This window comes from Coregonus lavaretus (genome assembly GCF_964263955.1).
Source record: "Coregonus lavaretus genome assembly, chromosome: 4".
Lineage (NCBI taxonomy): Eukaryota > Metazoa > Chordata > Actinopteri > Salmoniformes > Salmonidae > Coregonus > Coregonus lavaretus.
In genome coordinates this window covers 59133554-59205642 of record NC_139991.1, presented here as the reverse complement: position 1 = coordinate 59205642, position 72089 = coordinate 59133554, and the positions used below count along the sequence as shown (strand labels likewise).

The following is a 72089-nucleotide window of genomic DNA, read 5'->3' as shown; positions in this document are numbered from 1 at the left end:
TTTCCAACAGTCTTGAAGGAGTTCCCACAAATGCTGAGCACTTGTTGGCTGCTTTTCCTTCACTCTGCGGTCCAACTCATCCCGAACCATCTCAATTGGGTTCAGGTCGGGTGATTGTGGAGGCCAGGCCATCTGATGCAGCACTCCATCACTCTCCTTCTTGGTCAAATAGCCCTTACACAGCCTCGAGGTCCTGTTGAAAGATAAATGATAGTCCCACTAAGCACAAACCAGATGGGATGGCGTAGGTGCGTCCAAACTTTTGACTGGACTGTATGTCTGACATTATTTTATTATTTAATCAACACTGCAAGGAACTTGGGTTTATTTCAGGAGATTTTAACTGTACTTTAGGTAAGCTGGATAAATCATCAACTGCTCCAGTCTCAAATCATAGAGCCTCAAATACTCTTAGAAGCGTTTGTGATTAATCTGGTTTAGTACACGTACGGAGAGAGCTAAATCCTAATGTCAGAGACTATACTTTCTACTTTAGACCCCATAATTCTTGGGCTCCCGAGTGGTGCAGTGGTCTAAGGCACTGCATCTCAGTGCTTGAGGCGTCACTACAAACTCCCTGGTTCGATTCCAGGCTGTATCACAACCGGACGTGATTGGGAGTCCCATAGGGCAGTGCACAATTGGCCCAGGTTTGGCCGGTGTAGGCCGTCATTGTAAATAAGAATTTGTTCATAACTGACTTGCCTAGTTAAATATATATATTTTTTAAATTCATATTCTAGGTTGGACTATTTCTTTATGCCCTCTACTTAGTGCATCCAGAAAGTATTCAGACCCCTTGACTTTCTCCACATTTTGTTACGTTACAGCCTTATTCTAAAATGGATTAAATAAAAACATGTCCTCATCAATCTACACACAATACCCCATAATGACAAAGCGGAAACTGGTTTTTCAAAATTTTAGCAAATGTATTACAAATAAAAAACAGAAATACCTTATTGACATAAGTATTCAGACCCTTTGCTATAACACTCGAAATTGAGCTCCGGTGCATCCTGTTTCCATTGATCATCCTTGAGATGTTTCTACAACTTGATTGGAGTCCACTTGTTGTAAATTAAATTGATTTTACATTATTTGGAAAGGCACACACCTGTCTATATAAGGTCCCGCAGTTGACAGTGCATGTCAGAGCAAAAACCAAGCCATGAGGTCGAAGGAATTGTCTGTAGAGCTCTGAGACAGGATTGTGTCGAGGCACAGATCTGGGGAAGGGTACCAAAACATTTCTGCAGCATTGAAGGTCCCCAAGAACACAGTGGCCTCCATCATTCTTACATGGATGAAGTTTGGAACCACCAAGACTAGAGCTGGCCGCACGGCCAAACTGAGCAATTGGGGGAGAAGGGCCTTGGTCAGGGAGGTGACCAAGAACCCGATGGTCACTCTGATAGAGCTCCAGAGTTCCTCTGTGGAGATGGGAGAATCTTCCAGAAGGACAACCATCTCTGCAGCACTCCACCAATCAGGCCTTTACGGTAGTGGCTGTCTGAGACTAGTCAGGATCAAGGGAAAATTAACGGTGCAAAGTACAGAGAGATCCTTGATGAAAACAGCCAAGACAACGCAAGAGGGGCTTGGGGACAAGTCTCTGAATGTCCTTGAGTGGCCCAGCCAGAGCCCGGACTTGAACCCAATCGAACATCTCTGGAGACACCTGAAAACAGCTGTTCAGCGACGCTCCCCATCCATCCTGACAGAACTTGATAGGATATGCAGAAAAGAATGGGAGAAGCTCCCCAAATACAGGTGCCAAGCTTGTAGCGTCATACCCAAGATTACTTGAGGCTGTAATCGCTGCCAAAGGTGATTCAACAAAGTACTGAGTAAAGGGTCTGAATACTTATGTAAATGTGATATTTCAGCTTTTTGTTTTTTATAAATTTGCAAAAAACCATTTTTGCTTTGTCATTATGGGGTGTTGTGTGTGTGGGGGGAGGGGGGGGACGACAATTTAATCTGTTTTAGAATAAGGCTGTAACATAACAAAATTTGGAAAAAGTCAAGGGATCTGAATACTTTACGAATGTATTGTACATGCATGTTGTCCAGTCATGTGCTATCGGTTCTATAGTCATTTCTGACCATACCCCAGTGTATATAGATATTGACATTTGCAAAATAATCCCCAAAACGAGATATTGGAGACTTAATATGAAGGATTCTGCTCTGTGATAAAATATAAATTATCACATTACTGGCTTGACAATCAACTCTCTCCTGTCTCAGCTGCAACTATCTGGGATGCTGCTAAAGCAACCATAAGGGGTTATATCATTTCCCAAGCCTCTCTGATCAAGAAGGTTAGAATAGAAAATAGGGAAATATTGGAGGCTGAAGTAAAGCATTTAGAACTTTTTCATAAACAACAACCAACCCAGGCGAACTGGAATTCACTAGCTTGTGCTAAGGCCAAACTCAATTTAGAGCATGTAAAAAAAACTATTGTATTTTATCAAGCAAAAATATTATGAGTTCGGTAACCGTCCCAGTTGTCTACTTGCACACCAATTTAAAAAAGAACAGAATGAAAGATTGATTATGTAATGAATACTCGGACAGAGTGGTAAGATCCAATCGCAGAATAGCGATGCTTTATTAGAGTACAGACAAGGGAATAGCTTAATCGTGGTCGGGCGGCTGTGGTCAAAACCGGGCCAGGCAGAGGTACCAAGGGAGCGGGCGTAGTCGTAGTCGAGGGCACAGGCACAGGGTCAGAGTACGGTAATCACTGGGATAGACAAGCAGAGGATTAAGCAATTCGGGGAGTCAAACAACAAGGCACAGGTCGGATACACGGGTAATCAAAAACAACAAACTCTCACTCTCTCTCAGAACAAAACGCTTAGCAAGTCACAATGGAACAATACCTCGCACCGACTGAACTTCTGAGCACACCTTATATCCTCCACTAATTACTGACAGGTGTGCTCAGAACTCAGGTGAACCAGATCGAGTCTGATGACTCCCCCTCTCTGTAGATCGGGGAAGTGTCAGACTCTGTCTAGACCCAGCCAACCCCCGATCCCTTACAGTATCCCCCTCCCCAGGGCCGGCTCCTGACGGCCTTCTACCTCTACCAGGTGGTCTTCCTCTGGGTCGGGGTCCTGGATGATCTGGGTGTTCAGCGTGGAAAGTGGCCTTGAGAGCGGGATCCAGTATGTCCTTAGCAGGGACCCAGGACCGTTCCTCAGGTCCATATCCCTCCCAGTCCACGAGATATTCGATGCCCCCTCGTCTCCGTCTTGACTCCAGTATCTCGTGGACTGTATAGGTGGTGTCCTGTTCCTCCTCCAAAGGTGGTGTAGTAGGTTGTTGAGCGATTGGGGGGTACATCGGGCTATAGTGGACAGGTTTCAACAGGGAGACGTGGAACGTAGGGTTTATCCTGTAGTGTCGAGGGAGTAACAGACGGTAGGTGACAGGGTTAATACGTCTCTGTACCTTGAAAGGACCGATGTACCTGGGTTGGAGCTTCTTGCAGCTCCGTCGGAACCGCAGGTCTCGGGTAGACAGCCACACTCGTTGCCCGGGTTCATAAGTGGGAGTAGGTCTCCGGCGTCGGTCGGCGTAGGTCTTTTGCTGTTGTGAGGCTTGACTGAGATGTTGATGGGCCGTCTCCCAGACCTGCGCACTCCGACGGAACCACTCGTCCACAGCCGGTACCATCCCTGGTGCGGTATCCCACGGGAACAGGGGCGGTTGATACCCTAGAACACACTGGAAGGGCGTTAGACGTAGGGAGGTGTGAATGAGTGAGTTCTGAGCATACTCTACCCAAGGAAGGAATCGGCTCCACTCTTGCGGCTGCCGCGAACATTGTTGCCGTAGATATTTCCCAATTTCCTGGTTGAGCCGTTCTGTCTGCCCATTGGCCTGGGGATGATATCCGGAGGTGAGGCTCACCGAGATGCCCAAGCGTTCGCAGAAGGCCTTCCATACCCGGGATACAAACTGGGGTCCCCGGTCGGAAACAATATCCTCCGGAACACCAAACTGCCGGAACACCTGGTTAAACATCGTCTCAGCCATCTGAGTGGCGTTAGGTAAACGGGTCATGGGTACTAACCGGCACATCTTGGAGAATCGATCGATGACCACGAGAATTACAGTATGGCCCTCTGATTCTGGTAGATCGGTAACAAAGTCCATAGCAATGTGCGACCAGGGTCGTTGAGGAGTAGGCAATGGCATCAACTTACCCTCCGGTAGTGCACGAGGCGCCTTGGACTGAGCACATACGGGGCAGGATAATACATAGTCTCTGACGTCATCTGTGAGGGAATCCCACCAGTATTTTCGGCTGATGAGTCGTGTAGTTCGAGTGATTCCGGGATGACCAGATCCCAGCGACGTGTGGCACCATTCCATCAGTTGAGGTCGAAGCGGAGCTGGTACAAACACCTTAGACACCGGGGTTTCTGGAGGGGCTGGTTCCGCTTGTAGGCTCTCCTGAATAGTGTCATCGATAGCCCACCTCACAGGACCAGCACGGCAACTCAGGGGAAGAATAGGTTCCTTACCATTCTTGGACCCGGGGATATAAGAGACAGTGAATCGGAAACGGTTGAAGAATAAAGACCACCTTGCCTGTCGGGAGTTCAGTCGTTTGGCACTGTGAAGATACTCCAGGTTGCGGTGGTCCGTGAGCACTTGGAACGGATGCTCTGCTCCCTCCAACCAATGTCTCCACTCCTCCAGTGCTAACTTCACCGCCAGTAATTCCCGATTACCCACGTCATAGTTCTGCTCGGCTGAATTCAGTTTCTTTGAAAAGAAAGCACAGGGTCGTGATTTAGGTGGCTCACCTTGGCGTTGGGATAACACGGCTCCAACTCCAACCTCCGAGGCGTCCACTTCCACGATAAACGGCAAGGTAGGGTCCGGCTGACATAAAATAGGAGCGGTGGTAAAGCGTTGTTTCAACGTCTCAAACGCACGCACTGCCCCCTCCGTCCAGTTCAGACCGCGACCCTTGTAGCTGGTCATCGCCGACAGGGGCGCTGCGGTTGTGCTGAAATTACGCATGAACCGTCTATAGTAATTGGCAAACCCCAAGAATCTCTGGAGCTCTTTCACCGTCTGGGGTTGAGGCCAGTCTTGTACCGCTTGCACCTTGGATTCATCCAGTTTAACCCCGTCGGGAGTGAGTATGGCCCCAAGGAAGGAAATCGTAGTGACATGGAATTCACTCTTTTCTGCCTTCACGAACAGAGAATGTTGTAGGAGCCGATCCAGAACCTGTCGTACATGGGACACATGTTCACTCAGAGAGTTAGAATATATTAGGATGTCATCAATGTACACTATAACAAAACGATCAATCATGTCCCTGAAAATGTCATTCATGAACGCCTGGAATACTGAGGGCGCGTTGGTAAGTCCATAGGGCATGACACAATATTCGTAGTGTCCTCGATGTGTGATGAAGGCGGTCTTCCATTCATCCCCTTCTCTAATGCGCACCAGATTGTACGCACTCCTGAGGTCCAGTTTACTGTAGATTGAGGCCTGTCCCACCTGCTCGAGGGCTGCTGGAATCAAAGGGAGAGGGTAACGATTTTTGATGGTAATATCGTTCAAACCTCGATAGTCTATACAAGGACGCAGTCCGCCATCCTTTTTCTTCACGAAGAAAAAACTGGATGCGGCGGGAGACGTAGATGGGCGAATGGCCCCTTGCTGTAGCGCCTCATCAATATACTTGCTCATCGATTCTCGTTCCGGCTGTGACAACGGGTAGATTCTTCCACGAGGAGGTGTAGCCCCGGATAGCAGATCAATCGCGCAGTCCCAGGCCCGATGAGGTGGTAACACGGTAGCCCTCTCCTTGGAGAACACCTGCGCGTAATCCTGGTATTCTGTAGGAACAACAGGAGACACCGCACCCTGCGCATCCTCCACAGTAGACATTTTGCACGGTAAATTGAGGCACTCTGCCCTACATACCTCACTCCACGCCGTGATATCGCCAGATTTCCAGGAGATGACCGGCTCATGGGTGACGAGCCAGGGGTGACCGAGAACTAGCGGCTCCCGTGGAGTGGAAATGACGAAAAAAATGATGTTCTCATGGTGTATGGAGCCCACTTGTAACTTGATTACCTCTGTACGGTGCGTAATGAACCCAGTGCCCATGGGCTCACCGTCTAGCGCGTTGACTCGCAGGGGAGGTTGAATTGGGATAAGTTGAACTCCCAACTCCTCAGCGAGACCCATATCCAGAAAACTGGCAGCCGCTCCGGAATCAATAAGCCCTTCCAACCTGCGCACTTTCTCTCCGACAGATAAGGTAACTGGCACATACATTTGTTTAGATGTAATGTTCAAAACTTGAGTCTCACTCACGGGTTTGGCAGTTCCGAGGCGATATCCTGGGGTACGGTTTGGTCGTACCGGACATTGACGAACGAAATGACCCGACTGACCACAATACAGGCATAGTCCGTCTTGCCGACGTTGTTGTCTCACCGAACCTTGTAGGGGTGACCGTCCCAGTTGCATAGGTTCCTCCTCAGATTCGCTCCTCCGCTCTGTCGATTGCTTAGGACCAGTGATCGAGGGCTCCCGGGCTGTGGATACCTTGTGTTGCACTATCAGATTATCAATAGAGATGGCTATGTTGATAAACTCATGTAGCGCAGTGATATCTCCTCGACAAGCCAACTCAGTCTGTACGTCTTTGCGCAGCCCTCTTCGGAAAACGGTGAGCAAAGCAGTCTCGCTCCATCCGCTACCGGCTGCTATAGTACGGAACTCTAAAGCGTAATCGGCTACTGTGCGATGGCCCTGCTGAAGTTCGCATAGTTGGTCTCCCACACTACGCCCAGATACTGGGTGGTCGAACACCTCTTGGAACAGTCTTTTGAACTGAACTTCCGCATTCAACTCGGGGACCTCAGCTGCCCAAAGCGCAGTAGCCCAATCCAGTGCTCTTCCCGTTAGCAGAGAAATCATGAAATCCACCCTGCTACGGTCATCGGGAAACATAGTACGATTATACGACATATACAGGGACGTCTGGAGTAGAAACCCCTGACATTTGCCAGGTTCCCCGTCGTACCTTGTCGGTAGAGAAATCGGAGGTGCATGACGAGGCCTGACCGTGCTCGGGGTGGTGCCTTCAGCCGCACCAGTGTTGAGTAGTTGCAGGAGTTCATCCATCCGTTTCTCCTGTATCTCCCATCGCCTCTGTAATTCCGCTGGATCCATGGTAAAGGCGAGGTATTCTGTAATGAATACTCGGACAGAGTGGTAAGATCCAATCGCAGAATAGCGATGCTTTATTAGAGTACAGACAAGGGAATAGCTTAATCGTGGTCGGGCGGCTGTGGTCAAAACCGGGCCAGGCAGAGGTACCAAGGGAGCGGGCGTAGTCGTAGTCGAGGGCACAGGGTCAGAGTACGGTAATCACTGGGATAGACAAGCAGAGGATTAAGCAATTCGGGGAGTCAAACAACAAGGCAAAGGTCGGATACACGGGTAATCAAAAACAACAATCTCTCTCTCTCTCTCTCTCTCTCTCTCTCTCTCTCTCTCTCTCTCTCTCTCTCTCTCTCTCTCTCTCTCTCTCTCTCTCTCTCTCTCTCTCTCTCTCTCTCTCTCTCTCTCTCTCTCTCTCTCTCTCTCTCTCTCTCTCTCTCTCTCTCTCTCTCTCTCGGAACAAAACGCTTAGCAAGTCACAATGGAACAATACCTCGCACCGACTGAACTTCTGAGCACACCTTATATCCTCCACTAATTACTGACAGGTGTGCTCAGAACTCAGGTGAACCAGATCGAGTCTGATGACTCCCCCTCTCTGTAGATCGGGGAAGTGTCAGACTCTGTCTAGACCCAGCCAACCCCCGATCCCTTACAGATTAAGTCTATAAGGATTGCAGATGGCGCCACTTCTTATGATCCATTGCTTATCAATAATATTTTTATTTTTATTTTATTTCACCTTTATTTAACCAGGTAAGCCAGTTGAGAACAGGTTCTCATTTACAACTGCGACCTGGCCAAGATAAAGCAAAGTAGTGCAATAAAAACAACACAGAGTTACATATGGGGTAAAAAAAAAAACATAAAGTCAGAAATACAACAGAAAATATATATACAGTGTGTGCAAATGTAGCAAGTTATGGCGGTAAGGCAATAAATAGGCTATAGTGCAGAATAATTACAATAGTATTAACACTGGAATGCTAGATGTGCAAGAGATTATGTGCAAATAGAGATACTGGGGTGCAAAAGAGCAAAATAAATAACAATATAGGGATGAGGTAGTTGGGTGGGCTAATTTCAGATGGGCTGTGTACAGGTGCAGTGATCGGTAAGGTGCTCTGACAACTGATGCTTAAAGTTATTGAGGGAGATAAGAGTCTCCAGCTTCAGAGATTTTTGCAATTCATTCCAGTCATTGGCAGCAGAGAACTGGAAGGAATGGCGGCCAAAGGAGGTGTTGGCTTTGGGAATGACCAGAGAGATATACCTGCTGGAGCGCAGACTACGGGTGGGTGCTGCTATGGTGACCAATGAGCTAAGATAAGGCGGGGATTTGCCTAGCAGTGATTTATAGATGGCCTGGAGCCAGTGGGTTTGACGACGAACATGTAGTGAGGACCAGCCAACAAGAGCGTACAGGTCACAGTGGTGGGTAGTGTATGGGGCTTTGGAGACAAAACGGATGGCACTGTGATAGACTACATCCAATTTGCTGAGTAGAGTGTTGGAGGCTATTTTGTAAATGACATCGCCGAAGTCAAGGATCGGTAGGATAGTCAGTTTTACGAGGGCATGTTTGGCAGCATGAGTGAAGGAGGCTTTGTTGCGAAATAGGAAGCCGATTCTAGATTTAACTTTGGATTGGAGATTCTTTATGTGAGTCTGGAAGTTGAGTTTACAGTCTAACCAGACACCTAGATATTTGTAGTTGTCCACATACTCTAGGTCAGACCCGTCGAGAGTGGTGATTCTAGTCGGGTGGGCGGGTGCTAGCAGCGTTCGATTGAAAAGCATGCATTTAGTTTTACTAGTGTTTAAGAGCAGTTGAAGGCTACTGAAGGATTGTTGTATGGCATTGAAGCTCGTTTGGAGGTTTGTTAACACAGTGTCCAATGAAGGGCCAGATGTATACAAAATGGTGTCGTCTGCGTAGAGGTGGATCTGAGAGTCACCAGCAGCAAGAGCGACATCATTGATATACACGGAGAAAAGTGTCGGCCCAAGAATTGAACCCTGTGGCACCCCCATAGAGACTGCCATAGGTCCAGACAACAGGCCCTCCGATTTGACACACTGAACTCTATCTGAGAAGTAGTTGGTGAACCAGGCGAGGCAGTCATTTGAGAAACCAAGGCTATTTAGTCTGCCAATAAGAATGCGGTGGTTGACAGAGTCGAAAGCCTTGGCCAGGTCGATGAAGACGGCTGCACAGTACTGTCTATTATCAATCGCGGTTATAATATCGTTTAGGACCTTGAGCGTGGCTGAAGTGCACCCGTGACCAGCTCGGAAACCGGATTGCATAGCGGAGAAGGTACGGTGGTATTCGAAATGGTCGATGATCTGTTTGTTAACTTGGCTTTCGAATACTTTCGAAAGGCAGGGCAGGATGGATATAGGTCTGTAGCAGTTTGGATCTAGAGTGTCACCCCCTTTGAAGAGGGGGATGACCGCGGCAGCTTTCCAATCTCTGGGGATCTCAGACGTTATGAAAGAGAGGTTGAACAGACTAGTAATAGGGGTTGCGACAATTTCGGCGGCTAGTTTTAGAAAGAAAGGGTCCAGATTGTCTAGCCCAGCTGATTTGTAGGGGTCCAGATTTTGCAGCGCTTTCAAAACATCAGCTGTCTGAATTTGTGTGAAGGAGGAGCGGGGGGGGCATGGGCAAGTTGCAGCAGAGGGTGCAGAGTTGGTGGCCGGGTTAGTGGTAGCCAGATGGAAAGCATGGCCAGCTGTAGCAAAATGCTTGTTGAAATTCTCGATTATTGTAGATTTATCGGTGGTGATAGTGTTTCCTAGCCTCAGTGCAGTGGGCAGCTGGGAGGAAGTGCTCTTATTCTCCATGGACTTTACAGTGTCCCAAAACTTTTTGTAGTTAGTGCTACAGGATGCAAATTTCTGTTTGAAAAAGTTAGCCTTTGCTTTCCTGACTGCTTGTGTATATTGGTTCCTAACTTCCCTGAAAAGTTGCATATCGCGGGGGCTATTTGATGCTAATGCTGTACGCCACAGGATGTTTTTGTGCTGGTCAAGGGCAGTCAAGTCTGAGGAGAACCAGGGGCTATATCGGTTCTTAGTTCTGTATTTTTTGAATGGGGCATGTTTATTTAAGATTGAGAGGAAATTACTTTTAAGGAACAACCAGGCATCCTCTACTGACGGAATGAGATCTATATCCATCCAGGATACCTGGGCCAGGTCAATTAGGAAGGCCTCCTCGCTAAAGTGTTTTAGGGAGCGTTTGACAGTGATGAGGGGTGGTCGTTTGACCGCGGACCCGTTACGGACGCAGGCAATAAGGCAGTGATCGCTGAGATCCTGGTTGAAGACAGCTGAGGTGTATTTAGAGGGTATGTTAGTCAGGATGATATCTATGAGGGTACTCATGTTTACGGATTTAGGGTTGTACCTGGTAGGTTTGTTGATAATTTGCGTGAGGTTGAGGGCATCTAGCTTGGATTGTAGGATGGCTGGGGTATTAAGCATATCCCAATTTAGGTCACCAAGCAGTACAAACTCTGAGGATAAATGGGGGGCAATCAATTCACATATGGTGTCCAGGGCACAGCTGGGGGCTGAGGGGGGTCTGTAGCAAGCGGCAACAGTGAGAGACTTATTTCTGGAAAGGTGGATTTTTAGAAGTAGAAGCTCAAAATGTTTGGGCACAGACCTGGATAGTATGATGGAGCTCTGCAGGCTATCTCTACAGTAGATTGCAACTCCACCCCCTTTGGCAGTTCTATCTAGACGGAAAATGTTATAGTTGGGGATGGAAATTTCAGAATTTTTGGTGGCCTTCCTGAGCCAGGATTCAGACACTGCTAGAACATCAGGGTTGGCAGAGTGTGCTAACGCAGTGAATAACTCAAACTTAGGAAGTAGACTTCTGATATTTATGTGCAAGAAACCAAGACTTTTGCGATTACAGATGTCATCAAATGATAGCGCCTGGGGAGTAGGAGTGATACTGAGGGCTGCAGGGCCTGGGTTAGCCTCTACATCACCAGAGGAACAGAGGAGGACTAGAATAAGGATACGGCTAAAGGCTTTAAGAACTGGTCTTCTAGTGCGTTGGGTACATAGAATAAAGGGGGCAGATTTCCGGGTGTTATAGAAAAGATTCAGGGCATTATGTACAGACAAGGATATGGAAGGATATGAGTAAAGTGGAGGTAAACCTAAGCGTTGGGTAACAATGAAAGAGATAGTATCTCTAGAGGCATCAATTGAGTCGGTCTCTGAGTGTATGGGGGGAGGGACAAAGGAGCTATCTAAGGCAGGTTTAGCTAGGCTGGGGGGTCTACAGTGATATAGTACAATTAGAAATAACCGAAACAACAATAAACTAACCATGTTTGGGCTGAGGCTAAACATAAACAGGATGTAGTACCGTAAAAAGGAACAGTCCAGCAGATATCAGCTGTATAGCTGAGTTATCATAAGGTCCGGTGGTGAAGCACTTGTGAGTAAGAGGCCACGGATAGCGTGTGCTAGCGGGCCAGGGCTAGCAGATGGATGGAATCTTCGTGGTTAACGTCGTAACCACATCAGACGATTTCGTCGGCAGACCAGTCGTGTAGGATCGGCGGGGCTTCGTGTCAACACTAGGTGGTCCCGTCCGGTTGACAGAGAGGTAGATAGCCGGGAGATGGGCCTAGCTCAGGATGATTAGCCAGACCACAGCGTCCGTTTTGTTGTAGCCAGCTGGTAGCGATGAATCCGGAGTTAAAGGTCCAGTGATTCAGTGATTCCGGCGGAAAAACTGATATGATCTGGGTCGATAACGCGCTGTGCAGACTGGCCGAATATCCGGTGATCAATGTCCAATGATTAAAATTAATCCCGCGGAAAAAAATCCAATGTTTTGGGTGAAACACCGCTAGCTGTGGCTAATAGCAAGTAGCTAGTTAGCTGGCTAGCTAGTTTCAACTGGAGATTCTAGATTCTAGATAAAGGTAAGTCAAAAATAGAATCCGTTCCACATTGAGTGAGGCGGGTTGCAGGAAAGTATATTTTGTAGAGGATGAAAAGTCTGATAGGGAAATATGTACGAAAAATACAAAAAAAACAGGGTATTTACAGGCTATTTACAGACACACGACAGAAACAGGACTGCACTACTTCGCCATCTTGGAACATATGTTTTCCGACTTCTATAAATCTCTTTATACTTCACAATGTACAAGATCGAACAACGAAATTACAAAATATCTGAATAAGATCATCTTGCCCACTATATCAGATGGGCATAGAAATAGACTAAATGCTCCCTTTACTCCTGAAGAGGTTTGGGAAACTATTAAGGCCTTCTGGCAAGGCACCCGGCCTAGACGGCGTCTCGGCAGAGTTCTACAAGAAGTTCTGGCCTGAGATATGCCCAGATCTTCATGCCTGCTCTAAATGATATGTTTGAAAGAGACATCATACCAGAGTCCTGGAAAACTCCATCCATTAGCCTGATACTAAAAAAGGACAAAAACCCATTAAACTGCTCTTCCTTTAGACCAGCAGTCTTATGGCTTGGGGGTAGAAGCTGTTAAGGAGCCTTTTGGACTTAGACTTGACGCTACGGTGTTACAGGAGTGGGTCGCAGTTCCGGAGTCACCCACTAGGTGTCATCCTCTGACAACCATAGGCACCTCCTCACTCACAGTCGGGACTAATTATCTGCCTATTGGTGTCACCTGTGGCTATATGATTCACCTGTGTATTTATGCCCTCACTTCCCTGTGTTCCCTTGCTCAGTTTTCTCTGCTAGTTCCTTTATGTCAAGCAGTACGTATCAGTGTCGGATCACGTGACGGAGTTACAGGTACTCGAGAAGTGTTCTCCCTATGTCATTGTGTTTTCCAGTCAGAGTTAGTATTTCTATTGTTTGCTGTAAGCCTGTTTTTTGGAGACCTATGTGCTCCTCATTTGTTTTCGTGTATAGTCCGTTGTTTTGTATCCTGGCTATTGGACCACCAGTAAAGATCCTTGTTTCACCATCCTTGCCTACTGTCTATCCTGCACCGCACCTGGGTCACACTTCACACCAACCCTTACACTATGGTACCGCTTGCCGTGCGGTAGCAGAGAGAACAGTCTATGACTTGGGTGACTGGAGTCTTTGACAATTTTTTGGGCCTTCCTCTGACACCGCCTAGTATATAGGTCCTGGATGGCAGGAAGCTTGGCCCAAGTGATGTACTGGGCTGTACGCACTACCCTCTGTAGCGCCTTATGGTTAGAGGCCGAGCAGTTGCCATACCAGGTGGTGATACAACCGGTCAGGATGCTCTCGATGGTGCAGCTGTAGAACTTTTTGAGGATCTAGGGGACCCATGCCAAATCTTTTCAGTCTCCTGAGGGGGAAAGGTGTTGGAACTTGAAACTCTCGACCCGCTCCACTACAGCCCCGTCAATGTTTTTTTTTTTATATATTTTTTTTAGAGTGTAGATCAGCTTTAATATTGCAGATAGATTGTAACTTCCATCAATGTAATTGTCTGCATCACTTTCAATCCCCCATTTGTTGTTTTTTTCTCTCGCAAATATATATATATATATATATCATTTTTTAAAATATATTTCCCTTTATTACTTTCCAACCCCACCACCCCTTCCCTAATTGGAGTAAACTAGTGAACAACAATGCTTAGGCCTCTACTTCCAGCTTATACATACTATATACATTTTATGGACACAGTCAATTTTACAATAATTATATTTTATTTGTTTTTACTCCTGAACTTCCTCTACCCTCATCCTCTCTGATCATTTTCATGATGTCCATCCGGTTTGCTTCTATATGCCATATCTTTCTAACCAGCCCTGTCAATGTTAATGGGGGCCTGTTCGGCCCTCCTTTTCCTGTAGTCCACGATCAGCTCCTTTGTCTTGCTGACATTGAGGGAGAGGTTGTTGTCCTGGCACCACACTGCCAGGTCTCTGACCTCCTCCCTATAGGCTGTCTCATCGTTGTCGGTGATCAGGCCTACCACTGTTGTGTCGTCAGCAAACTTAATGATGGTGTTGGAGTCGTGCTTGGCCACGCAGTCGTGGGTGAACAGGGAGTACAGGAGGGGACTAAGCATGCACCCCTGAGGGGCCCCTGATGTGATTTTATACATGTCTAAACCTGAGACCTCTGTCACTGCAGTAATGGACATCATATATGAATATGGTAATGTGGATAAATTTATGGCTTTACCTTTGAATATATCCCCTCTACAATCAACTTAGAAATTATATCTCCATTCCAATTGACTGAAACAGGCTTAAAATACTTGGGCATATATGTTACTCCAAATCTTAAAGACCTGTTCACTTCAAATTATATGCCTTTGCTCACAAATATTAAACAGGACCTGGTTAACTGGTCTACCGTACCAAACTCTCTTTTTGGCAGGATTAATGTCGTCAGGATGAATATCCTTCCCCGGCTAAATGATCTATTCCAAAGTATCCCCTGCCATCTATCTCAGTCCTTTTTTCAGAAAATGAATGCCAATATCTCTAAATATATCTGGAACAATAAGAAACCTAGAACCACATTTACCAAACTAATTAAGCCTAAGGATTTAGGAGGGGTCTCTTTGCCAGCTCTGCAACTATATTACTGGTCTGCTCAGATCAAGCACATGATTAGTTGGTGCCTAGACAGACGCCACTCATTTTGGGTTGGGATAGATTCAATAGCATGTCATCCAAGAGCAATAGCTTCCTTACCATTTATTAATAGCTTTGAAAAGATTCAGGCCTTATCTGACAATTTTACAGTACATAATACACTCTTAGCTTGGAAAGATCCAAGGAAGTACTTGCAGATTCCAGACCATATATCACTCTGGTCACGGATTGCCCTTAATCCAGATTCCCCCCCTCCCCCCCAAATAAGGAGTATTGGACTTCTGGACTGGAAGACGAAGGGTATTGCTGACCTTACGCCTTTATTTACTCAGGACACTCTTAAATCGTTCCAACAGATAAAAACTGAGTTTGACTTACCCAACCAAGATTTTTTTAAGTACCTACAACTTAGACACTTCATAGAGGGTCAGAAGAAAGTGGATAAACTACGTTTTATAATTACTGAAGTTGAAAAACTATTTACGAATCCTACTGTTCAGAGAGGTTTATTCTCTGACTTATATTCTATTTTGTTGAACAGAAGTGCCTCATCCTATGACGCGTTGAGACATGTTTGGGAGAGAGACATTGGAGATGCATTCGGTGAGGAAGACTGGGCTTCTATCTGTGAAAGGGTTGTCGTGTATTAGGATTATGCCTTTGTTAAATGTTTTTATGATCTTAGTTCAAATGTAGCCGTTTGGAGGGTGACGCCCCAGGGGAGACTGGTGATTGGCCAGAAGAGGGAGCACCCATCTTTTTGCATTGTTTATAAGTAGGGGCTAGACCAAGAGAGGGCAGAACGGCCATTGCAATCTGGGACGCCGTTCTCCGGGTGTCATGACATCTGTCACTTATGCTGTAAACGTGTGATATTAATAAAAGCCTCTAATCACAGTGCAGCCTAAGCGGACTCCTTGTTGACAGCAATAGCCACCAACAACAGACACGACAGAATGGGGGTTCGTCCGGGATTTCTCATTGCATCGTTCTTGGTGCCCTTCCTGAGTCGCGAGTTGACTACTGCCCAAGCCGGCTTTAAAGGTGAGATTACTCACAACATTTGGGCATTAGTTATTCCGCTGATTCATGAGAGGGCATTGAAGGTGTACAGTTAAAAGTACTTGGGTCGTTGTTGATGTGGCGCGCTATTGTGGTCGATTAGGAGTCTGTAATAATATTCTAAAATGTAATTCCATTGGTAAACGGCAGATAATTGGAATTTTAGAGCATAAAACCGTAGGAATTAAGTATTGAAGGTGTACAATTAAGGCAGATATGCGCATACATTAGAGCACTGTACCGCTTAAGACCCCAGGGGGGCCATTTTAGAAATGGGCCGACAAATCCGCTTACACGATAGAATGTGCAAGTCGGTGTGTTTTTTTAAAGAAAAACTCGGGTTAATGAAATGTATCTGATTGTGATTATTGCTCGACTTTCGTCCGACGGGGGGTCTGCTTGGGTCTAATTTCTCGGTGAATTGTCGTTAAGTCCACGGTAGCACAAACGGTAGGGAAAATATGTCAAGAAGGAATAAGGGCAGTGCAGGATGCTTATTTGCGTGTGGTAGGCCACAGTTAGCTAAAGGCTAAGGCTAATGTTAATGCTAAATGCTGGAGTGTGGGTCATGCCACATTATACATAGCGGCTAATGCTAAATGCTAAGGCTAAATGCTAATTGTGTTGCGTGCTACATGCTAACGTGTCCTTAGAGGGCCATTGCGATGGATTAAAGCCTCTTAAACTTGTTTGTGTGTGGGTGGAATTCAGAGTTCTACGCAAATGTGAGCTCTGTTACGTGTAATTGTTCAATTATAAGGTATAGATAAGAGCGTCTGCTAAATGACTAAAATGTAAATGTAAATGTATAAAATAGTGAAGCTGTAGCGTAATGCTATCGTTCTATTGTCTGGGAATCGTATCATTGAATGCATTTGCGCATGCGTTTAATTTTGCGACACTACACTACAGAAAGGGGGAGTTTATGGCACGAGATTAGGACACGTTTTGTTTTACGGCACTAAACTACAACACGAGGGTATAGTAAAACTACAACACGGGATTGTGGGTAACGTGTCATATTTCTGTGGGGCTTGCGTGTCGCAGGGGGAGACAGAGAAACACAGACGAGGGAACAAAGAGGAAAGATTTGAAAATGAATTAAATCTTCTAGGTGTTACATCGGCGGATGGTTAAAGATGAAACTTGTTTTGTGACCTATTGAATTTATAAATTATGGAGAATAAGTACGAATTATAATAAATTAAATTAAATGACGATTAAAATAAATAAAAATTAAATAAAAATGTTATTGATCTATTTAGTCCTGAGTTGATTCTTAGAGCGAATGTGAACGAAGGAATGTTGAATATGGGTGAGATAACTCAGTGATTGCAGTAACTACTAAAATATTTTTCTGTGTCTCTGTTTTTGTCATATGAGAGGCGATAGGACGAGACGACAGGAGAGAGAGAGAGAAGGAGAGGGGGTGCTGACATAGCGTCACGTGACGCGGCAGAGGATCGAGTCAAGGGTTTGAGACTGGTCTGGTTACAAAATCTTCCCCTACAGGATATCTGATGCTATGACAATTTCACATAGGCTTGGCAAATACTATTTCATTAAAAATTGCATTTTGGAGGCTATGTGCATCACTGGGGTTTGATTGGAATTGTGTTGGGAATCAAGGACTGACATTATTCTGTAAATTTAAGATAATTAGGTGATTATAGAGCAAGGGGGTTTATGGGAAGTGTAGTAATGGTAGGGTTAGAAGGCTTTGTTTTTGGGATTGCTTTGAAGTTGACTAACTTACATTTACTTGCATTTGATGGGTTGTGGTAAGATAGCCACCACTAATTGATAAATTGGTGACATAGGATGTAGAAATAAAAAATTGGTTTTAATTATTCATAATTTTTAAATGATTTTTTAATTGATTTTTATTTTAATTAGAAATTGTTTTTGGATAAAAAAATTAATTGCATTTTTTCATATTCATATTTTGGTTGATTGTTTGGTTTATATTAATAATTAAAGGGGGGAAGCCATAGGCTATATATTCTAAAATAAAATAATTAACGATAAAGGAATATAAAAGGGTTGTTACAATGGGGAGAAAGGACAGCAAGGCTATAAAGTCATTACACCGATTGATATAGTACAAAATAGTAACCCTTTAACTAAAGTATTGCTAGGTTATCCGGCAAATGAAACAAAAGTTGCCCTTCATTCTCAAACAAAAACTGATAAAAGATTCCAGCGATAAGATAAACAACGGTATAGAGAAGGCGACAGAAAAACTAATGGCAGAAGGTAGTACACCTTTCTCACATACGGATTCAGCAAAAAGACACCCACCTTATGAGAAGGAAGTAGAGCTTAGGGATGTTTATCCTCAGCTTCCAGGGATCATCCAGGAGGGTGATTGTTGCATCAGAGATGAAGATGAATAATAGATAGAGGACAAGCAGAAACGACGATAAAGATGAATCCAAAACTCCAGAAGGAAGAAAATGAGATATCTGAAAGAGAAGAGTGAGGTTAAGGAAGATGGAACTTGAAGAAGATGATGAAGATGAAGATCAGAGTGATTGAGAAGAGATCATGGGTGGATATGACTCTGTGATCAGAAGGAAGTTGGCAAGAGAGGAAAGAAGGATACTAGAGATTTGATCTCTGATGGAAGTTGAAGGAAGAAGGATACAAGAGATTCGAGTTCAGATGAAGACAGCGATAAAGAGGAGACTAAAGGTGCTGTGTATTCAAAAGGAGTTTATCCTACAAGGACTGGCACAGAAGAAAAGTAAGAAGATGATGGAAGATGATATTTCGAGGACAGAACTTAGAATATAAGCTTTTGAAGAATCCTGATATGTCAACAGCAAGAAAGAACAGGATCAAGAAACTCTCAGAAAACTCAATCAACTGGTGGAGAAGAGAAGCTTTGGTTATGAAGAATCAAAGTGAACCAAATCAACAATCACTGTTACAGCTTCAACTGAACAAGATCAAATGCAATTGTACCAGCCACCAAGGGGGGTACCAGGTGTTCCATATCCACAGCCAGTTTCTGGACAGACACAGAATTGGAGAGGAAGAGGACGAGAAGGCTTAGAAGGAGGAGGAAGATTTCAGCTACACTTCCAGCAATCTCCAGAAGACTGTTATAATTATGGACAGGTTGGTCACTTTACCTGTGACTGCAACAAGTCAGGAGGAAACAACAGAGAACATTTTTAAGGAAGATACAGGGGCCAGTCAAGATCACCTGTTCTCCAGGTGAACCCTAAGGATTCTAGAGTGCCTAGAAGATACAAAGGGGGGTGTCAGCTGGTAGCACCGATTAGAGAAGAAGAGAAAATATTTAACAATTGAAGTAAAAACAGAGGACTATGAGAAATAATGGTGAATAGGGGAAAAACTTATCTGTGTTCAGCCTAAAGAGGTTAAACATCTCACTATGTAAAATTAACTAATTAGGATAGGGATTTGAGGTAGTAAAACAGTTGATTCCTCTTACGGAACCAATTGAGCTCTGCTATAAAGATCAGAAAATTACAATACCCATACTGGTATCAGAACATATACCTATTGTAGTGTTGGGAAGAGATGCATTGTTTAAATTGAATTGTACAATAAGATGTACACTAGACGGATGTCTGGTAGAGGATTTTAAAAAGTAGGGTTTTTGGGAATCATATTTGCTTAAAAAGATAATATCATAGGAAGGATGATAATCTATTAGACTGCCTATTAGACAATCTGTCTGAAAAATAAAGTTAAAAGGGGTGACTGTTATTCTGGGTTACATTCTTACACCAAGAGATTTCAGGCTAGGCTAAAAGGTGTTTAGTCGTTTGCCAAGTCTGTGTGTAAAGAAGTCAGAAGCAGGTGGGGACTTTCCCTATCACATATCCTAAAAATTTGGTGGTAAAGGGATTTTGTGAATAAATCAGTGGAAACGGTTTTTAAAGGTTAGGAGAAAAGATTAGATTAATAAGTTAGGAGAACTAGATTGAAGGAACTCTAAGACAGTAAGCTAAGTTTCAAAGTTAGTAGTAAGAGAGAGAACAGTGGTGAAGGACATTTTAGAGTTTAGTGGGAAGATATGGTAGGAGTTTAGATCTGTTAGGAGCAGATGCATTGAGAAAGTATGTGTTGCTGAATGATAAGAGAAGATTGAGGGTGATTGAGTATCTATATTTACAATCCCCAGCAGGAAGATCAAGGTAATTGTTGGTGTATTTTTATAATCAAAAGTTTGAAAGTCAGGGATTAGAGGTAGGACTGAGAGTTGAAAAAGTGACACTAGTGGTGATAAAGCATATATATGTTCTTACCCTATGGATGGACAGGATGTTGTTACATGTCAACGTTGAAGCTTCCATATGAGATTTCTACCATTAAAAGAGGGGTAGCACCGAACACAGATAAATCTGAAGCTAGGGTTTGAAAATAGGGTGAAAAGAGACAGGCTACATGTCATAGTCTTCAAGCCTATCATTGAAGGATAAATCTAAGGGAGAAGGGGGGACTTTTTCCATGGTATGGTGTAACATTTCGGAAGATCATATTGATAATGTTAGTTATACTTTGAGTCCAGATAGTTCAGATATTATCACTAGGGTTATATATGCATTGAAGAATATAAGGGATGCATTTGGTAGATCTGAAGGAGCGGAAGTCAGCGAAGACTTGGTTGCAAGATCAGGTAGGCCCAGTAGGGGCAGTGATGGTTCAGATTTTAGTTGCAGCTTTGATAGCACTGTGTGTGAGGTTTGTAATTTGTTACTGACCTTTGAGAAAGCTATGATATTGAGATAGGTTGGAGAGTGATGCCTGGAGACAACACTCAGATGCCGGTGTTGACTGTTCCTGATCTGGATGAAGATGGACAAGTGGAACTGAATGGATAAATATCATTTTTGATGTTTTGATCATTTTTCAAAAAAAATTTTTTTTCAGTATTAGTGTGATTTTAGTATGATTTTATGAATCAAAGGGGGGAAGTGGGTTAATGTGATTCATACATCATTTATATATCATTTCTATATTCTTAGTTGATATTGATGTTTAATTTGAAAGTGTTGTTTTGCAAAAGATACTGTTTGGTCTTTTCTTTTCTTCCAGAAGCATTTGGGGGAACATGTAGAGATTGAAATACTCAAACAAGGACAATGTGAAAGGACAATGACTGGAGGAGATGAAACAAAGAGGGTGTGGAAAGATTCCGATTCCATCATCAACAATCCATTGGAAGTCGAGACTACGGGAAGATGAAATGTAGTGGACTACATTCCAGTGTCTGCAATGAAATATAGACATATTTCATGTGTAATACATAATTTGTGTCATACTCTTACGTATTAATTTTTGTAGAATGATATTTGATGTTATTGAATACATGTGGGGATCTTAGATGTTTTTGTTTATTTCGTTGATTTTATTTCGGAGTCTAGGCAGGGAGAGGTCCACTATAGGGTCCAATGGGTTGACCAGCCTTAGAGTGGATATTTTTTGGATAGGATTTTGTTTGCAGGGGCTTACATGTGTATTTAATTGCATCATAGTTTCAAATGCATTTACATTGTTTATGAGTTTATCTGGAGTACCGAGGTGGTTGCCTGGGGCAGAGGGACCGTGAGATAATTTTACTGTCTTGATTGATGGATGGATTTGGAACGAAGGTTGCCGGACAGTTTTTCGCTCTTACACTCCATAAAGATTTGTTCATATTTCATAGTAATGTATACACACTCCATAAAGATTTGTTCATATTTCATAGTAATGTATACACACTTCATAAACAGTTATTCATATTTCATAGAAAGGTATATACACTCTAGAGAAGAATGTTTTTTGGTTTAATGTTAAAGATACTCAATAAGATAAATTGTTACTTGTCATAATCCTATTCTGTTTGTTTTCGAGACTTTTAGTTCGTCTCGAAGGGGGGAAATGTCGTGTATTAGGATTATGCCTTTGTTAAATGTTTTTATGATCTTAGTTCAAATGTAGCCGTTTGGAGGGTGACGCCCCAGGGGAGACTGGTGATTGGCCAGAAGAGGGAGCACCCATCTTTTTGCATTGTTTATAAGTAGGGGCTAGACCAAACGTGTGATATTAATAAAAGCCTCTAATCACAGTGCAGCCTAAGCGGACTCCTTGTTGACAGCAATAGCCACCAACAACAGACACGACAGGGTCTACCCCAAATTCACCTCCATAAGCATACAATAACTACATTTCAATTTTTTTTCATAGAACCTACTTTACACCTGTCTGCCTTCACAGAATGTTTTCCAATGCATCACATTTATGTTTCAAATGTAAACAGGATACTGGCACGTTGTTTGGTACTGTAGCAGAATCCAGTCTTATTGGAATGATATTCATTTACACATCCAGAAGGTCTTGGGTAGACAATTAGCTTTTTCACCAAATTTATATTTGCTCTACTTTGATTGTAACGTTGTGTTTGACCCTGACTCTGAACGTCTGTACAATACCCTTGTTACTTAGCCAAAAAATTTATATTGTTATTATGGTCCACACCTGAAGTACCATCTGCGAGAATGTGGCTTTCTCAAGCTTCTGCTATTCTACCCCTAGAAAAACGTACCTTTGATTTACACCAGAAGTCTAATACATTTGGGAAAATCTGGTCTCCATTGTGGTCCTATGTAGAAAACCTCCCATAAATGCTCCATGTTATAATTGTGATGTTTGTATTTTTGTATATATTTTTTCCATTTTATTACTGCCTTTTTGTATAATGTTTTGCTGTATCCTTATTCCTTTTATAGTACTCAGTCTGTGTGGTGCACTTTGTTTGCTTGTCTATGTAACCCCTGTTAAAAGAAAATAACATTCTAATAGTCCCGTGTAGCTCAGTTGGTAGAGCATGGCGTTTGCGACGCCAGAGTTGTGGGTTCGTTTGCCACGGGGGACCAGTATGAAAAAAAAATTATGCACTCACTAACTGTAAGTCGCTCTGGATAAGAGCATCTGCTAAATGACTCAAATGTAAAAAGTAATAAAAAGATACCCATTGATTCTTTAAGAATATAACTTATACATGCATCATGAGCTTAGTTCAACTGTCATACCCCATGAGAACCCAAAATATAAGCATGTTTTTCTCCAACTTTGTAAACACATTTCTTTTTAAGAAACACTTTATAGCCTCAAAACATGGCTAAAACTATAATTTTGATATCATGGATGGTCAGTCCTTGCATCCAAAGCTCTGTCTATGAATTTGAGAGTGTAGCTTATCAATTCTCCAGCCCCATCCCTCAGCTTTTTAACGAACCAGGGATGGGGAGATGGCTTTGTTATTATTTCTAATGCTGATTGCCGCTTTAAACATTTAGATGGTCGTACCAGATATATCGTTATTTACGATCCAATTTTTTAAAAGTGTTTCCCAAACAAGCACGTACAATGAACTGTAAGAGCGATAGCTAAGAGCGTCGTTGGGGGCATGTTCGGTTTTTCACATGATGGGGGAGCTGTCCAGTTCCCTGGTGCTGAAATCGATGCCGGTTGCATCATAAGCAAACACGACTAATAGCCTACATTTCATGTAAAACGTAGGCTAGGCCTATACATTTCACAGGCTCGTTTTTATTAATGAAAATAAATAACGCCATAATCTACAAACAAACTATATATGTTTGAATTTTAAGAACTGGTTTTCATTGAGAAGGCATATCAAGCATTTTTATCAAAAGCAATTACTTTTACACATGATAACACATAATACTACTCGTTACACCATAGAATCCTACTCATTACTCCATGTGCTTAATCCACACTGAACAAAAATATAAACGCAACATGTAAAGTGTTGGTCCCATGTTTCATGAGCTGAAATAAAAGATCCCAGAAATGTCCCACAAAACTATTATTTCTCTCAAAGTTTGTGCACAAATTTGTTTACATCCCTGTTAGTGAGGATTTTTTAATTGCCAAGATAATCCATCCACCTGCCAGGTGTGGCATATCAAGCATGATTACACAGGTGCACCTTGTGCTGGGGACAATAAAAGGCCACTGCAGGAATGTCCACCAGATCCGTTGCCAGATAATTGAATGTTCATTCCTCTACCAACATCGTTTTAGAAAATGTGCCAGTACGTCCAACCCCCCTCACAACCGCAGACCACGTGTACCCACGCCAGCCCAGGACCTCCATATCCGGCTTCTTCACCTGCAGGATCGTCTGAGACCAGCCATCTGGACAGCTGATAAAACTGTGGGTTTGCACAACAAAATAATTTCTGCACAAACTGTCAGAAACCGTCTCAGGGAAGCTCATCTGCGTGCTCGTCGTCCTCACCAGGGTCTTGACCTGACTACAGTTTGGCGTCGTAACTGACTTCAGTGGGAAATGCTCACCTTCGATGGCCAATGGCATGCTGGAGAAGTGTGCTCTTCATGGATGAGTCCTGGTTTCAGCTGTACCGGACAGATGGCAGACAGCGTGTATGGCGTCGTGTGGGCAAGCGGTTTGCTGATGTCAATGCTGTGAACAGAGTGGGTGGGGTAATGGTATGGGCAGGCATAAACTACGGTCAACGAACACAATTGCATTTTATCAATGGCAATTTGAATGCACAGAGATACCGTGACGAGATCCTGAGGCCCATTGTCGTTGCCATTCATCCGCCGCAATCACCTCATGTTTCAGCATGATACTGCACGGCCCAATGTCGCAAGGATCTGTACACAATTCCTGGAAGCTGAAAATGTCCCAGTTCTTCCATGGCCTTCATACTCACCAGACATGACACCCATTGAGCATGTATGGGATGCTCTGGATCGACATGTACGACAGCGTGTTCCAGTTACTGCCAATATCCATCAACTTTGCACAGCCATTGAAGAGGAGTGGAACAACATTCCACAGGCCACAATCAACAGCCTGATCAACTCTATGTGAAGGAGATATGTCGTGGTGCATGAGGCAAATGGTGGTCACACCAGATACTGACTGGTTTTCCCCTACCTTTAACCTCTTAAGGCCCAAGCTGTTTTTTTACATGCATTTTTTATTTCTCTTTGCTATTTGGGCTTATTGGAACCTAATTAGAATAAAAACTAAGTATCATCTTTTGATATGATGTACTTTTAGAGAAAAATGATGTCCACATATGTGGATTCATGGTCCGAATTGCATTAGGCTAACATTTTCAACACAACTAATTTAAGTATGTATGTATGTATTTAGTGATTTAATTGTTATTTATTTCATTGGGACCATGTACAGCTTTTTAGCTGCATCAGAGCTAGCTTTTTTCCCATTTTACGTGTGTGCATGTTTACAAGCATATTAGCTGTTTCGAGGAGCCTCAGTCCATAAGTACACTTACGTGTACTTCATGTTTAGCGACCTACAAAGTTGCTAGTTTTACACTTTTTTTTTCAAATTTGCATGTCATGACAAATATACAAGGCTTTTATAAATATCTAAATCAGAATAAGCCATGAAATATGACAGAACTTCTACACAATTGTGGACATAAGAGCTAAAAAGTGCTGTCCACGTATGTGACCACTAAGCCCTAGGAGGTTAAAAAAAAGTTATGTGACGGACAGATGCATATCTGTATTCCCAGTCATGTGAAATCCATAGATTAGGGCCTAATGAATTTATTTCAATCGACTGACTTCCTCATATGACATTTACATTTACATTATTTAGCAGACGTATCCAGAGCGACTTACAGGAGCAATTAGGGTTAAGTGCCTTGCTCAAGGGCACATCGACAGATTTTTCACCTAGTTGGCTCGGGGATTAGAACCAGCGACCTTTCGGTTACTGGCACAACGCTCTTAACCACTAAGCTACCTGCCGCCCCACCTACTGATTTTACTGTAACTCAGTAAAATCTTTGTTGTGTTTATATTTTTGTACTTCACTTTCACTTTGAGCCAACTTCAGCATTAGCCAGAACGGGCACCCGACTCATGTTCGGGAGGCAGCCCGTTTCCAAAACGAATGCAATCACTTTTCACCTAGTACAAACCGCCTACCGGGTGCCCGGGCCAGTTTAATCATATCCCCTCATTGGTTGAAAATTGAGCACATGATCACTGTGAGGAGGAAGTGGAATCACGCATGTAGTTAGGCATGAGGCCATCTGATCCCCTAGTCTTTTTGTTCCTTTCTATCTCTTCAAGTCTTTGTCCCTGGTATCTGTTCATTAAAGATTACCCACCATAATATCAGTAAATCACAAGGACGTCTAGAACTTTAGCTGAAGGATCAATGTAGTAGTGTCACAATCCATAACAACTGATCAACCACCGTTCAGTCCTCCTCCAGATCCTTTGGTTTCTACTGACCTCTGCTGGCCATCAACTAGTAGTACAGCTTTGAACACCCTTCCAGAAAATATCATTGCGAAAAAAGGAGGTAGTTGACTTCTGAATTTTATTCTGTGTTAATACAATAAATATACAAAACAAACTACTCAACATGCGACTTAAAGGAGAGAAGAGAGTTTATGTACAGTACAATGAAATTCAGGATACCAGCCGACCAGTTGTCAAATTTGACAAAATCAACAAACATCCCTTAAAGTCTGCTTTATTTTTTAAATAACTTCAATTGATTCCATTGTCAGAGATGAGCAAGACAAATTTCATAATAATTCTGTGTTTTTATACTATATACTTGATACATTGATTAAAAAGCACAAGTTAAAGCCACAGTTAATCTCAAAACACTAACATTGCTTAGTTTCACCTACTGACTTCCTCACATTTCCCAGTTCATGCATTTTTTGTTTCCAAGCCAACAAATATTTAACAGGAACATTCAGGTGCCATTCGTTCAGATTTTCAAAATATGTAGAATAACTTAAAGTAGCTCAGCACACACACATATTCACAGGCATACACTCATACTCAAGACCACAAAAAGAGAGATGAATGACTATTAGACTAAGGAAAGCAGGAAAGTATAAAAAGGAGGAAAAACATGAAGATGTCAGCCTGTCTCTGCCTCTGCCCACATTAGTGTTCAACTGAACAACCAGCTATACTTGTTAAGACTTCACTTTGACTGACACACCCCGCAACACACACATCAATGATATTACAGCACACATGTGCACCCCTCTAACATCCCCAACCCCTCTTCATGTCACACTCAAAGGCTGAAAGTCACAGGTAGGTTCACAGTTATAAACACTCAAAACAAGACATGTTAAATTGAATGGAATCAGAACTTATTCAGTACTTTCTATCTAACATGATGAATCAAATCCAACAGAGGAAGACACAGAACAGACAAACAAACCAATAAACATGAAGACATAAAACACTGGGGGATCTCTCCTTTCACTCAATCATGCGATGAAGATAATATAATTAATACTCAGGCTATCAGCGTCTACACAGCCATACAGCACAGACCAATGATATAACTGGGATATAACCAATGATATCTCCTGTTCTGAAGGAGTGTTTGGAGAAAGAGGGACTACTGGACTGATTCACTTTAATGCACAGCATCAACTTCAAACAGACAGAATACTCCTTTTTCATCAGTTCACTCACTCACTGGAGTGTAACCATAGACTTCTATACACACAGATGCCTAGACCAGAGTAGTGTCCAGTTGATCTGCAAGCTTTGTCATGCACATAAAGAGTACATTACATCTTGATATTATCCTGAATAGTACTAACTAACTGAGGTATGTCTCCACTAGAAAACCAAGGCTGGAGACTAGCTAGCTCTCTCTCTCACTGGAGTCAAGTTGTTAGCATCTAGCTTAGCTAGCATACATGTGTCTGTGCAGGTCTGAAGGCCTAAAATACAGCTATTGGGTGGATGTGTCTGTGTGAAGGAGTGTCTACATGAAGTGCAACTTTACCACTAAAGCAAGGGACAAGGATAGAGGCTATGACATTTAGGTTCATGTCATCTGGTTCTTTGTTTATATTAAAAGGTATTTTGATCAAATGTTATCAAAGGCAAGACTACAAGGCTGTGAGAAAGAGAAGACACGGTTATGAAAAGTATAACCAAGACAGCAAAGACAGAATCCTGATTTCTGAGAAGCGTACCTGTTAAGTTTGGAAGATAGACTCGACCACAGGTGTCAGAGCAAACTGCTCTCTTTTAATCATAATGTTAACTGAACAATAACATCTCACGTGAGTGTCCTAGTGTATGAACTGAACAGATATAATAGTACCCTTCCTGATTGAGTTCTGATCAGTTTTCACTCACTTCTTGAGATTAAACCATTTAGATGTGATCATTCCGAGGTATTAAACACAACATTGTGGAATGCACAGCATTCATCATCAACACTAGCCGGTCTCACCACCAGAGGACAGACTCACTGACTAGTGCCCATCTCGGCCTGACCGGCTCAGGTTTCAAAAGAAGTAAACAAGTGTTACATTTTAACAGTACTTGGCTAAATCCAGTTAATAATTTAGTTGTAGAAGTGAATGGATAGCTACAGCTAAAATAGTCTTGGTGCAGTGAATTGACTTGGTACAATGCTTTAGAGGGAGTGAGAGAAAGAATATAATCTATAGCTGGTACTCACACAATGTATAGGCCTCAGCATCAACATATGGAGAGACTAATATCCATATACGCACGCATACACAGACAGCTGCACACCCATACACACAGCTACACACTCAAAGGAAAGTTTGCAAACACTTTGTGACATGACTAAGGGTTGTAGGGTAAGAGACAGGACAGGAGTGCATTAATAAAGTCACTGGGGTGGGCGGAGTTACAGCCCTCAGGGCAGGTGAGAGGCGGGGCTTGGTGGAAGCTGGGTGTCGCCATGTGAGCAGAATGAGACGGAGAGGGATCAGAAGGTGATGTCATAAACCTCAAAGATTCTACAGGAAGTACATCTGCACTGGGAGACAAATGGAACTGAATGAAACGATTCAAACAAGCCTCTCATGTCTACTTCCTGTTTTCATCTACTATGACATCATTGGTCTCATCCTTCTAGGTGTCATGCTAGTCATGTCAGTAGAGCTAGGTTAGGAGGGCAGGGAAACTCCAGTTCGCTCTGGAGCTTGGATTGGACGGAGAGAAGAAAGAGGGCGGGCTCTAGGTGGCTCTTCGGACCAATCAAATCTGTTGCTTGAATGCTCCGCTGGCGGCGTTGGAGGCTGCGGTAGCGGCGGCTGTCTGGACCGTCTTGTTGGCCATGACGCCCGTGGCGAACTCTGCCTGGGCCTTCTCAAAGCTGGCCCCAGTGGTGCGGTACATACCATGTACCTGAAGAAATGAGGGGGGGTGGGGGTAGAGTAGGGAGGAAGGGGGTAGAGTAGGGAGGAAGGGGGTAGAGTAGGGAGGAAGGGGGTAGAGTAGGGAGGAAGGGGGTAGAGTAGGGAGGAAGGGGGTAGAGTAGGGAGGAAGGGGGGGGTAGAGTAGGGAGGAAGGGGGGGGGAGTAGGGAGGGAGGGGGGAGAGGAAGAGAGGAAGGGAGGAAGAAAGGAGAGGGAGAGCAGTGAGAAGAGCGGAGGTAATTATCTACTTGAGCACGTCTATAAATACCCTGTGTTCATCATCTCAGAGACTGTGTGGGTGTTCTGGTTCCATAGTCTCATCGTCTCTAACATGGTGAAAGGCTGAGTCTCATTCATACCTTTATGAATATGATGAGAAATTGTGTGTGTGTGGTACCTTTTTGAACATGATGAGGGACATGGTAGCAAGGGCAGTGAAGAGAGCAGCGATGAGGATCATGATGATGCCAACAGGGATGCTCTTATTCAGACCAGTCAGAGCTGAGATCCACCCACTAGAGGAGAGAAGGACAACCAGAGACAGGATTTGATGTACTGAATCTCTATCAATATCAGGGTGAATTACATGTACTGAATCTCTATCAATATCAGGGTGAATAACATGTACTGAATCTCTATCAATATCAGGGTGAATAACATGTACTGAATCTCTATCAATATCAGGGTGAATAACATGTACTGAATCTCTATCAATATCATGTACTGAATCTCTATCAATATCAGGGTGAATAACATGTACTGAATCTCTATCAATATCAGGGTGAATAACATGTACTGAATCTCTATCAATATCAGGTTGAATAACGTACTGAAACTATCAATATCAGGTTGAATAACATGTACTGAATCTATCAATATCAGGGTGAATAACGTACTGAATCTATCAATATCAGGGTGAATAACATGTACTGAATCTATCAATATCAGGGTGAATAACGTACTGAATCTATCAATATCAGGGTGAATAACATGTACTGAATCTCTATCAATATCAGGGTGAATAACATGTACTGAATCTATCAATATCAGGGTGAATAACATGTACTGAATCTCAATCAATATCAGGGTGAATAACATGTACTGAATCTCAATCAATATCAGGGTGAATAACATGTACTGAATCTTTTCCAAGTGATGTCAGAGAACAGTGTGGCCGTGTCACTCACTGCAGGAGAAAAGGACAACTATAGACAAGATTAAAGGGTGAATTACATGTAACCTTTATTGATTGTATTTCTATGTGCAATCAAAGTTCAGTACGTTGCACCCTCTTGAACGATGCCCTGGGTCTATTCTCAGAGAACAGTGTGACTGTGTCACTTCCTGTTAATATCTGTGACAGCTTCCTGTCCTCACCTGGCACCCCAGCCGGAGATGCCAATGGACTGCATCACGTGAACACCAAACTGACAGATGTAGACGAAGAAGAAGACGAAGAAACGGAATGAGCTGTCACTCCTGGAGAGAGAGAAAGGGAGAGGGGGAGAAAGTTTGCTGTTTAATGTTGACTGAAAGACATGTTTGTTTGTTTGTTTGTTTGTTTGTTTGTTTGTTTGTGTGTTTGTGTGTAGCCACCTGAAGGCTCCGTAGAGGGGTCTGTACCAGCAGACGAAGGAGCAGGGAGTGAAGATCATGAACCAGAGCATGGACAGGCCGAAGTCCACTCCCCTGGACGCATCCACACAGAACCAGGCCAGACAGCCAAACATGTTGGCAAACAGTGTCCCCGTGTGGACTGGAGCAGAACCATAAACACCATACCATTGGTTAGTTAACATTAAATACGTTGCAGATAGAAATGTAACGTACAGAGCTGATATAAATCTTTGTTGTGTAGAATAAAGGTGTAGAGATCAACTCTAAACATTACATTTCTATCTGAAACTGTCTCTAACCAGAATAGAAAGAGGAGTGGGAGGCCTCAACATCAACAGTGAAGAGGTGACTCCGAGATGCTGACCTTCTAGGCAGACTGGCCAATAAAAAGAAAAGATTCAAAAGACTGGTGTTTTGCGGGTACTATTTAATGAAGCTGCCAGTTGAGGACCTGTGAGGCGTCTGTTTCTCAAACTAGACACTAATGTATTTGTCCTCTTGCTCAGTTGTGCACCGGGGCCTCCCACTCCTCTTTCTATTCTGGTTAGAGCCAGTTTGCGCTGTTCTGTGAAGGGAGTAGTACACAGCGTTGTACGAGATCTTCAGTTTCTTGGCAATTTCTTGCCAAGAAATTTGAAATACATTTCCTTCATTTCTCAGAACAAGAATAGACTGACGAGTTTCAGAAGAAAGTTATTTGTTTCTGGCCATTCTGAGCCTGTAATCGAACCCACAATTGCTGATGCTCCAGATACTCAACTAGTCTCAAGAAGGCCACTTTTATTGCTTCTTTAATCAGCACAACAGTTTTCAGCTATGCTAACATAATTGCAAAATGGTTTTCTAATGATCAATTAGCCTTTTAAAATGATAAACTTGGATTAGCAAACACAACGTGCCATTGGAACACAGGACTGATGGTTGCTGATAATGGGCCTCTGTACGCCTATGTAGATATTCCATAAAAAATATGCCGTTTCCAGCTACAATAGCCATTTACAACATTAACAATGTCTACACTGTATTTCTGATCAATTTGATGTTATTTTAAATGGACCAAAAAATTGCTTTTCTTTCGAAAACAAGGACATTTCTAAGTGACCCCAAACTTTTGAACGGTAGTGTATGTATAGAGCCTTGTCATCGTGGAATGCACTGCCACCAGAGGTTACTCAGGCAAAAAGCAAGTTTAGCTTTAAAAAATATTGTATCACAGCACCTCTCCTCTTTCTAAAGATCTAATTTAACTGTAGTGTATATAAGAATATGAATAGTGTGTAAATAGTATTTTTGTTGTCTCTTGGTGTCTTTCCTATATACAACTTGTTTTTTTAAATTTAATGTAATATTTTATTTTTATTTCACCTTTATTTAACCAGGTAAGCCAGTTGAGAACAAGTTCTCATTTACAACTGCGACCTGGCCAAGATAACGCAAAGCAGTGCGATAAAAACAACAGAGTTACATATGGGGTAAAACAAAAGATAAAGTCAAAAATACAACAGAAAATATATATACAGTGTGTGCGAATGTAGTAAGTTATGGAGGTAAGGCAATAAATAGGTCATAGTGCAAAATAATTACAATTAATATTAACACTGGAATGATAGATGTGCAAGAGATGATGTGCAAATAGAGATACTGGGGTGCAAATTAGCAAAAATAAATAACAATATGGGGATGAGGTAGTTGAGTGGGCTAATTTCAGATGGGCTGTGTACAGGTGCAGTGATCGGTAAGGTGCTCTGACAACTGATGCTTAAAGTTAGTGAGGGAGATAAGAGTCTTCAGAGATTTTTGCAATTCGTTCCAGTCATTGGCAGCAGAGAACTGGAAGGAATGGCGGCCAAAGGAGGTGTTGGCTTTGGGGATGACCAGTGAGATATACCTGCTGGAGCGCAGACTACGGGTGGGTGTTGCTATGGTGACCAATGAGCTAATATAAGGCAGGGATTTGCCTAGCAGTGATTTATAGATGGCCTGGAGCCAGTGGGTTTGGCGACGAATCTGTAGTGAGGACCAGCCAACAAGAGCGTACAGGTCACAGTGGTGGGTAGTATATGGGGCTTTGGTGACAAAACGGATGGCACTGTGATAGACTACATCCAATATGCTGAGTAGAGTGTTGGAGGCTATTTTGTAAATGACATCGCCGAAGTCAAGGATCGGTAGTATAGTCCGTTTTACGAGGGCATGTTTGGCAGCATGAGTGAAGGAGGCTTTGTTGCGAAATAGGAAGCCGATTCTAGATTTAACTTTGGATTGGAGATGCTTAATGTGAGTCTAGAAGGAGAGTTTACAGTCTAACCAGACACCTAGGTATTTGTAGTTGTCCACATACTCTAGGTCAGACCCGTCGAGAGTAGTGATTCTAGTCGGGTGGGCGGGTGCAAGCAGCGTTCGATTGAAGAGCATGCATTTAGTTTTACTAGTGTTTAAGAGCAGTTGGAGGCTACGGAAGGAGTGTTGTATGGCATTGAAGCTCGTTTGGAGGTTTGTTAACACAGTGTCCAATGAAGGGCCAGATGTATACAAAATGGTGTCGTCTGCGTAGAGGTGGATCTGAGAGACACCAGCAGCAAGAGTGACATCATTGATATACACAGAAAAAAGAGTCGGCCCAAGAATTGAACCCTGTGGCACCCCCATAGAGACTGCCATAGGTCCAGACAACAGGCCCTCCGATTTGACACACTGAACTCTATCTGAGAAGTAGTTGGTGAACCAGGCGAGGCAGTCATTTGAGAAACCAAGGCTATTTAGTCTGCCAATAAGAATGCGGTGGTTGACAGAGTCGAAAGCCTTGGCCTGGTCGATGAAGACGGCTGCACAGTACTGTCTATTATCGATCGCGGTTATAATATCGTTTAGGACCTTGAGCGTGGCTGAGGTGCACCCATGACCAGCTCGGAAACCGGATTGCATAGCGGAGAAGGTACGGTGGGATTCGAAATGGTCGGTGATCTGTTTGTTAACTTGGCTTTCAAATACTTTCGAAAGGCAGGACAGGATGGATATAGGTCTGTAACAGTTTGGATCTAGAGTGTCACCCCCGACCGCAGCAGCTTTCCAATCTCTGGGGATCTCAGACGTTACGAAAGAGAAGTTGAACAGGCTAGTAATAGGGGTTGCGACAATTTCGGCGGCTAGTTTTAGAAAGAAAGGGTCCAGATTGTCTAGCCCAGATGATTTGTAGGGGTCCAGATTTTGCAGCTCTTTCAGAACATCAGCTGTCTGAATTTGTGTGAAGGAGAAGCGGGGGGGGGGGGGGGGGGCATGGGCAAGTTGCAGCGGAGGGTGCAGAGCTGGTGGCCGGGGTAGTGGTAGCCAGGTGGAAAGCATGGCCAGCTGTAGCAAAATGCTTGTTGAAATTCTCGATTATTGTAGATTTATCGGTGGTGATAGTGTTTCCTAGCCTCAGTGCAGTGGGCAGCTGGGAGGAGGTGCTCTTATTCTCCATGGACTTTACAGTGTCCCAAAACTTTTTGGAGTTAGTGCTACAGGATGCAAATTTCTGTTTGAAAAAGCTAGCCTTTGCTTTCCTAACTGCTTGTGTATATTGGTTCCTAAATTCCCTGAAAAGTTGCATATCGCGGGGGCTATTCGATGCTAATGCAGTACACCACAGGATGTTTCTGTGCTGGTCAAGGGCAGTCAAGTCTGAGGAGAACCAGGGGCTATATATGTTCTTAGTTCTGTATTTTTTTTTTATATAATCTTGTTTATTTAAGATTGAGAGGAAATTACTTTTAAAGAACAACCAGGCATCCTCTACTGACGGAATGAGATCGATATCCATCCAGGATACCTGGGCCAGGTCAATTAGGAAGGCCTGCTCGCTAAAGTGTTTTAGGGAGCGTTTGACAGTGATGAAGGGTGGTTGTTTGACCGCGGACCCGTTACGGACGCAGGCAATGAGGCAGTGATCGCTGAGATCCTGGTTGAAGACAGCGGAGGTGTATTTAGAGGGTAAGTTAGTCAGGATGATATCTATGAGGGTGCCCATGTTTACGGATTTAGGGTTGTACCTGGTAGGTTCGTTGATAATTTGTGTGAGATTGAGGGCATCTAGTTTGGATTGTAGGATGGCCGGGGTGTTAAGCATATCCCAATTTAGGTCACCAAGCAGTACGAACTCTGAGGATAAATGGGGGGCAATCAATTCACATATGGTGTCCAGGGCACAGCTGGGGGCTGAGGGGGGTCTGTAGCAAGCGGCAACAGTGAGAGACTTATTTCTGGACAGGTGGATTTTTAGAAGTAGAAGCTCAAACTGTTTGGGCACAGACCTGGATAGTATGATAGAGCTCTGCAGGCTCTCTCTACAGTAGATTGCAACTCCACCCCCTTTGGCAGTTCTATCTAGACGGAAAATGTTGTAGTTGGGGATGGAAATTTCAGAATATTTGGTGGCCTTCCTAAGCCAGGATTCAGACACTGCTAGAACATCAGGGTTGGCGGAGTGAGCTTGTTGTTCTTGTCTACTACTGATCTGTACTTTGTGACCCCAGGAAGAGTAGCTGCTGCATGTGCAGTAGCTAATGGGGATCCTATTAAACTAAACAGTGAACACACACACAGTGTACACACACACACACACAAGACAAACACACAGCGTACACACACGGTCAATTAAATAATTCACAATGAGCAGAACTCTACCTTGGGGCTATTATAATGGCATGGCTCTGGGCATTGTATAAAGTCTGGTGTGTTGTAGTGTACAGTCACATTGGCATGGTATAGTCATAACTATAGTGGCAGGATTCTGAACCATACTGAGGAATCTAACACTTCTATAATGCTCTCTGGTGAGATGGGGAAGAGTACATAAAGGTGTGGGGAAAAGGAGAGGAGAGGGTGGGAGAGACAGAGAGGTAGAGAGATATGCAGATGGAGAAATAAGGGAGATACTGTAGGAGAGGGGAGAGCGAGAGAGGTAGGAGTGCCCTAGACAGGTTGGAACTCTCAAAGCCTCCCCCCAGTCACCTGACCCGGTCACATAACCAACCACATGACTAGCTGCATCATGTGGTAGTAGAATTCTACACTGTGCTATTAGCTCATATCTAATACATGCTGCATTCATGTGTTCCTCTGTACCACTTCTCAATGGCCTTTTCAGCTCTAACGGACTGGCTGTCAGGCAAGACTTTGAAAGAGACAGTTGGATATTTGGAGAATAGTATTTTTTTAAAGCTTGCGACATAACTTAGGCAAACGTTCAGGCATATTGAAAGTACAATTCTAAAGTGTACCTTTGCCATAGTAGAGTCTGACTGGACAAGGGAGCAGGGCAGTTAACATATGAGGTCACACTTATCCAGATGTAGTACCGTATTTTCCGCACTATAAGGCGCACCGGATTATAAGGCGCACCTTCAATGAATGGCCTATTTTAGAACTGTTTTCATATATAGGGCGCACCGGATTATAAGGCGCATAGAATAGAAGATACTGCAGTCAAACGTTTGACTGGGGTTGCGTTATGCATCCACTAGATGGAGCTGTGCTAAAGGGAATGTCAACAAAACAGTCAGATAAAGTCCAACTTTATTAAGCGTTCTGACAACAATTTTGGGGTCTTTATACACACACAAGTGGTGTGGGACTGTGAGTAAGCACAGTAACGGTGTTTACTGACAACAGTAGCCGTAATGCTGCAAGCGGTGCGGCTTTGTAGTTTACCAGTCGTACTGAAACATTTCATTATTATTAAATTGTTTTTTCATACTGAAACATTTTGACAGAGCGCCGTGTACAACCAGTATGGATCAACCAATTAACCAATTGATCCATATATAAGGCGCTCCGGATTATAAGGCGCACTGTCGTTTTTTGAGAAAATTAAAGGCTTTTAAGTGCGCCTTATAGTGCGGAAAATAAGGTACATGATCTTGGGTAGAGACTGGAGCTAGGCGTATGTGGTTATGAGGTATAGGGAACATAGATACAGTCACTCACACATCCAGATGTAGTACATGATCTTGACAGTCTTCTGGAAATCTACAGGGATGTCCACTGTGATGTCATGGTAGAAACAGGGACCCACAGGGAACTTCTCTGGGAGGGGAGGCCAGTTGTTTTTCCTACCTGAGACAGAGGAGAGAGAGGAGAAACATGCTTGAATGATTCTGCTAAGATGTTGTATGAACTTTTGGGTCTGACAAAGCTTAACGTTGTTTTAATGTGGAAACATTGAATGTTGTAGGAAGGTTGGTGCCAACCTCCTGATGCGTTGAGCGACTGCATCTCTCTCTCCCGGCGGTCTAGCTCTGCAGCCTTCCTCTCCAGCTCCTCCTGTCTCCTCAGCAGCTCTGCTGCAGCCCGCACCTGCTCCTACACACACACACATAGTCAAACAGGGCGCACTGACACTATACAGTACACAGAGATGTTGTAGATGTTATCCAGGCTAGATCAGGCTCCATATGGCTGACAAATCTGATTTGATCTCTGACAATTAACTTCAAGTCAACTTGGAATTGACATTGAGGGAGCTGACTTAGTTTTTGTAACGCATCTCTGTGTCTCTCTGTGTGTGTGTGTTTGGCAGAGACTACGGTGTCAGCACAGATCACTGCACAGTCCCAGTAGTCATCTCCAACTACTCTATCTCCATGCAAGTCAGAATAATTAACGCTCTGCTTCTTATTTTACAAAATGCTAAATTACTGCACAGTGCATCTTTAAGGTAGGAAGGAATGATTTGTAGGGCAAGAGACAGGAAACTAGTCACATGCCTTATCATTGCCAACTTCCTGGAGCAGCATTCTGAAACCATCTCAGTGTGTATGCCCATGGACATGGATGTGTCCGTAGAGGTATAAAAAGTCCCTAAAACTTTAGAATAAGGCGTTTTCTTTTTCCTGTGTAATCCGTCTCTCTCTAATACACCTCTCTTTTTGCAAACACTAAGTTACACTTCTCCCTCAGGAGGCGAGGTGTGGAGCTAGGCTGTCTCCACACGGTCACAAACAGCTGTTATTAGAACACGCCACACTCAGAGGGAGAGCCTGCTGCCTCGTAGCCTGGAGCTGTCACCCCACCCGAGCATGCTGTTTATATGGAAATACATTCCATAGCGAAAAGGTGCAGCCGAAGACCCAACGCTACAGTGAGCTCTCCTCTCTTTTCTTCAGAGGGGTGGAATTGCATGGTGTAAAAGGATAGAAAAGGATGTGAGGTCGGTGTGTGTGGTACCTGTGTCTGTTGAGGCTGTGAGTATGCAGGCGGTTCTTCCGTCGGCTTCATGATGGCTGGTTGTGTGTTGGTGGTGGGGGCCGGTACTTTGGGTGCCGTGCCAGGGGGGACCTGGGAGAAAATACAAACATCACACACTGGTTTAGTGTCAAACGACACCCTATTCTCCATGTAGTGCACTACCTTTGACAAGAACCCCATGTAGCTCAGGTCAAAACAAGGTAGTGTACTAGTGGTCCTCTGTAGCTCAGTTGGTAAAGCATGGTGCTTGCAAAGCCAGGATAGTGGGTTCGATTCCCAGGACCACTTAAAAATGTATGCACACATGACTAAGTAGCTTTGCATAAAAGAGTCTTCTAAATGTCATATTATATAACTAAAGGGGGAACAGGGTGTCAATTGAGAAGCAGACATTCGTGAATCAGAATCTTCAACCACTCCTCCTGGAAGCTTTTGACGCTGAATATAATAACATAATGAACACTAATCATCTGTAGTCACCATCAGTCCCATATCAGCACTTCTATTTCTAGCTCATCAATGGTCGCTCTCACACATCCACCAGCCCACCTCTCCTCAGCACCTCTAACAGTGTGCAGTGTACTGTGCAGTTCTCACCGGCTTGGCATCTGTGAAGGGGTTGTACTCTTCCAACCCTGGAGGAGCATTCTGTGTTACTTGTGTCACTGACGGATCCTGATAGGAAAGGAAAAGAGAGAACAAAGTCAGTGTTCATACTACTACATACAGTATATCACCAGGAGCAGTGAGGGAGTCAACAGGCTGCACTCCCATGTAGTAAATCAAGCCTATATCTGCTGCATTGCCATGGTGTGATGACTGAACTCTGAAGCCACTCCTGTGTGACGTGAATGGATCATCTGTAGTGGATGCTAGCCTAGCCTAAGTTTACTATGATGTCTGCTTACAAATCAAGAGCACCACCACCACCAGCCTCATCTACCTAACCTGGCCTCGGGTTTTCAAAAGTCAATATGAACTCAGACAAACAGAACTTACTTTCATCTGAAGAAGATAATTCCTCCAGTTCTAAGGCTGCAGACAGACCGCCCCCAACAACAGGCTACCCTTCACTGTCAACCCAGGGTTATAATCCAAAACTGGCAAAGACGGGATGATTCCAATCATTTTCCCCACCACAGACAGCTATAAATATGGCAGAGCCCACTAGTTAGAGGAGAGAAGAGAACGCCTTCCTCTGCTAAGAAAAAAGACGAACAGGAAAGGGCTCTGGGTACTGCTGTGGTCATGCTGTGCTGTGTAGACACACAAAGATACACAGTCTAGGCTAATCATTATATTTCATCAACCTTTAGTTTAGGCTATGCAGATTCCAGGTTGGTTTCAGTCAGTTAAAATCTCAGTTTCATAGGCCTACTTTTTCTCCAGTCTCCTTGTAAATCCGGGAGGCTACAGGTAGGCTATTTGCCAAGTGCTAAAAGTAGGCCTATAGGGGCACCTCCCAGGACTGGCGCATTGTTTAACTAGTGTGTGTCCACTGTGTCCACAGGTGTGTGCTGCCGTCAGCTCTGAAACAGAGAATAAGGTGTGCCTTGGTGTAGGCTATATCGTCGCTGTGTGTGTGTGTACTGTGCACATGGATGCATGCGTGTGTAGGGTGCATTTTAGGTAGCCAGCACACAACGACAAGAAGTTTCACTCATGCAGCATAAATTCAGATGATACTCAGGTTCAGTGCAGTCCAAGATGGCCTAGCCAATAAATCCAGTGCAGTCCAGTCCAGTATAGACTGCTACAGACTAGTGCATTCCAGTATATCCAGTTATAGCCGGTACAGTCCAGTATCAGTCAATCTGTCCAAGTCTAACCCTCCTCCTCTGTTCTGATTGAGTCTCATGTCTGTATTTAACAGAGGCAGGCTGCTCCTTTTCCTGACCACAGGCAGGTCATCAATATTTCAGGGTGTATCGTGATGAATCTTTAATATGGTCCTGACGCACAGCCAGATACACACAGCGCTTAAGTACCAGCACACCCCATGGAACTTCAAAACTACAGGATAGGCTACTGCTTAGCCTACAGTACAACATAGCCTAGATCGGGCCAACCTGTTGAATCTATGTGAAACACAACAAAACCATCTCAGTTAATATTAGAAATGATGGGCCTCTAACATAGCTCCACTTGAAGCTGAAGTATTCCTCTCCTACTGAGAGCGTCTCACTGAGAGAGAAAGCAGCCGTACACGCCGGCACTACTGCCACAGCAACAACGACGCTGACAGACAACGTTGACACGCACAACATTTACACACAAACACGTGGGTGTGTGTTAGATAGGCTATAAGTTCTCCTTCTCTACACCGATCTCACTGTGACACAGACACCGCAACGACGACTTCTTCATCAGCTGTTTGTTTGGTATAGGTTTTTATGAAGGCAATTGATTTGATAAGAGACACTACCATGAAAGAGCAGGAAACAAGTCTGGGGAAAGCAGTCAAAAATACCCTAAGCACCAGCTGTCGCCATGACAGCACCATATGATTTCATGAACTATTGAAGAGATCCCGGAGTTGCATGGAATTAATCACTAGGCTACTGGCTTCAAGGCTAAAACGGGCTGAAATGGGGAGTCAACTAACAATGCCATTACTGACAGTGGTCTATGTTCTAATAAGTTAGCCTAGGCCTAATTCTGAGGTGCACAGATCCGGTCATTGAAGACCGCAGTCCCTGCTGGTTTTCATCCATGCCTTTTAATCACTTTTCAGAGAAACTAGGTGTGTGCTGTAAACTCTGTGCAATATGTGATTTATTGATCCATTAAGTGACAGGGAGGAGCCAAACACAACAGGACAGCGGCCCACTAGGACCGGGGTGAGGCAGGCACCCATGTCCCAATTCAAGTGACAGATGGGAACACTTCAGGGCCGGGGTGAGGCAGGCACCCATGTCCCAATTCAAGTGACAGATGGGAACACTTCAGGGCCGGGGTGAGGCAGGCACCCATGTCCCAATTCAAGTGACAGATGGGAACACTTCAGGCCGGGGTGAGGCAGGCACCCATGTCCCAATTCAAGTGACAGATGGGAACACTTCAGGGCCGGGGTGAGGCAGGCACCCATGTCCCAATTCAAGTGACAGATGGGAGCACTTCAGATGGGAGCACATTAGATGGAATCACTACAGACTTCCAGCTCTGAAATATGACCAATCCTGTATGTTCACACACATCGGATTCTTCTGAGATATATATACACACACACACAGTTGAAGTCGGAAGTTTACATACACTTAGGTTGGAGTCATTAAAACTTGATTTTCAACCACTCCACAAATGTCTTGTTAATAAACTATAGTTTTGGCAAGTCGGTTAGGACATCTACTTTGTGCATGACACAAGTAATTTTTCATACAATTGTTTACATACAGTGAATTATAAGTGAAATAATTTGTATCACAATTCCAGTGGGTCAGAGGTTTACATACACTAAGTTGACTGTGCCTTTAACAGCTTGGAAAATTCCAGAAAATGATGTCATGGCTTTAGAAGCTTCTGATAGGCTAATTGACATAATTTGACTCAATTGGAGGTGTACCTGTGGATGTATTTCAAGACCTACCTTCAAACTCAGTGCCTCTTTGCTTGACATCATGGGAAAATCAAAAGAAATCAGCCAAGACCTCAGAAATAAAACTCTAGACCTCCACAAGTCTGGTTCATCCTTGGGAGCAATTTCCAAACGCCTGAAGGTACCACGTTCATCTGTATAAACAATAGTACGCAACTATAAACACCATGGGACCACGCAGCCGTCATACCGCTCAGGAAGGAGACGCGTTCTGTCTCCTAGAGATTTACGTATTTTGGTGCGAAAAGTGCAAATCAATCCCAGAACAACAAAGGACCTTGTGAAGATGCTGGAGGAAACGGGTACAAAAGCATCTATATCCACAGTAAAACGAGTCCTATATCGACATAACCTGAAAGGCCGCTCAGCAAGGAAGAAGCCACTGCTCCAAAACCGCCATTAAAAAGCCAGAATACGGTTTGCAACTGCACATGGGGACAAAGATTGTACTGTTTGGAGAAATGTCCTCTGGTCTGATGGATATTATGTTTTCTTGGTGACTATGGTCCCAGCTGCCTTGAGATCATTGACAAGATCCTCCTGTGTAGTTCTGGGCTGATTCCTCACCGTTCTCATGATCATTGCAACTCCACGAGGTGAGATCTTGCATGGAGCCCCAGGCCGAGGGAGATTGACAGTTATTTTGTGTTTCTTCCATATGCGAATAATCGCACTGTACGCCTATGTAGATATTCCATAAAAAATCTGCAGTTTCCAGCTACAATAGCCATTTACAACATTAACAATGTCTACACTGTATTTCTGATCAATTTGATGTTAATTTAATGGACAAAAAAGTTGCTTTTCTTTCGAAAACAAGGACATTTCTAAGTGACCCCAAACTTTTGAACGGTAGTGTACATACATACAGTGGGGAGAACAAGTATTTGATACACTGCCGATTTTGCAGGTTTTCCTACTTACAAAGCATGTAGAGGTCTGTAATTTTTATCATAGGTACACTTCAACTGTGAGAGACGGAATCTAAAACAAAAATCCAGAAAATCACATTGTATGATTTTTAAGTAATTAATTTGCATTTTATTGCATGACATAAGTATTTGATCACCTACCAACCAGTAAGAATTCCGGCTCTCACAGACCTGTTAGTTTTTCTTTACGAAGCCCTCCTGTTCTCCACTCATTACCTGTATTAACTGCACCTGTTTGAACTCGTTATCTGTATAAAAGACACCTGTCCACACACTCAATCAAACAGACTCCAACCTCTCCACAATGGCCAAGACCAGAGAGCTGTGTAAGGACATCAGGGATAAAATTGTAGACCTGCTGGGATGGCTGGGATGGGCTACAGGACAATAGGCAAGCAGCTTGGTGAGAAGGCAACAACTGTTGGCGCAATTATTAGAAAATGGAAGAAGTTCAAGATGACGGTCAATCACCCTCGGTCTGGGGCTCCATGCAAGATCTCACCTCGTGGGGCATCAATGATCATGTGGAAGGTGAGGGATCAGCCCAGAACTACATGGCAGGACCTGGTTAATGACCTGAAGAGAGCTGGGACCACAGTCTCAAAGAAAACCATTAGTAACACACTACGCCTTCATGGATTAAAATCCTGCAGCACACGCAAGGTCCCCCTGCTCAAGCCAGCGCATGTCCAGGCCCGTCTGAAGATTGCCAATTACCATCTGGATGATCCAGAGGAGGAATGGGAGAAGATCATGTGGTCTGATGAGACAAAAATAGAGCTTTTTGGTCTAAACTCCACTCTCCGTGTTTGGAGGAAGAAGGATGAGTACAACCCCAAGAACACCATCCCAACCATGAAGCATGGAGATGGAAACATCATTCTTTGGGGATGCTTTTCTGCAAAGAGGACAGGACGACTGCACCGTATTGAGGGGAGGATGGATGGGGCCATGTATCGGGAGATCTTGGCCAACAACCTCTTTCCCTCAGTAAGAGCATTGAAGATGGGTCGTGGCTGGGTCTTCCAGCATGACAACGACCCGAAACACACAGCCAGGGCAACTAAGGAGTGGCTCCGTAAGAAGCATCTCAAGGTTCTGGAGTGGCCTAGCCAGTTTCCAGACCTGAACCCAATAGAAACTTTTTGGAGGGAGCTGAAAGTCCATATTGCCCAGCGACAGCCCCGAAACCTGAAGGATCTGGAGAAGGTCTGTATGGAGGAGTGGGTCAAAATCCCTGCTGCAGTGTGTGCAAACCTGGTCAAGACCTACAGGAAACGTATGATCTCTGTAATTGCAAACAAAGGTTTCTGTACCAAATATTAAGTTCTGCTTTTCTGATGTATCAAATACTTATGTCATGCAATAAAATGCAAATGAATTACTTAAAAATCATACAATGTGATTTTCTGGATTTTTGTTTTAGATTCCGTCTCTCACAGTTGAAGTGTACCTATGATAAAAAGTACAGACCTCTACATGCTTTGTAAGTAGGAAAACCTGCAAAATCGGCAGTGTATCAAATACTTGTTCTCCCCACTGTACATACACCCACAGATATATATATATATATATTTTTTTCTTCCTTCATTCGGATCCCCATTAGCTGTTGCAATAGCAGCAGCTACTCTTCCTGGGGTCCACAATCTGCAGCAATATGTGAGAGCAGAGAAATGCATAGAGGGCCTAATCGTGTATAGCCCAATAAATAAGACTGTTTATGTGGCGCTGTGGTCAGCACACCACTCCACAACTCGTGTTGAGTTACACACACATTTCTATAGAGCACAGTTAGCTGTGGGAAGTACACCATTAATTCCTTCACTAACAATAAAACCATGCTTACGATCAATTATCCTTATACATAGGCCTAAGCATCAACCTACAGCCGAAGCCACATCATCCAAACAACAAGGAGGGGACAGAATTTAATGAGGGCAACTCTGCTGCTTCAAGGAGTGACAAAGCAATGATTAAAGGACCACAAAGGGCAAGTAAGTGTGTGTGTGTGCGCGCGCGTCAGAGCAAGCAACCGTGGCAGTGAGTAAACTATAATTTAATTGAAAGAGAGAGAAAGAGAGCGAGAGAGAAAGTGATAAAAGAAGGAAGGAAGAAAGAGGTTTGTGTCTAAAACAAGGTACAACAACTAGCCTGGGAAGTAACCTAACCAAGTAAAACTCAACTCCGCGATGCAGGCCTACTTCTCATCAACGGAGTTGAGCGGCACCCTAGTGTGGGCGGACTGGAGCGCGCAACGTCACATAAAATGAAGTTTTTATCAAAAACTACAGATTTCAGCACCCAAAGAATAGCCCGCAATTACACGGGTAAATGTCCTTATGAGATGTCGCGAGCTCCAGTCCGCCCACACTAGTCGCCGCTCAACTCCGTTGATATGAAGTTGGCTACATCATGGAGTTGAGTTTTACTTAGCTAGGAAGCAGCCTAAGCAAACAATATAAAGCAGGTCCTGTTTACCAAGCAAATAGAGTAAGATGTGCTGTGAGGATCAAATACCCAGTTTCTCCCTGGTGAGACACTTCTACAAAGACAGTCTACAGATCTAAGTAATAAGCTACCATTATCATAATGAAAGCAATGCAACATCTCATCTTACAACCACCACAGTAGCAGGTATCAATGCAGAATTCCTGGAAAGCAAATGTGGTGGGGTCACAGAATATGATGTGACATTATGACAGCACAGCAGCACATCAAATGACTGTAGGCATCCATCATATCATGTTGTTTTGATAAAACGACTTAAACTATTGGCTGGAATAGAGTATTCCACCAGTCAATCACAATGTGGTGATTGAATTCCAAGTCAACAGTTGAGCTATCTTTGGGACACAACATTGGGAGTCTATTGGTTGGACTCCCTGAGTTGTACATCATTCTGGTGGTTGGCGACGGAAAATAACCATACCTCAATATAGCTGGCTTCACCAAAATAACATGTCCTGTCAACAAAAGCATATGTATAATCTCTAGGAACTCTACTTACCAGACATGAAGTGAACTGTGTCCCTAGCTATCAAATAAACGTTAGAATCCAACTTTTGTCCGAATCGCACCATATTCATCCCAAGTTAGACAGCGGGCTGCCATTAGACCACGAACTTCATGTGAGACTTCCTAGCACAAAATCTACCACTGTTTACACAACAGGAATATGGTGCGCTTTGGACAAAAGTTGGATTCAGATGTTTATTTGATAGTGAGGGACACATTTCACTTTATGTCTGATAAGTAGAGTTCCTAGAATTTATACATATGCTTTTGTTGACAGGAAACGTTTTTTTTGGGTGAAGTCAGTTATATTGTGGTATGGTTATTGTCTGTCGCCAACCACCAGAACAATGCCCAACTCAGGGAGTCCAACCAATACAGACTCCCAATGTTGTGTCCAAAGCTAGCTGAGCCGATGGATACCCCCAAAGAGTGGGATTATCATTCCCAGAATCACTGACAACAAAAGGCAGTGCTCCCATTCACCCCCTCTTCTTCCAAATACATCACACACACGTTTCCATAGCATGTGGGTTGTGCTCAGACTTCAACTCTGCAGCCTTTACATTAGTAAACATCAGCGTGTGGCCATTGAAGATTAACCTACATTGTGTCAGTTGTGAAAGGGCGTATTTTGGACATATATAAAAGGTACGTTGTTTCCCATAACATAAAAAATTGTTAATGCTACACACAGTCTAATCCAAGCAACACTTTTGCCTGATGAAGTCTGTACCACTGCTGTCATGTCCACCATGTCTGTAACACTGCTGTCATGTGTAACGTTAGACACTAGTTGGCTGGCTGCCTACCAACATCAATGAGTTGTCCTCAATGAATAACTCACAAGTATTTAATGAATCATCATGAGATGAGGCCACAGAACAGAACTAAGTGTGTGTGTGACGTCAGACCATATACGCTACCTGTCTAGCAGAGCTAAACACTTCAGGAGAAGACGCACCACAATAGATGGGTGGCAAGTCTTCAGCTAGTTAACGTTAGCTAGCTAGATGTAGCAGCCAGCATACTGACACCGATAACATCACACATGACAAGAATACGCTAAATCATCTAACTAGCTAGCTTACTGTACTAGCTAATATCGTTTGTAAATAATTGCCTGATACAACTTTATCTTTGTTCAAAAGAACGAATTGCTAGCTACTGTTAACGTCTAGGTTGAAGATGACAATATATTTTCGACCTAGGCTAATGTTAAACGTTTGCTATAAAGTGTTGCAGCTAGCTAGCTGACGTTACTGCTGCTGTGCTGTCAGTGTCATGCCAGGGGAAACGACGTGACACTGCTATCGCTAGAAAGCTATTTAGCTTAGCTTAGCAAGCTAAATTGAATTCAATAGAGCTTATATAGCTAGCTAGCTATCATAATCAGGCTAAACAATTAGCATAGCCAAATGACAGACCGGTGAGTATTTCACCTACCTGAAAAGGGTTATTGAATTCAGGGTCCGCGAACGGGTTGTGGTCGAAATCTGACATTGAAGTTCGATGATGTCTTCAATTATTAAAAACCGAAGTCGTAGTAAAACATAAACAGGTGTACTTCAAAACAACGGCTGCAGCTAGTATTGTCGCGGATTGCTTTGACCTCCGTGCCGCCAGCAAGAATAAGCAAGAATCAGGCCGTGACCTCGGCGATTTTCCTTCTAAATAAAAGTACCGCAATGAAGATTGTGAAAAATAATACAAACGGTCGAAATTCGTAAAATTTTATGAGGAAATGTTAGCAGACAGAAGGTTGTTTAACAATATAAAAAAATGAATAGTTAATCGCCTTTATAGGACAAATAACATTATAGCATTGACATTATTGTTAACATCATGCTCAGTCCCCTCCTGTACTCCCTGTTCACCCATGACTGCATGGCCAGTCACGACTCCAACACCATCATTAAGTTTGCCGACAACACAACAGTAGTAGGCCTGATCACAGACAACGATGAGACAGCCTATAGGGAGGAGGTCAGAGACCTGGCCGTGTGGTGCCAGGATAACAACCTCTCCCTCAACGTGACCAAGACAAAGGAGATGATTGTGGACTACAGGAAAAAAAAGAGGACTGAGCACGCCCCCATTCTCATCGACGGGGCTGTAGTGGAACAGGTTGAGAGCTTCAAGTTCCTTGGTGTCCACATCACCAACGAACTATCATGGTCCAAACACACCAAGACAGTCGTGAAGACGGCACGACAAAGCCTATTCCCCCTCAGGAGACTGAAAAGATTTGGCATGGGTCCTCAGATCCTCAAAAAATTATACAGCTGCACCATCGAGAGCATCCTGACTGGTTGCATCACCGCCTGGTATGGCAACTGCTTGGCCTCCGACCGCAAGGCACTACAGAGGGTAGTGCGTACGGCCCAGTACATCACTGGGGCCAAGCTTCCTGCCATCCAGGACCTCTATACCAGGCGATGTCAGAGGAAGGCCCTCAAAATTGTCAAAGACTCCAGCCACCCTAGTCATAGACTGTTCTCTCTGCTACCGCACGGCAAGCGGTACCGGAGTGCAAAGTCTAGGTCCAAAAGACTTCTCATCAGCTTCTACCCCTAAGCCATAAGACTCCTGAACAGCTAATCATGGCTACCCGGACTAATTGCACTGCCCCCCCCCCCCCCCCCCCCCCCCCCCCTCTTTTATGCTGCTGCTACTCTGTTAATTATTTATGCATAGTCACTTTAACTCTACCCACATGTACATGTTACTTCAACTACCTCAACTAGCCGGTGCCCCCGCACATTGACTCTGCACCGGTACCCCCCTGTATATATAGCCTCCCTACTGTTATTTTATTTAACTTCTGCTCTTTTTTTCTCAACACTTTTTTGTTGTTGTTTTATTTTACTTTTTTATTTAAAATAAATGCACTGTTGGTTAAGGGCTGTAAGTAAGCATTTCACTGTAATGTCTGCACCTGTTGTATTCGGCGCATGTGGCCAATACAATTTTATTTTATTTTATTTGATTAAAAGTAATGATTACCAGATAGTTATCATTGTAACAACAGTAATACAAATAACAAAACATTATCTATAATGCTACTATTAATAATAATAATAATAATAATAATAATAACAATATTAATAATAATATTATAATTATAATAATAAACTTTAGAGGGGGGTCCATTCCACTCAGGAGCACTTAATAGTTTCCAAATCCACTGAGTTTACTCCACAAGCAGTGTCGCTACTCATTTTGCGGGCATATTTCATATCAGACATACATATTGCACCATACACAATTTTCTGTACATTGTGTTGCAGTAAAATGGACCCGAATGTGTAAGGTGCAATATGTCCAATATGAAAAAACTATTAGATTTAAGTTGATGGGCCACTCTATAAGGGCCGCCAAATGAGCAGCGACGCTCCACTGGGTGTAAACTCTGTGGATTTGGAAACTAGAAGTGGTCCTGAGTAGAATGGACCCCCCTTTTTCTGCGACAACGTTCAGAGATAATTTTGTTCAGTGCAATAAATGATAGGAGTACGAACGTAAAAACCCATGTTGACCATTTATGCTTGAAAAATTAAAAATAAGCATATGAAAGACATAATATCTTATAGAAATACTTGTAATTATTCTCTGTATGATAACTACTATAAAATATTGATACTTGTGCACATTTTCCATCATTTTCACCCGAAGTATTCATTTACAATGTATACAGGATGGGACTTTTATTCTGAAGGATTCAAAAAATCTGTGACCTGGAAGTACTTAGTTATTCTTGCCTGCTTCACAGTGGTCTTGTTTAGTCTCATCAACAAAATGGCTAACCTGGGTACTAGTCTCTTTAACGAACGTTCCACTCATTGCCACTCCTTGTCATTGCTAAAGAGACTTTCCTTTCCGCAATCCTCAAATATGAACATTCTATCATTAATGAGCTCGAGGAGATCAGAGGATTTGATCCTGATTTGATAACCCGCACAGCTATCATCCAATTACAATGTTTATGCAAATTAGATTGATAGGGAAAACGTTCTAAAGTTTAATTCATACATTTGATTAGAAACATTCTAACATTGGGCATTCTGATGTAATACATGTAATTGTAAACATAAACATTGGGCGAGGGAGAAAAGAGGATTCACGTTTATTGTATTTTTACCACCAGCCAATGTGATCACAATCACACCAGAGAAGCCATTCAAACTTTCCCGCCAGTTCATTTTGAAAGCTGTAGCCTATTTTATATCCATCAAGCAAGAGCAAGGTACTTCTTTCCTGGAATATATATATATATATATATATATATATATATATATATATATATATATATATATATACTTTTAATTGCTCAAAATAAGTGACCAAACTATATTGCTACTTCTGGGACATGCATTGGGCTAGGCTACTGGTTCAAGAGCTATAAACGGAATACAGAGAGGATGGAGGAGAGAGCAGCCAGTGGAGCTGCCAGCAGAGATGCATGAATTGAGCAAGAATGAAACAGTGAAGACAGAGATGTGTAAATTATAAATTAATTCATAGGCTGGACTATTAATGCACCATTTGTATGCTAGCCTACATATTAGGCTGGCATACTACAGTGAAGGCGACCACCACCTGTGCTATGCAAGCCAGAGACAAAAACATATTTTTGTCTGAAGCACGTTTTGTGCCAATGAATTGAAGTTGAACTTGCCTCAGTTTAGTTAAATGTGCAATAAAAAGGTATAGTGCCTATGCCTATTTAATGAAACCCTGGATGTTGATGTAGGCATCAGATCGCAAAGCAGGCAATACCCATTCCCCACTGAACTCATTTTTGGAAATGGCAAGTTCACTTTCTCACCCATAAATGCATATCAGATTCAGAGTGTTTAATAATCACATGTACAATCAATCAATCAAATTGTATTTATAAAGCCCTTTTTACATCAGCAGATGTCACAAAGTGCTATACAGAAACCCAGCCTAAAACCCCAAACAGCAAGCAATGCAGATATAGAAGCACGGTGGCTAGGAAAAACTCCCTAGAAAGGCAGAAACCTAGGAAGAAACCTAGAGAGGAACCAGGCTTTGAGGGGTGCCCAGTTCCCTTCTGGCTGTGCCGGGTGGAGATTATAACAGTACATGGCCATTAAGGCCAGATTTTTCTCAAAGATGTTCAAACGTTCATAGATGACCAGCAGGGTCAAATAATAATCACAGTGGTTGTAGAGGTTGCAACAGGTCAGTACATCAGAAGTAAATGTCACTTGGCTTTTCATAGCCGGCATTTAGAGGTTGAAATAGCAGTTGCGGTAGAGAGAGAGAGATGAAAACAGCAGGTCTGGGACAAGTTAGCACGTCCGGTGAACAGGTCAGGGTTCCATAGCCGCAGGCAGAAGAGTGGAAACTGGAGCAGCAGCACGACCAGGTGGACTGGGGACAGCAAGGAGTCATCAGGCCAGGTAGTCCTGTGGCATGGTCCTAGGGCTCAGGTCCTCCGGGATGGGTTGCAGGTGTGATTGCAGGGTACAATGAAAATCTTAGGCACCGAGCTCCAACATGCAGGACTAAGTTAAAGATGGGGTCCTTTTCATTAAGAGGGATATCTAACGTGGATCGCTAAAATAATGATTATGATCACATTTTCTCCATTTAAATATTATACTTATTGGGACTACTATACATTTGTCAGCCAAGCACGAGTGATCATTGTAGCCTTTCATCGTCTAGACATGATGTTGAAATATCTTCACCAGGCTTCCGTCATAGACTCAAAACAATAAACAAGAATTACAGGGGTCAGTTTGGAAAAATGAATCCTGTGCAAATCTTCCTCTGGAATAATTGTAGTTTTTGATTTAACCTTTATTTTATCAGGGAGTCATACTGAAATCAAGGTCTATTTTACAGATGAGCCCTGAAGTACATAAATTACAGAAAATACACACATCCAAATATAAATACAAAACACACATTCATCAGTAATATGGTCCTCAATCAGCTTTCTGAATTGCCCTAGAGGCACCAAAATATCACATTTAAGATAATTTTGAAGATTGTTCCACAAATAAGGTGCAAGAAAACTAAAAGCTGATTTACCTAACTCAGTAGCAACCAAATGAATTTCCAGAGTTTGCCATCCCTGACACGGGTGTGGTAACTCCTGTCTAAAATTTAGTAATGATGTTAGGTACAGTGGGACTTTTTGTAAAGAGCTTTATAAATGAAAACATAGCAATATACAAACCTACAAACTGGGGATTTTTCACACCTAGCCGAGCTATTACACTCTCCTTTTGTAAATTAACGGAGGTGTGAATGTACAGTACCAGTCAATGTAGTGTACATTTCATAAACAAATGAAGTAGCTCAGGTCTTGAAAATATGGGCAACCTTTTTCCCCTAACCTATCCTCGCTGGACTCTCTTTCATTCCGTTTCTTCTTCACATCAGCAAAGAAGGACTCTGTGTTTCAGTAGTAGCTCAGGAAGTAGCTCAGGTCTTGAAAATATGGGCAACCTTTTTCCCCTAACCTATCCTCGCTGGACTCTCTTTCATTCCGTTTCTTCTTCACATCAGCAAAGAAGGACTCTGTGTTTCAGAAACTCACTTTATATAGAGGGGATATCACTCTTTCACACTCTTTCACACTAAAGCTAACTCTCTCTCCTCTGCTCTTGTCCTTCTAGACCTGTCTGCTGCCTTTGATACTGTGAACCATCAGATCCTCCTCTCCACCCTCTCCGAGCTGGGCATCTCCGGCGCGGCTCACTCTTTGATTGCGTCCTACCTGACCGGTCGCTCCTACCAAGTGGCGTGGCGAGAAGCTGTCTCCGCACCACGTGCTCTCACCACTGGTGTCCCCCAGGGCTCAGTTCTAGGCCCTCTCCTATTCTCCCTATACACCAAGTTCTAGGCCCTCTCCTATTCTCCCTATACACCAAGTCACTTGGCTCTGTCATATCCTCACATGGCCTCTCCTATCATTGCTACGCTGACGATACACAACTAATCTTCTCCTTTCCCCCTTCTGATAACCAGGTGGCGAATCGCATCTCTGCATGTCTGGCAGACATATCAGTATGGATGACGGATCACCACCTCAAGCTGAACCCTGGCAAGACGGAGCTGCTCTTCCTCCCGGGGAAGGACTGCCCGTTCCATGATCTCGCCATCACGGTTGACAACTCCGTTGTGTCCTCCTCCCAGAGTGCGAAGAGCCTTGGCGTGACCCTGGACAACACCCTGTCGTTCTCCGCTAACATCAAGGCGGTGACCCGATCCTGCAGGTTCATGCTCTACAACATTCGGAGAGTACGACCCTGCCTTACACAGGAAGCGGCACAGGTCCTAATCCAGGCACTTGTCATCTCCCGTCTGGATTACTGCAACTCGCTGTTGGCTGGGCTCCCTGCCTGTGCCATTAAACCCCTACAACTCATCCAGAATGCCGCAGCCCGTCTGGTGTTCAACCTTCCCAAGTTCTCTCACGTCACCCCGCTCCTCCGCACACTCCACTGGCTTCCAGTTGAAGCTCGCATCTGTTACAAGACCATGGTGCTTGCCTATGGAGCTGTGAGGGGATCGGCACCTCTGTACCTTCAGGCTCTGATCAGTCCCTACACCCAAACGAGGGCATTGCGTTCATCCACCTCTGGCCTGCTGGCTCCCCTTCCTCTGCGGAAGCATAGTTCCCGCTCAGCCCAGTCAAAACTGTTCGCTGCTCTGGCACCCCAATGGTGGAACAAGCTCCCTCACGACGCCAGGACAGCGGAGTCACTCACCACCTTCCGGAGACATTTGAAACCCCACCTCTTTAAGGAATACCTGGGATAGGATAAAGTAATCCTTCTACCCCCCCGCCCCCCCCAAAAAAAAAAAAAAAAAACATATTGTAAAGTGGTTATCCCACTGGCTATAGGGTGAATGCACCAATTTGTAAGTCGCTCTGGATAAGAGCGTCTGCTAAATGACGTAAATGTAAATGTAAATGTTATTTAGAATTATTTCTGTTTCTAGAGGGAGAGAAACCAAAAGCCCACCGTCCCTGTTTTTCGAAAATCGTCAGTCCACATGTCAAGTGTAATTGCACCATTGTATTTACCCAAGTTCTCTCTCAACTCCAGGACCACCGCCAGCTAATTATTTTTTTGCTTGATCCAGGAATCTAGTGCCAGAGAAGAGAGACCCACTGACTGAAACATTCACACCTCCATTAATTAACAAAAAGATAGTCAATTTGTGCCACAGTTTAGACTACCGATAGATCAGCGTTCTAACTCCCCCTTGTGATAGTGTGGTGCAATGACAGAATGATGCAATTTACCACAATCTTCCACCATCTACCACAAATGGTCGCAGCATAAGCTCAAAACTTTTAAAGGAAAAACCACTGTATGTGACATCAAAGAGGGCCAACCAACTTTCTGGTAGAGAGTGCAGTGATGAGTACTAAAATTGTCACCATAATAAAGTGCAGTGCGTTATGATAAACTGTATCTAATGACTTTAGAGAAGTGGTAGCTGCGTTCATATACATATACCAGTCAAAAGTTTGGACACACCTACACTTTTTTGGTTGCTACATGATTCCATATATGTTAGTTCATAGTTTTGATGTCTTCACTATTATTCTACAAGGTAGAAAATAGTAAAAAAAATAAAGAAAAACCCTTGAATGAATAGGTGGTTCCAAACTTTTGACTGGTACTGTAGATGAAGTTGCCATAGAACCGATAGGAACGTCGACTGAATAATCTGCTATCTACTATTTAGCGAGAGGCTTGACCTATTTCTATAGAAGAAACCAATTTTTATTCTCAAGGCACATGCTGGGATAATAATTACATAACCAATGTCTTTAGTAATACTACAGCTGTTTCTCTCGCCCCCCTTCAAACTTTCCTTGTCAATGAATTTGATAGGCAACATTATTATTATCATCATTAGGCTATGCTATAATGTAGCCTAGGCCTACTTTCTGATGGACTACAGCCAAGATTTGAAGGTGAGCCTAGGTTTTGAATACGTTTTAAGGAAAGGAGAACATTTATTTGTGTGTGTCTGAGGTATGCTGGTGGTGCGCATGTTCCATAACGATTCTCAGACTGCAAAATGGCAGGATTCGGAAGTGATGTCTCTGTGCTTGGATTTACTCTCCAAGTATGGGTGGAAGGGGGTAGCTGCATACCAATTCAGCCCCACAGTGAAGGTGTCATAATACCCATAAAACCTAGTAGTCAAACAGGAAAAAGGTTCCAATTGTTTTTCTTCCATACATTTTTCCCATAGAGGAGTTTAGTAAATACTTAAAATAAGGGCTGTGTTTCGTGTAGGCTTACCCTGGCGTGACGTTTTGATAACCATGTAAATCTCTCTCGGACAAGGTGACTTTTATCAATATATTTGGCTCTATTTACTCTCAGATTGGAAAATGCTAATTTGGGAAAAATTAATGGTGAAAAAATGATTGGAAGCATTTTCCTTGTTTGACCGCTGGGTTTTATAGGTATTATTACTCATACTGTGGTAACAAAGATTTGTATATCTAAACCAAGATAGACCACAGCCTGTCGTTTCCAACGGGAACAAATTAGTCATAGTGGGCAGAACAAGCAAGGAAGTAGGCAGTGCCAAGCATGAGCTAGCGAAATCCTATTGGTCTGTTTTAGCATGCATCTGCATATTTCCGTTAGGGAACGCCTACTCTGTGAAGTGTGCGTGTGCAGTAACTCAATTCGCCTTTGCACTCCTAAACAACGCAATTTTTAAAAACTTTGGCAAAGGGTAAAGTCTACAAAACGTAGTCCACTCTGTTCAAATCAGATTCTAGGTTTGGGAACAGAAAACTGTATTGAGATCAAATGTTTCATCGATGAGAAGATTTGCAGAATGTTGGCCAAAATGCATCTCCTTCCGTCTTCTCCCACTGCAGACCACTGGGCTTCCTCTCACTACCATATTTGGTATTGAGAGGAAACGCCAAGCGGATGCTTCACATTTATACATCCAGTGAGATATCTGGCTCATTGTTCTATCTGTGGTGGTACTCTATATGGCAAACTGAGTATGGGCGGGTGGGTGTGTCGAAAGGAAAGTAGTGGGCGTGTGGAAAGGAATGGGTGTGTCGAAAGGAAAGTAGTGGGCGTGTGGAAAGCGCTCTGCTATAGATTAGACAGTTTTCATTGAGCTGTGTTTTTTTTCATCTTCCCTTTCTTACGAGACGATAGCCACTCCTCAGTAAAAGGCACATGACAGCCCACTTGGAGTTTGGCAAAAGGCATCTAAAGGACCATAGCTGTGTTCGAATACTCATACTAACCGCACTAACCATACTATTTGTGACGTAAATTGAGTGTGTAGTATGCTTATTAGTCATAGTATGAATATAGTTAGTATGCCAAAAGTTCCCAGATGTCGTACTACATTCGCCAAAATAAGTAGTACACAAGCAATGGACACTATTTCCGTGCTTTTAGGGCACATAATGCAATTCTTCAGAAAATGGGTGTGGCTTCACAGCGTTTTCAGATTTGAAGGAAATGGTGGAAAATATGCAGCCAAAGTCGCACGAGAGCGGATACAAATTTGTTGCTTTAACTAATTATGACAAATGTTAAGAAAATGTTGAGCAATGTAATAAAGTACACGGGGGGCCAGTATGATAATGTAGGCACTCACTAACTGTAAGTCGCTCTGGATAAGAGCGTCTGCTAAATGACTAAAATTTAAAATGTAATGACTTTTCAAATAAGTTACGTTACACGTTATGTTGGCTGACAATTTGTTAGCTACACTATCCTTACGAACCGCATAGCCTATCATTACAGCAGTATGTACCGGGTATGTTAGCTACCTAATGTTAATGTCGTTCATAGCTTAGCTAACTGGTATAGTGGTTCGGGAGTGTTTGTAAATTCGCTCTGGCTATCTACTCTGATTTCAGAGCACTCTCGTCTGAGTGTGCAAGAGCGCAGAATAACTGATGAATTTGCGACAAATTCAGCTACTTTTCAGGCCGCCTTTGGGGAGTTTTGACACCGAGGGTTTATATGGTTTTGGTAGCATTTAGTGACTTTTCCCACTCAGTTCTGCCGCAAACGAGAGTGGGAAAAGCTGTCTGAAGTCACAGCAATGGTGCACACACAAGCAGAGAAGCACCATGGGAGGGGGTGTGTGGCGGGAGGGGATGAAAACGCTACTTCTGGGACCACAGCTGTGCCGCAGCAAGGCAAATTGATGCTGTGATGTCGCGGCAACGGCAAAACGTCATCTATTGTATTTGTTAATATTTGTATTTAATTCTGATTTTTCAGGGGGTGCTGCAGCACCCTCAGTACCCCTACTTCTCACGGCAATGTGAGTGGGACTGAGAAAATGGCTTCCAGTTCCAGATCATCTCTCCCAGAGGAAAGTTTGTCCTGTGTGCTGTTAAATCTTCAAGGATTCTGTCCTCCTACCGTGTAGCCACAGCTACTGTAAAGTCTGTCTGCAGCAATGCTGGGAGTCGAAGGGGTTTCAGGAATGCCCCATTTTCAGGAAGAGATTTTCAATGGGTAATCCTCCCTGTATCCTGGCTCTAAAAAACCTGTGTGAAGCCTACCTTGAGGAGAGAGTTCCAGCAGTCTGAGTCTAAGGTGCTCTGCAGTCTGCACGGTGAGAAATTAAATCTATATTGCCTGGACGATAAGCAGCCCATCTGTTTGGTGTGTCAATCAGTGGAGGCTGGTGGGAGGAGCTATAGGAGGATGGGCTCATTGTAAAGGTTGGAATGGAATAAATGGAATGGAGTCAAACATGTGGTTTCCATATGTTTGATGTGTTTGATACCATTCCATTTATTCCATTCCAGCCTATGACGCCTCCTGGCAGCCATGTTGGAAGACCACCGCATTAATTATTCCGACAAGAACAGCCAAGTTTCTATCCCAAATTGCATAATAACAGTGCCTAAAACTAGTTGATTCATCACCACGGTCATTTTCTGTGGATTAGTTGGCTGCTCTTACAAGGCAGGAAAGACAACGGGAAGCAATTTTTTCACCATAAAAGGGCACCTTTATAACAAATGTTTGCATGCCTATATCATCACATTTGCAGACTAATGTAAACCTACTATTCCTAATTTAGGCTATTAATAAACGCGTAGTGGCATAGGTTTACACGCTATATCAGAAACATTTTACATTTTAGTCATTTAGCAGACACTCTTATCCAGAGCGACTTACAGTTAGTGAGTGCATACATAATTTTTTTTTTTTTCATACTGGCCCCCCGTGGGAATCGAACCCACAACCCTGGCGTTGCAAACGCCATGCTCTACCAACTGAGCTACATCCCTGCCGGCCATTCCCTCCCATACCCTGGACGATGCTGGGCCAATTGTGCGCCGCCCTATGGGTCTCCCGGTCGCGGCCGGCTACGACAGGATCTCTAGTGGCACAGCTAGCACTGCAATGCAGTGCCTTAGACCACTGCGCCACTCGGGAGGTGAGATACTTGCTTTTCCTTTGCACTATTTCATATAATTTCAAAGTGTACAAGTAAGCTAACTCATATGTAAAAGGTTAGACATGTTAGTAACAAGTAGGCTATTATTACTAAAGCATAATTTTATGTGAACAAAAAAAAGTCAATACCAGAGGTAGCTAACCTCACTCCACTGATCCCTGATCTACTGGAAGAACAGACTTCTGTTCCAGCCCAGCAATGCTGGGTTCACCTCCAATGCTTCAGGAATCGCTTCTTGAAATACTTCAGCTGAGTTGAAATGGATATTCCAGAAGCCTCGCATCTGGCATATTTTTCCCCCTTAAATTTCTCCCATATCTTAGCCTGCTTCAAAAAATCTTCACTGAGATTTCCAATCCAGAATACTAAAGACGAATCCATCTCTGTCATCATCAACAATTGGTAAACCTTTTCCTTTGGCACTTCTACCAGACAGCCGTCTGGTGTACATCTTATTGTACAGTTCAACTTACACAATGCATCTCTTCCCAACAATGCAATAGGTGTATGTTCTGATACCAGTATGGGTATTGTAATTTTCTGATTTTTATAGCAGAGCTCAATTGGTTCCGTAAGAGGAATCAGCTGTTTTACTCTCTCAAATCCGATTGTCCTAATTAGTTGATTGGACATAGGGAGATGTGTAGCATCTTCAGGCCGAACGCAGGTAAAAGCAGCTCCGCTATCCGCCATCACTTCCAATGGTCGGTTGTTTATTTTCACCTCAATTGTTGGATATTTTTCCGGTCCTGATGCTACTAGCTGACACCCCCCTTTCGGATCTTCTAGGCACCCCTAGAATCCTTGCTCTGGGCCCCTATAGGGGTTCACCGGTCCTCCAGATGATCTTGACTTGCCCCTGTATCTTCCTCTGAAATTCCCTCTGATGTTTCCTCCTGGCCCATTGCACTCACGGGCAAAGTGACCAACCTGTCCACAACTATAACACACTTCTGAAGATTGCTGGAAGTATGGCTTAAATCTTCCTCCTCTTCCTCTTTCTAAGCCTTCTCGTCCTCTTCCTCTCCAATTCTGTGTCTGTCCAGAAACTGGCTGTGGATATGAAACAACTGGTACCGCTATTGGTGGCTGGTACAATTGCGGTTGGAACTGGTCCGGTTGAAGCTGTGGCAGTGATTGTTGATTTGGTGCACACTGATTCTGCATAACCAAAGCTTGTTTCTTCTCCTTCTTATTCTCCACCAGTTGTATTTGATTGAGTTTTCTGAGAGTTTCTTGGTCCTGTTCTTTCTGGTTGTGTTCCTTTTTCCTGTACAGATCCACTTGATGGGCTATATGATCTGTATAGACGCCTTTTGTCATGCTTCCAAGTCCAACCACCTCTGCCAGTTTGCTCCTTACTGGTGAGGGCAGTCCCATCTGCAGTTTAGCTCTCAAAATTGACTGCTCAATTTGACTTACATCTGGATCATTTCCGGTAATATTTCTCCACACTTGATGAACTCTTGACACATAGGCTCTCGGATTTTCTTGTTGTCCTAGTGGGTCAATCAGAATGTTGTCAGGATGCACATTTGTTGGAAACGTATCTTTCAGTGCTCTCCACAGCCGATTTCTACTTGCAGCCAACAATTCAGGGTCATTCACTGCAGTCCCCACATATCTATTAAGTCCAGCTCTCTGAAATATTTCTTCCATATCTGGAATCCCAAGGAGATTAGCCAAAAGTCTCTTAATGTCTCCTATGGCTGACTGTGTTCCCACCGTAATTTCTTCCAATTTTGAAATCCAAGGATATGCTCCATCTTGAAGAGTAGGCAGCTTCTCAAGTATATCTGACATATCGGTATTTTGCAAAGGCTTATATTCTAGGTTTTGTCCTTGAATGATCACTGGCATCATCTTCTTACTGGTGCCCTCTTTCCTTGGCCTCAATGTATACTTCTTCTCCAATTCTTGGGATCCTTTTCTCAGCAGTTTTTTCTTCTGTATCTTCAGCTTCTTGAGTTGTTCTTCCAGTTCTCTTACTTCTTCTAAATTATTCGCTTTATCCAGGCATGATACGCATCGGTCTATATCTCTTTCTATTTCTTCTGTGCTAGTCATTGTAGGATAAAATCCTCTTGAATATGAAGCACCTTTAATCTCCAAATCTTTATCGCTGTCTTCATCTTCGCTTTCATCAGAACTAGAATATCTTGTATTCTTCTTCTTCAAACATCCATCACCCCTTCTTTCCGCTCTGGCCAACCTCCGTCTGATCACAGGGTCATATCCACCCATGATCTCTTCTGAATCACTCTGATCATCATCATCATCATCTTCAAGTTCCATCCTCCTGAACCTCACTCCACCCTTAGTTTCCAGACATCTCGTTTTCTTCTTACTTTTGGAGTTTGGATTCAGCTTTATTGTCGTTTCTGCTTGTCCTCTCTCTATTATTCGTTCATCTTCATCTCTGATGCAATAATCACCCTCCTGAATGATCACTGGAAGCTGAGGATAGACGTCCTTAAACTCTACTTCTTTCTCATAAGGTGGGGTTCTTTTTGCTGAATCCGTATGTGAGAAAGGTGTACTGACTTCTGTCATTAGTTTTTCTGTCACCTTCACTTCTTTTACCATTTTCTCTATACCTTTGTTTCTTTTATCGTTTGTATCTTTCATCAGTTTTTGTCCTTCATTTTCAAACAGCTTAAGAACACCCAGCTCTCTTTGTCTCTTTTCTTTACGTTGTTCCCTTTTTTTTCCTTCTTTTGATCTGCCTTATATATTGACAGGAGCACTTTCATTATGTTGATGACGTCAGGGTTAAGAGTCCCTTCCACTGGCCATGGTTGTTCAATGTAAGGCCAACGTTTATTCCATTTTCCAGATAACCTTGCAATACCATTAACTAGAGGATTACTATTTTCTACTACATCAACAGGAGTAATTACTTTCATAGTTTTTATGTCCTTTTTCCCCATTGTAACAACTCTTTGATATTCCTTTATTGTGAATTATTTTATTATTTTAGACTATATAGCTTATGGTTCCCTCCCTCCCTCCCTCCCTTTATTATTATTATTATTTTTAATTAAACAATTAATCAATTAATTAATTAATTAATCAATCAATATATATATATAATGTTTTTTTTGTTGTTTTTTTTTTATTTAATTTTTTAATTTAATTTTATTTATTTTACCAATTTATTAATTAGTGGCAATCTTACCACATCCGATCAGGAAAAGTAAAGGAAAGTAGTCAACTTCAGAGCAATCCAAAAAAGAAAGACCTGTAATCCAGCAACACTACAGCACTCACAAACCAATTGCTTAAAAAGCACCCAATGACCTTCATTTTACAGAATAATGTCAGTACTCGATTTCCAACACAACTCTAATCAAACCAACTTATGCACAAAAACTCCAATATGCAATTACATCAATTGATCAGTCTGTTGCCAAGTCCCTGTCAAATTGTCACAACATGAAATATGCTAGGCACACAAAATATCCTCTATGGGAAGGTAAGTTTTGTAAATAGAACAGTACTGGCCTTCATTTGACTGGATCCGTTGCAGCACACCCTGTCGCATTATGCACTCGTCAGCACCTCCTCTCTCTCTCTCTGTCTCCTCCTCATCATCTCTCAAATGACAGAAGAACAAAGAACAGACAATAATTTAGTCATTTATGCACTCACTGGGTTATTTCAACCATTCAATATTCCTCTGTTCACATTCGCGCTAAGAAATAAGCAAACAACTTAACTCAGGAATATTTATAGATAGCTCAACAACATTTTATTTTATTTATTTTTAATCCGTCAACATATCTCTAGTTTATCAATTCAATAGGTCTCAATCAAATTGTTTCATCGTTAAACAACAGCCGATTTAACAAACAGACTACTCTATTAGTATCTAAATCTCCCCCTTCTTCTCTGTCTGCTCTGAGTCTGCGTCTCCCAGCAGCTCAGTGCAGGCAGGGGAGTGGCATATTTACTCTACATAACTCTAAACTCATAAAATCCCACGCATGCGTAGTTCATTCACCAATGCGATTTCAGAGTGGAAGGAGCTCCCAAGCAGCTCTCTCCCAGCTAAACAACAGAAAGTAGACAGACCAACTTTACCTCCGTTCTTTCCCCCAACAGACAAACAGTAACACTTAACAGAGCTCACAAACCAACACAAAACATAGAACACAAATCCTACTTTGAAGTTTCTTAACTTCACTTATCCTAATCTGCAGATTTATAGTTATTTTCTTATCCATTACAAAACATCTCTATACACTCTTAAAAACTCCTCCCTGTAGGCTCATGATATTCTAATAGTTAGTAAACGTTCTCTTTTTATAGATAGTCATAAGATTTTTAACCTTAACGTCCTTCCAGGGGGCTCATATATAGTTAACAATTATTAACGTTCTCACCAACGGAGACTCGTAAGATTTTTAACCTTAACTTACATATTTCCTTATAAAAACAAAAACCCCTGTCCTCAACCAAAACATATATATGCATACAGTGGGGGAAAAAAGTATTTAGTCAGCCACCAATTGTGCAAGTTCTCCCACTTAAAAAGATGAGAGAGGCCTGTAATTTTCATCATAGGTACATGTCAACTATGACAGACAAATTGAGAAAAAAAAATCCAGAAAATCACATTGTAGGATTTTTAATGAATTTATTTGCAAATTATGGCGGAAAATAAGTATTTGGTCACCTACAAACAAGCACTCTCACAGACCTGTAACTTCTTCTTTAAGAGGCTCCTCTGTCCTCCACTCGTTACCTATATAAATGGCACCTGTTTGAACTTGTTATCAGTATAAAAGACACCTGTCCACAACCTCAAACAGTCACACTCCAAACTCCACTATGGCCAAGACCAAAGAGCTGTCAAAGGACATCAGAAACAAAATTGTAGACCTGCACCAGGCTGGGAAGACTGAATCTGCAATAGGTAAGCAGCTTGGTTTGAAGAAATAAACTGTGGGAGCAATTATTAGGAAATGGAAGACATACAAGACCATTGATAATCTCCCTCGATCTGGGGCTCCACGCAAGATCTCACCCCGTGGGGTCAAAATGATCACAAGATGGGTGAGCAAAAATCCCAGAACCACACGGGGGGACCTAGTGAATGACCTGCAGAGAGCTGGGACCAAAGTAACAAAGCCTACCATCAGTAACACACTACGCCGCCAGGGACTCAAATCCTGCAGTGCGAGACGTGTCCCCCTGCTTAAGCCAGTACATGTCCAGGCCCGTCTGAAGTTTGCTAGAGTGCATTTGGATGATCCAGAAGAGGATTGGGAGAATGTCAGATGAAACCAAAATATAACTTTTTGGTAAAAACTCAACTCGTTGTGTTTGGAGGACAAAGAATGCTGAGTTGCATCCAAAGAACACCATACCTACTGTGAAGCATGGGGGTGGAAACATCATGTTTTGGGGCTGTTTTTCTGCAAAGGGACCAGGACGACTGATCCGTGTAAAGGAAAGAATGAATGGGGCCATGTATCGTGAGATTTTGAGTGAAAACCTCCTTCCATCAGCAAGGGCATTGAAGATGAAACGTGCCTGGGTCTTTCAGCATGACAATGATCCCAAACACACCGCCCGGGCAACGAAGGAGTGGCTTCGTAAGAAGCATTTCAAGGTCCTGGAGTGGCCTAGCCAGTCTCCAGATCTCAACCTCATAGAAAAGCTTTGGAGGGAGTTGAAAGTCTGTGTTGCCCAGCGACAGCCCCAAAACATCACTGCTCTAGAGGAGATCTGCATGGAGGAATGGGCCAAAATACCAGCAACAGTGTGTGAAAACCTTGTGAAGACTATCAGAAAAGGTTTGACCTGTGTCATTGCCAACAAAGGGTATATAACAAAGTATTGAGAAACTTTTGTTATTGACCAAATACTTATTTTCCACCATAATTTGCAAATAAATTCATAAAAAATCCTACAATGTGATTTTCTGGAATTTTTTCCCTCATTTTGTCTGTCATAGTTGACGTGTACCTATGATGAAAATTACAGGCCTCTCTCATCTTTTTAAGTGGGAGAACTTGCACAATTGGTGGCTGACTAAATACTTTTTTTCCCCACTGTATATCTCTAACATAAATCTTATCCTAACATGAGTCGACACACAGTTTAAACACAACAGAGACGTCTTTATTTTATTATTTTTTTCTCTCTCCCACACACACACATACACATACACAGTTTAAGAGGCTTTAAGAGGCTTTTTTCCTACGGACCCCTAAGGCAGTATTCTACCTACATCGCGCCGTTTTTTTCCCATTGTTCCTAAATTTCTGCTACCACGAGTTCGCGGATATTCAATGAGCGGTTACATCAAACATATACTTCGTCAACTATAAGTTGAGTGGTAACTTGCAATAGAATGTATATACCACAAACTCCAGTCCCCAGGACTGACCTAAATTCAACCTAATGCGCTTTTAGGATTTTAGGCCCATCCTAATGATCGCCTCATTGGAGGGCTTATCATAGATTCGCGATGTCCTATTTTGTATACATTTTCCTTGGCCTTATTCCTTCATTCTATTCTTCAATAGTTATAGACACCCCCCCCCCCCCCCCTGTTTGCGTTGCTTTCAACGCAAACAAATTTATAAATTTAGAACGGACTCTGATCCCACAGCAAATAACAGCGAAATGCACACATAAGTCTTTCAAACGGTACATCTCCCCAGCGCATACACCCACATAAGCAAACGAACCGACCAGCGCACAAAATTGTGAGAAATTTCACCTTATGAGCCGGCGTCTTGAGCGGGAGTCACTCCGTAGCTCATGAATGGAACACTGGAGAGACGCAGCACGTCCCAACTACCTCGTCGCCATTCTGTGGTATCTAAATAATGATGCTAATTATGCTGTGAGAACAAGGAGTCCGCTTACACTGTACTTTGATTATAAAGGTTTATTATTTCAAAAGATTTCAGTGTAAATTTACAGACATCTGCAGGCATCTGGAGAACAACGGACCCGATCTAATATGTTGTTCTGTCCTCCTTTGTCCCAACCAAGTATTTATAATCTTTAACATAATATGGGTGGTTTCCCCTACAGACCAATCCCATGACTCCACACAACAGACTTCCTCTGTTTTAGGGTGCCCCTATAGAACTGCTCTCCAGATGCTTCCCTAAGCTGAATCAACATCCTCTAAGATACCATTTGCAAACGTTAGCAAAGTCATAAATTGCTTAGACACCACAAGATCAACCTACATGTTGATAAAAATGTGACACCGGTAGCACAGGCCCTTAGGCGTGTACCATTCCACCTGAGAGAAGCTGTGGAGAAAAAGATGGACTTAATCGAGAGAGTGGATGGTGCCACACCATGGGTGAATCCGGTAGTGGTAGTGCCAAAACCGGTTGGCGACATAAGACTGTGTCTGGACATGAGACAAGCGAACACAGCAATCATACGTGGCAGGTACCCAATCCCCACAAACTTTTGCAAGGAATGAATGGGTCTGTCATGTTCAGTAAACTGGATCTTAAATGGGGCTATCATCAATTGGAGCTAACACCAGAGTCAAGAGACATAACAATGTTTGCAGTGCATAATGAGATATACAGATATAAAATACTAATATTTGGAGTGAGCAGTATCAACATGAAATCGCAACAGCACTGGCAGGCATTGAGGGGGTGGAGAACATATCGAAGGATGTCATCGTCCATGCTCCGGACAAGAAGACCCATGACCAGCAGCTACATGCTGTCCTCAACAGGCAGGAGAACTGTGGGCTGACACTCAACTCAGAGAAATGTCAGTTCAACATGGTCAAATTGGTGTTTATGGGCATGCTACTCTCACAGAAGGGCATTGGGCCCACAGCTGAAAGAGTGAGAGCAGTGGTCGAGGCCAGGGAGCCTGAGACTGCATCAGAGGTTCGTAGCTTTCTAGGGTTAGTGGGCTACAGCAGTAGGTTCATTCCCCAGTTCTCTACACTCTCAGAGCCTCTACGGAAGTTGACCAAGAACAACACAACATTCCACTTCGGACCGGAATAGAAGAAGGCATTTCAGACATTAAAAGAGAAACTGTCTGAAGCCGCGACACTCGCGTACTTTGACAAAGTAATAGCAGATGCAGGACCAGTGTGCTTAGGAGCTATGCTCGTGCAAAAACAACACCGAAAAATGGTTCCAGTCTGTTATGTGAGCAGGAGTCTGTCAGAGTGTGAATGCAGATATTCACAAACTGAGTGTGAGGCCCTTACATTGGTTTGAGCTTGTAAAAGGCTTCACCCATATATATACGGCAGGGAATTTGATCTAGTGACTGATCATAAGGTGTTAGAGGCTATTTACAGACTCGCTCAAAGCCATGCGCTCGTTTCAAACGGTGGGTGCTGAGACTCCAACCCTATGATTTTCGTGTTGTCCACATACTTTCGTCTAATTGGAGAGACTGCAGTGAAAGACTCACACACACACACACCGAGCAGAGGAGTATGTGAGATAAGTGGCTGTGAATGCAACTCCAAATGCAATGACCACAAGGGAAGTGGAGGAAGCATCAGCTACAGATGAAGAGATAAGAGAGGTGAGAAATGCTATTCAGAGTGGGTGTTATGAGACCTATAGCAAATGAACTGTATGTAATTGGACAGTTAGTCCTAAGGGGAACACGCATTGTTTTGCCACATGGACTTAATGTGATGGCTCTAGCCTTAGCTGAGGGACATTTGGGCATTGTAGGCACAAAACAACATCTCAGGAGTAAAGTATGGTGGCCGGGCATGGACAAGGCTGCAGAGAGACACGCCAAGTCATGCCATGGTTGCCAGATTGTAGCACGACCAGATGTGCCAGAACCGCTGAGACCCACAGTGCTACCTGATGGGCCGTGGTGGGACATCGCCACTGACTTATTGGGTCCATTACCAACAGGACACTCAATACTAGTAGTTGTAGACTATTACAGCAGATATTATGAATATGATATCATGCAATCTACTACCGCAGAAAAGGTGATTGATAGTCTGGAGACTATTTTCAGTCGTCATGGTCTACCATTAACAATCCGACCTGATTGTGGCCCACAGTACGCCATCCCAGTTCCAGAACTTCTGTCAGGAAAATGGGATACAGCACGTAAAAACACAGCCAAAATGGGCACAGACAAATGGTGAAGTGGAGCGGAAAATGCCTCCCTAATGAAACTGATTCGCATTTCACAAGCTGAGGGGCTGGACTGGAAGTGGGAGCTACGCGAGTACGTCACAGTCTACAGGTCCATTGATCACTCTATCATGGGCAGGAGCCCAGCTGAGCTCCTTTTCAAAAGGAAAATGAGGGGGAAGCTTCCGGATATAGCTACACCACAGAGTGACCTGGAGACACAGGACCATGATGCTGAGCAGAAAGGGAAATCCAAGATCCATGCAGACAACCATCTGAGCCAAGCACTCTGACGTGGACATCGGAGACCAGGTTCTCCTAAAACAGGACAAAACAGACAAGTTCACAAAAGATACCACACACTGTGATAAATAAAGAGGGAAACAATGTGGTTGTTCAATCTCCAACCGGAGCCAGGTAATCCAGGAATACAACATTCATGAAGAGGTATACAATTGAGGAGCAAGATCCACAAACAAAAGGACACCACACAACTGAAAGAGACTGTGGAACAGAGTCCTACTCTGAGACATTACATAGAGTCCAAACCAGAGATTATCTGTGAGGGATCACCACAAAGACCACAGACACCCAAGCCAGTCAGGCCTCATAGACAAATTAAATTGCCACAGAAGGTAAGACTTTGTCATTAAATAATTATCCTGTACTGTAAGGGGTAAAGAAAACCAGTATAAACTGATAAAAAGTACAAAGGACTAATGCGAAGACTCTGAATGTTTGAGTTTTGTTGTGAAAAAGGTGCAGAATGTTTTGTTACAGTAAGAAAAGAAAAGAAAATAAATAATACTGTTTTGTTTTGCTTAGAAGTAAGCTTAAAAAGGAAAGTCCATTAGGGGAACAGAAATAATAAGACATTGAACAGATTTCAGTTGTTTTTTGGTGACACAAAGGTTGCTCTAAAGGTAAAGAATGAGTGTTGTTGTGTATGTCAGGTTGACATTGAAGTTTATATCCAAGTGAAGGGGGAATGTGGTGTATTGATGTGACGTACTGATATATGACGTCACCGCATCAGTAAAGGAATGCATGGCTTACACCGACAGTGATGGATTAAAGACAAGTTTAAGTTTACTTGTGAGTCTGGTTGTTTCAGTTCATTATAATATCCTTACTTAGCACAAGTTGTAAGTATAGGATTGAACAGTTATTATCAGAGACTGGACTTAATTTTGATAGAGCATTGGTCCTTGCTCAAGCAATGGAGACTGCCAACAAGGATGTAAAAGAAATCCAGAGAAAATGTGTGGACAGTGCTGATGTGACTTGGAAACAAGGGACAGGCCAGGGAAGTGTGCAGAAGCTAAGCATGCGTCAGAGAGAGAAACCAGCACCAGGTGAGCACATGAAAGCATGTTACAGATGTAAAAGTGATCACATGGCAAGTGAGTGCCATTTACAGGTTGAAAAGTGCCATAAATGTGGTAAACAAGGACACATAAAAGGGCATGTAGGGCTGAATCCCCTGCAGAGAGTTCTAATCCAAAAGGGAGAGGAAAGCAAAAGCAAGAAAAATGAGTAAAAAAAAGTATGGGACACATCACATCAGCTGGGAAGCTTAACAAAACAAAGAGGAAGAAGATGATATGTTTACAATGTACAGCAGGGGTACTCAACTACTATTTGAGAAGGTCCAGTGACACATTTCCTAGAGTAGGTGGCAAAGGTCCGGATGGATATCGTCCTTCATCGGCGCTTTGGTACAGTGTAGTAACAAACATAGTTGTCTACAACATGTTGTTATATAAAATGTACATTAAATACATTAAATGAGACTAAGAATTTGAATTAATTACAACATCTTTCTTTTGAATGTAAACATGTGCAACATTGTAGAAGAACAAAAGTGGTTGCATAATTGTCTATGCAAAAAGTGCACCGTGAATCATTGTACATGGGCCTTGAATAAAACAAATATATATTTAAATTAAATAAAGTGCATGTTTTCTGGAGAACAAAGGAGAGTTGAACAAAATAATAATCTGAATGCACAGAACGTCACTGTGGGTGTCACGAGTGCTGTAGGTGGGTGTAGTGGTGGAATCAAACGCAGGACACCGAAGTATAGTCCAACAGACTTTAGTCAATCTCCACAAGGAAAATACGACACGAACTTGCCCGAAGGCGAAATTACGCACGAAGGCGAACAAACAAAAGCGCACTAAACAGGTGCGGAAACACTCCAACGCAGTGGAGGAAAGCTCAACCGAGCGCAATAGCGAAAATAGCCCAACACACGACAGACCAAAATCAATAACACACAACACTAGACAAACACAACGAGAAACGTATAGGACACTAATTACGCTAAACGAGAACAGGTGTTACAACAAACAGACAAAAGCAAACGAACATGAAACATACAACGGTGGCAGCTAGTATTCCGGAGACAACGAACGCCGAAGCCTGCCCGAACAAGGAAGAGAGGCAGCCTCGGCCGAAACCGTGACAGTACCCCCCCCTTGACGCGCGGCTCCAGACGTGCGCCGACTCCGGCCTCGGGGACGACCCGGAGGACGCGGAGCAGGGTGCGTCGGGTGCCCACGATGGAATTCCGTCAGGAGAGACGGGTCCAAAATGTCTCTCCTCGGCACCCAGCACCGCTCCTCCGGACCGTACCCCTCCCACTCCACTAGATATTGGAGACCCCCCATCCGACGTCTCGAATCCAAGATGGACCTCACGGAGTACGCCGGTGCCCCCTCGATGTCCAATGGGGGCGGAGGAGTCTCCCTGATCTCACTTTCTTGGAGTGGGCCAGCTACCACCGGCCTGAGAAGGGACACATGGAACGAGGGGTTAATACTTTTATATTCAACAGGTAGTTGTAATTTGTAACACACCTCGTTCAACCTTCCCAGGACTTTAAATGGCCCTACAAACCGCCGACCCAGTTTCCGACAGGGCAGGCGGAGGGGCAGGTTTCTGGTAGAGAGCCAGACTCGATCACCAGGTGCGTACACCGGTCCCTCACTGCGGTGGAGATCGGCGCTCGCCTTATGACGTCGGAGGGCCCGCTGCAGGTGGACGTGTGCAGCGTTCCATGTCTCCTCCGAGCGCCGCGCCCACTCATCCACCGCAGGAGCCTCGATCTGGCTCTGCTGCCAAGGTGCCAGAACTGGCTGGTAACCTAACACACATTGGAAAGGGGTTAGGTTAGTGGAGGAATGGCGTAGGGAATTCTGGGCCATTTCGGCCCAGGGAACGTACCTTGCCCACTCCTCCGGCCGGTCCTGGCAGTATGTTCTAAGAAACCTACCCACATCCTGGTTCACACGTTCCACCTGCCCATTACTCTCCGGGTGGTAACCCGAGGTGAGGCTCACCGAGACCCCCAACCGCTCCATAAAAGCTCTCCAGACTCTGGAGGTAAATTGGGGACCTCGATCAGACACAATATCCTCGGGTACCCCGTAGTGCCGGAACACATGGGTGAATAGGGCTTCGGCAGTTTGCAGGGCGGTAGGAAGGCCCGGCATGGGGAGCAAACGACAGGTCTTAGAAAACCGGTCCACAACGACCAGTATAGTGGTATTCCCCTGTGAAGGAGGAAGGTCAGTAAGGAAATCCACCGAGAGGTGGGACCATGGCCGTTGTGGAACGGGCAGGGGTAGTAACTTACCCCTAGGCAGATGTCTAGGCGCCTTACACTGGGCGCACACCGAGCAGGAGGAAACATAAACCCTCACATCCCTTGCCAACGTGGGCCACCAGTACTTGGCACTAAGACAGTGCACTGTCCGGCCGATACCCGGGTGTCCAGAGGAGGGTGACGTGTGAGCCCAATAGATCAATCGATCCCGAACCTCGAGCGGAACGTACTTCCGACCCTCCGGGCATTGCGGTGGACTAGGGTCGGTGCGTAACGCCCGCTCGAGCTCAGCATCGACCTCCCACACTACCGGTGCCACCAGACACGACTCCGGCAGTATGGGAGTGGGCTCCACGGACCTCTCCTCCGTGTCATACCGCCGAGACAGCGCATCTGCCTTACCGTTCTGTGACCCAGGGATGTACGTGATCTTAAATGTAAACCGGGTCAAAAACACATTCCATCTTGCCTGCCGAGGGTTTAGCCTCCTCGCTGCCCGGATGTACTCCAGGTTACGGTGGTCCGTCAAAATGAGGAAAGGGTGTTGAGCCCCCTCGAGCCAGTGCCTCCACACCTTTAGGGCCTGTACCACGGCTAACAGCTCCCTGTCCCCTACGTCATAGTTTCGCTCCGCCGGACTGAGCTTCTTGGAATAAAAGGCACAGGGGCGGAGTTTAGGTGGCGCGCCTGACCGTTGGGAAAGCACGGCTCCTATACCGGCCTCAGACGCGTCCACCTCTACCTGAAATGGTAAAGAGGGATCCGGATGCGCCAGCACCGGAGCCGAGGTAAACAGGTCCTTCAGCCTCCCAAACGCCCTGTCCGCCTCGGCAGACCACTGCAGACGCACCGGACCCCCCTTCAAAAGAGACGTGATGGGAGCTGCCACCTGTCCAAAACCCCGGATAAACCTCCGGTAGTAATTCGCAAACCCCAAAAACTGCTGCACCTCCTTCACAGTGGTTGGTGTTTGCCAATTACGCACGGCTGACACCCGGTTTACCTCCATCTTCACCCCTGACGCAGACAACTGATACCCCAAAAAGGAGACCGACTCCTGGAAAAACAGACACTTCTCTGCCTTAACATACAGGTCGTGCTCCACCAGCCTCCGCAACACTCTGCGCACCAGGGCCACATGCTCGACACGGGTAGGCGAGTACACGAGAATGTCATCTATGTACACCACGACCCCCTGCCCCTGCATGTCCCTGAAGATCTCATCCACGAATGATTGGAAAACTGACGGAGCGTTCATCAACCCGTATGGCATGACAAGATACTCGTAATGGCCTGAGGTGGTACTAAAGGCTGTCTTCCATTCATCGCCCTCCCTGATGCGCACCAAGTTGTACGCGCTCCTGAG

At 43.7% G+C, this 72089-nt stretch overlaps 1 protein-coding gene across 1 annotated transcript; it reads right to left on the bottom strand.

Moving 5' to 3' along the window:
* Positions 1 to 26274: 26274 nt before the first annotated feature.
* On the bottom strand, positions 26275 to 47141 carry LOC311127382 (secretory carrier-associated membrane protein 1-like). Its single transcript, XM_084159230.1, has 9 exons — positions 46961 to 47141; positions 38573 to 38650; positions 37955 to 38065; positions 36979 to 37090; positions 36716 to 36844; positions 30731 to 30890; positions 30512 to 30613; positions 29532 to 29649; positions 26275 to 29124 (listed from the first exon to the last, which is right to left on the bottom strand). The coding sequence occupies exons 1-9, from the start codon at positions 47015 to 47017 to the stop codon at positions 28975 to 28977; spliced, it is 1017 nt and encodes a 338-aa protein (XP_084015356.1). The 5' UTR covers positions 47018 to 47141; the 3' UTR covers positions 26275 to 28974.
* Positions 47142 to 72089: the final 24948 nt, after the last annotated feature.

What these genes read in the sequence shown, in the direction of transcription:
- LOC311127382 (XM_084159230.1), bottom strand. Translation starts at nt 47,017, where the DNA reads ATGTCAGATTTCGACCACAACCCGTTCGCGGACCCTGAATTCAATAAC. An exon ending in CATGTACTACATCTGGATGT is followed by an intron (nt 30,891 to 36,715) that starts GTGAGTGACTGT and finishes GTTCTGCTCCAG; the next exon opens with TCCACACGGGGACACTGTTT. An exon ending in ATCTCCGGCTGGGGTGCCAG is followed by an intron (nt 29,650 to 30,511) that starts GTGAGGACAGGA and finishes TCTCTCCTCTAG; the next exon opens with TGGGTGGATCTCAGCTCTGA.